The following is a 72,089-nucleotide window of genomic DNA, read 5'->3' on the forward strand; positions in this document are numbered from 1 at the left end:
TTTCAAATGATTGTACCAATAAAAGTGAATGTGTATAAATTTTGTTTAATTATCCCGTGCATCGCACGGGTTAGCGACTAGTTTTTTTATAAAGTTGAGCACATGCAAAAAAGAAAAATGTGAGAGAAAAATAAAAAAGGAAAGAGATTTTATGATTAGTAAAAACTATTAATTTTACAAAAAAAATAAAAGAGCCTCTAAGCATACACTCATTTCTACCACATGAGAGAGAGAGAGAGAGAGAGAGAGAGAGAGAGATTGGTGTTCCAAAAATTGATTAGAGAGTGACTTGGAGGGCCCAGGCCAGCGAAGATCGACGCTCACCGTGCAAAGCCACGCCATTCGCCCCACCCCACTTTCGTCCCCTTCGTACTACTGAAAAGAAAAGTCGATCAAATTTCGGACAAAAATGCCCCTAGCCACTACAAGCCAAGATTTTCATCCAAAGTAAAAGGTAGGTGTTTTTGCTCAAAAACTTGCACATAGCATATCTAGAAGTCCTAAAAACATAAGGCAATGCAATTTTCTAGGAAAAAATAATCGGTCAAATTTCGGATGAAATTGTCCCCTAACACGCGTGCTCAGAAGAAAGTTTGGAATAGTACGGTGAACTTGAGAAAAACAAAATAATAAAGATAATTTTTCGAGAGTGCCCTATGTCATGATACTTGTTTTATTCTTTATTCCATTAGAAATTTTGGTTCAATTTCAATAAATAGTGCTACAACCAGATAGGCTTGAAGGCTTTTTAGTTTGACTATTTACAGTGATAATTAAACTGATAATATATAGTATTATAGTCACTAGTCAATTACCTCATTGCTGACATAGTGAAATCCCCTACCCACAAAGTTTCTTCAATATAATAGCTATTTATCCAAATGCCAATTGGTAAATACGTATTCAAACACATTTTTAATGGACCTTGGCGAAGCACGCCACACGCCAACGATGAAAATGTTTTTAATGGACCTTGTTCAATTCCTTGATCACGAAGCTAACACAACCTTCCAATTAAAAAGCACCTTCCCAAGGGTTTCTAACCTCACTTTTTCTTTGCCTGCAGACCTGGAAGCCACCACGAAATGATTTCAAACCAAAAGGGGCCCTCACTAAATTGAAAGCTTTCCTTGCTCCCCAAGTTGATTCAAAAAAAGCCTCTATAAATATCCCTCTCAAGGCCTCTCAAACCACCAACCAATTGAGTACATATCAAACTATATTTGTAGACATCTAAGATTTTCTTAAGGCGATGGCTGCTGCGTATGGTCTTGCTGAAATCTATGTGATGAAGAAGCTTCACAAGGAGAAAATGAAGACAAGGGAAGAGGAAGAAAGAGCCAACATGGATGAGATTAAGTTCGAAGAGAGAAAATCAAGTGGGTGTTTCTTCTGGGCTTTCAAGAAAATTCATCCAAACAATCCTTCTCGGATAACAGATGTTCCAAAAAAAGAAGTGGAAAGTTAGGATTATAATAAATGTTGATAGCTATATTCATTTGCTACTATCATATGTTCTGTACAAATTAGCATCGGTCGGTTAAGTTACAGTTAAATTAAGTGTAACTTGATTGTATTCTATTTCAGTTTAATTAGTATTTGAAATTTTTGTATACCGATGTTCAAAAATTCCAGTGTATTACAAAATTTTGCAGTAAAATTCTTATCTTATCATGTACAATATATATAAATTGTTTTTCACGAAAAGAAATTTTATTAATTAACTCTAAATGATGTCAAATGGGTTTGTAATTCAACCACATTTATCTCTCTCTAATTTCTATGTAGCAAAGTTTGACTTGTCTCCCACCTCCAAAAATCAATAGTTAATTAATGCAAAATAGTTAGTAGTTTAATTACTTATTCCATTTTTCAATTTTTACGTCACACATTTGACTCACCTCTCGCCCAAAAAAAATAAAAATTATAGAGTCCTCTGGTGGATCACGTCACTTGTCTACCATTCTACTAAAAAACTTCTACTTGTTTAAAATTACTAAGTCAGTAATTAATTTTTGTTTAAAAAAAATTTCTAACTAACAATTTTAAACAGGTGGAAGTTTTTTAGTGGAATGGTGGACCACATCACTTGTCCACCATGTGGATCTTATAATTTCTCCAAAAAAAAGGTGCTAAACTTATTTTGCTAAAAACTGAAAACACTGTAGCAAAATAATTTTTAAATGTGTAAATAGTACCATAGGACCCATTTTTAATATTTTTTTTCTGAATAAAGTGGTTATAGATTCCGTAAACAGTGCATGAATAGTGCGTGAACAGTGATGAGCAGTGCTATTTGTCTCCAAAAAGCAGAAAATGCGTGAATAAAAATTTATTAAAAAAAAAAGGAGAGAGAGAAAAATGCAAACACAAAAACACAAAAAGCCAGATCCAAACACTCACTAATAATTACTTTTTCAATATATTGTTACATCGCAATTAATAAGTGTAAGGACACGATTCGCGACGGACCGTAACAGTATCGGGTTCGCGCCACGTAAAAAGGCCCAAACAATATCATTTGTAGAGCGTGGGTTTGAAAGGCTAGGCATTGATCGCCAGGTGGTGGGTTTTTCGTGGTATTCGTGCGTGTCTAGGTTATTTTCACCCATGGAGTCTTTCTCCTGGAGGTGAGCTGGGAGGCTCTGGTTTTTGACCATTTTTCCCAGCCCCTTCTCTAGGTTACTGATTTTTCCTTTTATACTCGCCTGTGTTCACTGTCCTTCGTCCACGTATAGGGTCAACATTTCCAAGGCTGATATTTGTCCCATCAGCCCATACCCAAAGTCGTTGGGGGTGGTTGTAAAAGTCAAAGAATGCGGATATATCAGGTTAAGAGTATTAAATGGCAGTAAGGGCAGCTTTCCCTGGATATTTTAGATATTTTAGATCTTTCTTCCAAGTTTCAGTCCTATACCGTTTTCACCCCTCTTTCTGGGGGGACTTTGGGTCTGCCGAGGACTGAACTGCCCTCGGCGGTATCCATAGGCTATCTTGTCGAGCTTGGGCCATAGTCCTCCTCGGCTTGGGCCTTTGGATTCTCCCCGGGTAGATGGGCCTGGCCCATAAATCATTTGGGCCCCACAATAGCCCCTCAAAACCCGGCTGTCCAACCTCTTGGTTGGAAAGGGGGGTTTTGGTAATGCCGAGCTTTTATGATGGCTCCTTTAATTCGGCCTTTCATTAATGCTGACGGTTTTCCATCTGTCCAAGAAATATACTAATCTACGAGGCGTTTTTTGATTTTACTCCTGACGCGTTCTCGTCGTTTGATTATTCAAAACACGCTTTTAATGACTTCCCTTTACGAGACTCATTTACATTCGACGGTTCGTCTGACGAGGCGGAGAAATGGAACGGACACATCTTCGTTTTCAGATTCTTTTGGAAACCTGAACGAATTTAATGCCTTCCGTTTTGCTCTTCCTATAAGAAGACAAGTAGGAGGCTATCACTTTCGTGCAGAGACCCTTTTATTTTTCTGAGATTTGAAACCCTTTACCTCCCTTAGCGTTTACTTAACCCAGTAGTTATACACTAAATCACAGTACATTCACCATAACAAATGATGAAGAAACCATACCCCTCCTCAAAGCGTCATGTTCTAATAAAGCTCGAAATGGCTCGGTCAGGGCAAGGATGGCGGAGGCTTAAGATTCGTCTTACCTTCCTTTCAGCCAAAATCCGAAGCAGGGACTCGTCACGTCAAACTTTCGGCGTGACTGAGTCGAGAACACCCATCATCAGTACCAACCGCGCTCTCATGAGCATACCTAATATGGCTCCAGTGTGTTGGGAGTCAGCATCGAGGCAGGGACTAAGTGCCCCTGCTTCTTCCTCTCTTCGTTCATTGGCGCCTCCTTTTGCCTCCCTTTCTTAGTCTTCCCAGCACCAGTTCCATCCTGGTGCTTTTCTTTCTCCCTCTTTTGCTCCTTTTTCTTTCTTTTCATCTCTTCTCTCTTCTTCTCCTCCTTCTTTACTCATGTCCTCCATCTTCTTCATTCATCTCCTCCATCTTCTTCTTCCTTCTCCTTCAAATTCTTCTTCCTTCTCCTTCATCTTTTTCCAAAGAAGGTTCTTCTTTTGATATGAGCAATACTGAGGCAGAAATTGGAGAGACTTTGAAGACGAGTTTAAAAGACACCTGGCTGTTTACTTATCTGTACTGCGAATGTTAGGGTTGCTTCGGCAGCTCACCTTTTGTATAGGCTTGTTTGAGCCCCTCTTTGTACGTTGTAATAATTTTTCATATTAATAAAAATTGTTGTTATTTTACTTCGCATGCTCTGTCTCTATGTTTTTACAAATTTGCAAACGCTGCTCAGCACAATAATATAGCATTTGAATCGATGACAACTAAGGCCAAAATACTTGCTAATAAAAAGAAGTCACCACAACTTTAACAGAATTGCTTGAACTAGCAATGCGTACCTATGAATAATGGTAATTGCCCGAAAAAATGCCGAGATTAGAACTGGATGCTCTATGCGGTGTAGGAAGTAATCGTTCGAAAACATATCACCCGCAAAAATGAACAGCCCCCTTAGGCTACCGAATAGTGGAGTGCCCCACCATCATCCTAACACTTTTATTGGCCTTAACATTTTACAGTATCTGAGCCGAGGACTTTTCCCATCCGAGCAGTTATAAAACTTGTAATTTTCTTTCTTTTTTTTACTTGGTTTCCCCATAGGCTTGAGTCCGAGAACCATGCAAGGCCTTGGTTCTGTCCAAAACTTGTAATTTTTTCTTTTTTGTACTTGGTTTCCCCATAGGCTTGGGTCCGAGGACCATGCAAGACCTTGGTTCTGTCCAAAACTTGTAATTTTTCTTTTTTGTACTTGGTTTCCCCATAGTCTTGAGTCCGATGACCATGCAAGGCCTTGGTTCTGTCCAAAACTTGTAATTTTTCTTTTTTGTACTTGGTTTCCCCATAGGCTTGAGTCCGAGGACCATGCAAGGCCTTGGTTCTGTCCAAAACTTGTAATTTTTCTTTTTTGTACTTGGTTTCCCCATAGGCTTAAGTCCGAGAACCATGCAATGCCTTGGTTCTGTCCCTGGGCCCCCATGCAGAACGGGCCTGGGCCGTAAGTTTACTGGGCCCACAAATTAAGAGGTATTTCCGTAGTCTTTGGTCACGCGGTACTTTTTGGCGTCCCAGTGTTCGAGGTGCGCCTTCACGAGACTCCTTTAATCTCATGGTTGCAGATGGCGTGGGAAATCGAGCCGGAGACATTTTGTCTGTAGCGTTCCTTGGGACGCTGCGTGAATTAAATGCCACCACCTTATCTTTTTAAATAAATAGGAGAGAAAGTTGCCTTACCTGCGTGCAAATCCTTCAGTTTCCTCCCTTAGTATATCATGTTTGAGGCGAGGGTTGGGGAAAATGAACTCTATCCACCACGGAGGCCCCGTGTCCTCCTAAGACTCAAAGTAGTGAGGTACGGGCAAAGGAGGTGTAAATTCAAGGGAACATTCCGTTTCGACGGAGGGGAAAGGGTGTTTCTCCCCCTTTTAGTCAAAATCCGAAGCAGGTTCTGTTCATACCAGAATTTTGGTGTGTCAGAAGAAAGATTCTCCGCCATCAGCGCCTCTGCCTTGTTGCAGGCAAATTTTTGGTGAAGGCTCCTCAACTTCCGGCTCCCTGCACCTTTCCTTCAGCGGTGTGAGGCTTAAGTTGGGTTCTTTTGCTACCTGAGTTATGGGCGTGCAAAAGCATTGAGGAGGAATAAGGTCTCGAAGTAGTAGCCAACTTCTCCTCTGTGCCACCTCCTCGGCTTTATGTTCATTTTCTTGTATTTTTCTTTACTTACGTAGTTAGCTTTAATGTAAGCTTGTTTCAGCTTTTCATTGTACACTGTACTGTTCCTTTGTCTTAATAAAAGATGTGTTTATTTCTTTATACATACTTTTCTTCTCTGCAACAACTACTTGGTGCATGAATATTAAATGTAAGCTTGCCCTTAATGATATTCCGGGCAGAAAAATGCCTTAACACAGATTCCTACTGGTTTAAACTCACAAATATTATCAAGTATAACAAGGATAATCCTCAATAAATTAAACTCTTAGAACTAACCGGGATAACCGCTGAGTGCTGTGCGATGCATGCTAGACCAATGTCCGAGAACGATAAACTCTAAATAATTCGTTCGAGAGGGTAGCCGAGTAGCGAGGGACTTTAATTGTGCTTTTGGGTAATATATTGCATCGTATCGCATCAACCCCTTTGGTACTGGGGATCCGAAGGTAGACCGGGGAATCCATGCAATTAAGGGATTAACCCAACTGTTAACGAGGAGTTCTCTTCGGACGGATTTTGAGATTTATGTGCCATAGTTTTTCTGTCCAACCAAAACCTAGTTTTCCTCATCCAGGTAGTTGGTTTTCCCATAGGCTTGAGTCCGAGGACTATGCAATGCCTTGGTTCTGTCCAAAACCTAGTTTTCCTCATCCAGGTAGTTGGTTTTCCCATAGGCTTGAGTCTGAGGACTATGCAATGCCTTGGTTCTGTCCAAAACCTAGTTTTCTCTTTGTGTGGGATCTTGGCTTTAGGGGAGTTAGCTCCTCAGCCAAGCCCCTAGAGTTTATCCATACGATTAACGTTACCAAGTGCCTAGTTTGCTCTTTACGGGGGGACCTTGGCTTTAAGGGAGTTAGCTCCTCAGCCAAGCCCCTAGTCAAGAAACGTAGCCCCTAGCAGAACTTTATACTAGAACTCTATAACCAACGGTTAGAAATAACAAAGAAACTCTATCGACCCACCTCCTATACCAACACACAAGCCTTCCCCACAGACGGCACCAATTGTAAGGACACGATTCGCAACGGACCGTAACAGTATCGGGTTCGCGCCACGTAAAAAGGCCCAAACAATATCATTTGTAGAGCGTGGGTTTGAAAGGGTAGGTCTTGATCGCCAGGCGGTGGGTTTTTCGTGGTATTCGTGCGTGTTTAGGTTATCTTCATCCATGGAGTCTTTCTCCTGAAGGTGGGCTGGGAGGCTCTGGTTTTTGGCCATTTTTCCCAGCCCCTTCTCTAGGTTACTGATTTTTCCTTTTATACTCGCCTGTGTTCACTGTCCTTCGTCCACGTATAGGGTCAACATTTCCAAGGCTGATATTTGTCCCATCAGCCCATACCCAAAGTCGTTGGGGGTGATTGTAAAAGCCAAAGAATGCGGCTATGTCAGGTTAAGAGTATTAAATGGCAGTAAGGGCAGCTTTTCCTGGATATTTTAGATATTTTAGATCTTTCTTCCAAGTTTCAGTCCTATACCGTTTTTACCCCTCTTTTTGGGGGAACTTTAGGTCTGCCGAGAACTGAACTGCCCTCGGCGGTATCCATAGGCTATCTTGTCGAGCTTGGGCCTTAGCCCTCCTCGGCTTGGGCCTTTGGATTCTTCCCGGGTAGATGGGCCTGGCCCATAAATCATTTGGGCCCCACAATAAGAATATAGATTAAACATGAATATTAGAAATAAGTGTACTCATGGACAGAGGATGGCTTATTGGCCAAGATATCATTTTTGGCATAATTTAACGTGTTCCACACTTTAGGAGCGAATCTGCATCCACAATTATTCCACATACTTCCAAATAATAATTTGACTGGATAGATTAATTGAACTTCATTCCTTGCAATGAACATTGGAACGAATCTTCCTTTTGTTGACGGGATCTTTTATATAATTACTTGTGCCAATTTTTCCAACGCACTTAAACATGATACAGCATCATCATCAATATCCTTCTTTTCATTTTTCTTTTCGTCTTTTCCTTTTCAAAGTAAAAAGACCTTTTAAGGCTCTGAAGCCCTTTAGCATCTCTAATCGCTTAGGTAAAAGTAAAATAATCTCTATAATAGAAAATGATACCCAAAAAATAGTTTCCAATGAATTCTTTAAATCATGATTTTTTTTTTTTTTTTTTTTTTGGGTAAACAGTAGCTCATCAAATTTGATGGGTTACAGTACATTAGCAAAAGAATAAAACTAAATAAAAAATTAGCAAAGAAAGGAGTGGGAATGGGGTATGGGGATATATGTGTTAAAAAATGAATAAATAATGAATGAAGAAATAATATTTAAATGAGATACAGAAATGATAGGAAATTTGTTGGAATATATATTTGAAAAAGTAGGTAAATAAAAGGTAAATATCGCTGTTCACTGTCCAAACAGTACAAAAATATAGAAAAACTAATAGAGATGCTCTTAGTAGACATTGTCACACGAGATTGACAATTTCACTATGTGGGGCCAAAGAAATTGTGGCCCTGGCCCAGGCCCAGTTTATCTTAGGGTCCGCGGCTCAAGCCGAGGAGAGCCATTGCCGAGGATGACCTCCTGCTCGGCACTTCACTAAATGCCCAAAGAAAGGAGCAAATTGAGTGTAGGGGCAGGGTAAGGAAAAAAGCCGCCAACACAGTAACATGGAATTCTGCGTCTGACAAGCCCATACTCAAACCCATGCCCATGCCCACGCGCTTTTCCAGCAACCCCCAACCACTCTAGGTATGGGTCGACTGGACAGGCCTGCACCCCAAAAGTAAAATTAACACGTGGATGCAAAAAGGGGAATGGAACACCAGTATAAAAGGAGAAGAAAACAAAGCTGGAGGGGAGAGAACTCTGGCGAAGGGAGGGTTTAGCTAGTAAAAACCAAGCCCGCCCATGCAGTATTTCCCGTAGGAACTACGACTAAACTGCTGGCCTATGCCCAAGGTCATACCTTTCAAGCCCATTCTCTACAAATAATATTGTGAGGGCCTCTTTACGTGCGAGCCCAATACTGTCTTGGGATCGTTACAAATTGGGAACCTACACACTATATCCTTAAGCAGACATTGTTACACAAGATTGACAATTTCGCTAAATAACCTTAAGGAGATCTGTAAAACTGAAAGCAATTTTAGTGTCTATTTGGGAATAATTTATTACTTTATTTAGCCTTTTTACCAAAAGTGTGCTAAAGTATATTTGTACTTTAAAAAAATGAAAAAATATAATAAAAAATGAGGTTTTAAAATACACACTTAGACTAAAGTTTAAAATTTGAACTTCAAACTAATTATGTTTACTTTTCATTGTGGCTCTTCATATATTTTTTTTTTTTTTTTTTTTTTTTTTTTTGAGATAGTTACAATATGTTGTTAACCCCACAGTATGAATCATTTTTCCCCTTGACCCCCAAGGTGCCAATTTAGCTGATTATGTTTTCATATTAGCCTTTTATGTTTCAAAATTTTCATTTTGACCCTCCATGTTTGATTCAATGATAAAATAGAGGTAATTTTGAAATAATATATGTATGTAATGTTTTTTTTTTTTTTAACTAAAAAAATGTAAATAAAATGTAAAATTTAAATAAAATAAGTAGGTGACTTAATTGAGACTCACAAATAATAGAAAAAATAAACAAAAGTAAAATAAAATAAATATGTGATTCACGTAGAACCTACAAATAGTAGGAAAAATAAATAATAAGCTGATTTATAAATGTGTCCCAAACGGATACAATAACATTAATCAATATTGAGTTAATTTGTTTCCCTAACTAATTCAAAATGGCTTTTTAGTATGATATTTACAAATTTGGTTGGATTTTACGAAGACATTCCTGACTATGCAACATTTAATACAATATTGCAAATCAAATGTGTGCTGTGTTCATTTGGTGTCATTTTTTTCTTTTAATTTTTTAGCTTATTTATTTATATTCAACTTTTTTTTCAACCAATTTATATAAACTTTTTAACAACTTAATTTATTTAGATATAAATATATTTTTAAGTTTTTACCCGAACATTGAGAACTAGGCTAAATAAATTGGTGAGTTTGATTTTTGCTAGATTCATTCAAACATGAAAAACATGTGGAACAGGGATACGTGCCAACCAATTCAACTCGTAGCCGCCTCCTGTAGAGCACCTCGTAAAGTCTTTCCTTCTTCCGTTCTTTTAAGAATTGTTGAATTTTTTAGTCCATAGGTAGATGCCACCAACTTTCACCTGCTGGATCAGTGTAGATAGTGGAATAGTTCTGAGAGGAAAATAAATTCTGGCTGAGTGTATTCAGTATTCACAAATACCTACGGAAATTCCCTGTAAAGAGCTTTCATGGCAAGTTGGGAAGAATGAAGAGGCTTAAAACTTTGGCCCATAATGTTACTGTTTGGGCTGCTTCTTGTATTGAGAACGGGCGTACACCTATCTATTCTCATTATATTTATCTTAACTAGTTTTATTTTTATTTTTTATTTTTATAGGATAGAGTTGTAACGCATGAGAAAGTTTAATAAAATATGTTTTTTTTTAAATTTTATTTAAATATGATATTTGATAGTTAATAATAAATATTTATTATGACTGTGATTGTATATGTAATTACTTGTGGGGAAGGAACATCACGACCCCATGGATTTTGAGCCGAAGAAAGAATGCTACAAAGACATCTTTGAAGTAAGATATATTCGAGCCCATGTTTCAGAACCCAAAAGCCCAAACTCGTGGAAGAATGGGACGACCTAGCTAATCTACCGAGGTAATTAGAGAACCCTTTATCTGAGGAAAGGTTCAACAAGGGCTGTCGAGGACCTAGTCTCGACCCCCACTTTCTCGAGGAACGTGAAGAAGATGACACAGAACCCAAAGTAATAGTCACATCCGCATTAATTAGACGCATTAAATAATGAATGATTAGCTTGAACAATAGAGACACCCCAAAAATCTTTTCTCATGATTAAAGAATAGCAAGAGAAGTGTTTGATAGGACAATCACTTTCTGTCATCCAACCATAAAATGCACAGTAGGAAAGTAGGAAGGAGGGGGGATAAAAGGAGGATTTAGCCCACAAATGAGGAAATCCAGAAAAAATTGAGAAGAAGAAGAAGAAGAGAGAGAAAAAAGTAAACATCTTGTAATATTCATAGCTCCATGCTCTGTACCTTAGGAAGAGTTTTTTCTTAATTGGATTCACCTAGTTCATCTATCTTTGGCCTTCGATTAACTGTCCAATTGTCCCATTGTGGATTATCCATACCTTCTTTGTAAATTAGTTGTGTTGATCAAGAACTTTTGGCTTGTTCATACAAACATGTGTTTTTGACCCCCCATTTCCTATTCTATTATTTTAAGAACTATGAGTTTGTTTGATTTTAATGATAGGGTCTAAATATAAATTAGAATTTAAAATAAATTAAAAATTTTATATAAAAATAGTGACTTGTAAAATTGTGATGGGTTAAAAGCTTATGTGGCACAATATGAAGATGTATTTATTTATTTTTAATTCAATAGTTACAATGAGAGAAGGGAGGAGTTGAACTCCAAATATTTTTGTCGAAACTTGGAAGCACCAAACAATACCAATTGAGCCACTAGGCTCTGGACATTAGTAAAATGTTTATTAAAAATAAGGACAAAGTTTAGCTACAAAATTGATTGTAGCCTAAGGCTACAACCTTACTCAATAAATTAAACATTACTCAATATTTTGAAAAGCTAACCATTGAATTGTATGATTTTTCTGCTCTTAATACATATGTCAAATTTTATTTCAATTAGATATTATTTATTATATATAATCTATAAACTTATATTTTATGTATAATTTTAAATTACAAAAACTTGTAATTGAAACAATTTCTGGATGACATAGCTACTGATTTTTAATTTTTTAAAATTTTTGCAAGTATGGATGATATAAGAAGAATATGTAGTTCAATGGTGAATTTATCAAAATTCACCTTTAATAAAAAAATATTAAGTAAGGTTTTAGTCTAAGGTTATAACTAATTTTATAACTAAACTTTGTCCTAAAAATAAATGACATGTGCATTTATTTTATATTATAATTAGTCATTTTTCCCCTAGGTTTATGTTGAGGAGGAGAAAGGGAGGTTGAGCCCATTACATCTGTCATTCTGTGCTTTTATCTAATAAATATGTTTAGTGTCTGTTTGGTATGATTAATTTTGCCAACTTATTTTACTATTCAGCTTATTTTTGCTACTATTTATGGGTCCTACTGCATTTTTTGATACTATTTATGGGTTTCACTATACTATTTTAGCTAACTTTTACCTTTATCTATAGTACTTTCAGGAAAAAAAAACACCGTCCCAAGTCCCAACGATGAAAATGTTTTTTTGATGGACCTGGTACATTCCTTGATCACCAAGCTAACACAACCTTCTAATTAAAAAGCACCGTCCCAACCATTTCTAAGTTTTCAACCTCACTTTGTCTTTGCCTGTAGACCCTGAAGCCACCACGAAATGATTTCAAACCAAAAGGGCCCTCAATTCACTATTCAATAAATTGAAAGCTATCCTTGCTCGCCAAGTTGATTCAAAAAAAGCCTCTATAAATATCCCTCTCAAGATCACCCAAACCACCAACCAATTGAGTACATATCAATCTATATTTGTAGTCCACAACATAGACATCTAAGATTTTCTTAAGGCAATGGCAGCTGGATACGGTCTTGCTGAAATCTACGTGATGAAGAAGCTTCACAAGGAGAAAATGAAGACAAGGGAAGAGGAAGAAAGAGCCAACATGGATGAGATTGAGTTCGAAGAGAAAAAATCAAGTGGGTGTTTCTTCTGGGCTTTTAAGAAAATTCATCAAAGCAATTCTCCTCAGATAATCGATGTTCCTAGAAAAGAACTGGAAACTTGGGATTATAATAAAGGTCGATAACTATATACATTGGCAACTATGTTGTGGTGTATAGATTAGCATTGGCAGGTTAAGTTATAGTTAAATTAAGTATAGTTTGATTGTATTCTATTTCAGTTTAATTAGCATTTAAGATTAGGAAATTTAGTTTCCTTTTCCGTTTGGGGTTTTTGATTGTTGTGGGGTTAATTGCAAGGGGGTTTGTGATTTGGGAAATTCCATGTTGTTACTTCAATTTTGGTGATTCTGGAATTTTTTTTTTTTTTTTGAGCAGGTGCATTATTGGAATTGTCTGGAAAGGTTTCACTTTCAGATTAGGAAATTCAATTTTGGTGTTTGTGGAGCATCTAAGATCCCAAGTGGTTGAGCAAGCGTAGAGAGTGTGTGGGAGAGGAGTGTTTGATCTGATTTCTTGTTTGATTTTTTGATGAAACGTGTTAGAGTAACAAAAAAATTAAAGATTGGTTACGGAGCATAGACGGAATGAACCACGGGTGGGTAAAGTGTCAAAAATAAAACCACAGGTAGGCAAGTTAAATTCGGGCTAAACCACATGTGGGTAATCTGTAATTATTCTTTATTTATATACAACCCTTTTTAAAGCTGATTTATATATAAATTTTTAACACCTTAATTTATTTAGATATAAACATATTTTAACCAAGAGCTAAAATAATTTGGTGAGTTTGATTTTGGCTAGATCCATTCAAACTTGAAAAACGTATCAATCAATTCAGCTCGCAGCCGTGTCTCCTGAAGATCGTTCTTCCATTTTTTTTAAAGAGTTGTTGAGTTTTTAGGCTATAGGTAGATGCCACCAACTACACCTGATGGATCACTGTAGATGGTGGGAAGAATAAAGAGGCTTTAAACTTTGGCCCATAACGTTACTGTTTGGGCTGCTTCTTGTATTGACTACGGGCCTACACCCATCTCTTTTCTTTATAATTAAGAGTATTTTTTTGATGGACTTTATGGTCAATCTCAACTAGTCAATGTCCATGGGAAATTTTAATAAAACATAAGTTTTTTTTTTTAAACTAAATATGAAAATTTGATAATGATAGTAATTAATGGTAGAGATTTATTATGATTGTATTTGTATATGAATTTTTTTTCCTTTTATTTTAGAAAAATAGAATTATTTATTCTATCATTTATTTAGTATTTAATATGATTGTGTTTGTCTACGTGTTCATCTATTCTATTATTAAAAAAAAAAAAAAAAATGAGGTGGTTAGATTCTTGTAGGGGCACGGTTGGGGGTCCAGGCCCAATAGTTACGGGGTTCTGGCCCAAGGAGTCCTAGACAATAAATTTGTAGAGAGTGGGTTACAGAACTAAACCCTAACGAAGTGCATGTTAGTTAGTTTTGGGCCATACAACAATCGAAAATAAGAAAATCTCCTTCATGTCCATTAGATATACGGTCCGAGGAGACGTATGGGGTGTATCTCTGTCTCTAATCAAAAGCTATGGTTCTTCTCTTCTTCTTCTGTTCTAAGTTCCTCCTTTTTTCGGTCCCCTTCTTCATGAGGACTCCCTTCTCTTATACAGCCTCCTTGAAGTCATTAGAACCTTACACTTGTTGATCATCTGGACCTTCACTTGAGTGCCTGTCTCATCGGACATCTCCCCCATCTTTTCGTGGGTTGTAGTAGCCAAGGTAACACTGTTCGCAAGTCCTCTCCACATTAATGTGGTCAAAAAAGTAGTTATCATGCATTCAATGTGGCAGCTGTAGTCTCTCCATCGTCATCCTACACTTTCTTCCCTCTTACGGGCTTGTGGGACTCATCTCTGCTACTAATGCTCGTTAGAGCGAATCTTTAGTGCTGGCAGAGTGCATGTTTGAATCATATTTAGTACGTCCGAGGAGACATTCCTCCTCGAACCGCCCTTTCAATAATTTTAGGCCCATAAGAATTGGGCCGGGAGCCCTTTTGGTGCCCACACCTTCTCCTCGGACGTGGTCGAATTCTATATAGGGCCTAAGGCCCATTGTATGATCTGGAGACTTTACCCCTACAATTCTAGTGAAGGGTTTAAATATAAATTAGAATTAAAAATCAATTAAAAATTTTATATAAGAATGGTCATGTATAAAATTGTGATGAGTCAAAAGCATATGTGGCACAACATGTAAAGGTAAAACAAAATTCAAAATGCTTTAGTTTTATATATTATAGAATAGGTTATTGATTATAGATTATAGATGAGGGTGAGGGTGAGGTGATCTGGTCCCCTAGTTTATTATTATTATTATTATTGGGGATGTTTTGCGACAAAGGCTGAGATTGCAGAAATGAGCCCAAAGCTCCCCTTGGGTTCATTAAATTCATCTGTTATTTGGAGAGCCAAGCCCAAAATTCACAATGCGAGGTACACAAAGGCCAATGGTGTTTTATGGAAAGAGAAACCAACACAAAATGAAAACACAAGAAAGTGCAGAAACTATATGTTCATAAGTCAGAAATTTCAGCCCGCAGTCACCAAGAGGAAGAAATTGAGGGAGGTCCTGAGCAAGAGAGGAAGAGTTCCCCAATATCAATATTTTCACCTCCAAGCCTTCATACATTAGGTAGCTGACTGGGATTTTGTATCAAAGTTTTGGGTTTTTTTTGTAGGGAAAACGATGTCCTCTCTTGTGGGCTGGTGGTGCATATTTATATCAAGTTTTAGGGGATGCTTGTGACTAGTTTTTAGTTGGGAGGAAGGCCTTGGACCTTTCAGATGCTATTTCTATGACTTGGTGTATTATGCTTTATGCTTAGGGAAAGGTTTGGTTGCTTTTTGCTTGATTTTGGAAACAAAGTTGTTTCCTCTTTATAGCTACTATCTTTGGTCTTTGTAGGCCTTGGAAACTACATTTGGGTGGCTAAGTGGGCTAGGTTGTTCAGTCTTTTTCTTAGAGTCAGCTGTGCCTTGGTGTGGAAAATGGAGCTAGGCTGAAAATTAGGGGCCCAGTCACCTAGAGCATGGAGCCAAATCTGGGGTGAAAATTTCTGACTCTGGACCTCCTTCATGGGCCCTAAATGGCCCCAGCATCCCTAGCCCACTTCATGGCACATACAGGTTGGGCCTATGTAAAGAGTCCAATGGGAACTAACCCACCCACCAAACCATTCCTACTTAATTCTCCAACCGTTTGCATAGGCTTGGGCCATACAACAAAGCAAAATACACTAATAAGATACATTAGTTGAATTCGCTAAGCAATTGAGCTTAGCCGTTTTGTCGAACCATAAAAATTGTCGCGAAAATGACTATTAACAATTATTATTATTCAATTGTTACAATTGGGAGGGGGATTTAAACCCCTGATATTTTTGTTGGAACTTGGAAACACTAAATTATGCCAATTGAGCTACTAGGCTCTTGGCATTAGTAAAATATTTACTAAAAATAAAAAATGTGTGCTTTTATTTTGTATTGTAATTAGTCAGTTTCCCCTGTCTTGGTTTATGCTAAGGAGGAGAAAGAGGGGTTGAGTCCATTATATTTGTCATTTTGTACTTTTTTCTAATAAATATGTTTACTATTAAAAGAAAAATTTAAGGGTAAAATATAAAATATTCAATTTTCTCCACAAGCGACACTTAACACTATTTAAAAGTTTTATGCTTCTCTAAGTTATACATGGGTAGTGTAGCGACGTTTGTATTTTATGAGCAAATTAGATATTTTTGAAACATTTTGATATTACTTGGCAATTGGCATTAGCACAAATTTCAAGAATAGTTTTTGTATTTTGGTCCGATTAATGTATGCTCTAAGAGCATACATTAACCATCTATTTTAGGAAATTTTAAAAAAAAAATTAAAAAAACTATTAAATCAATTAGATACTTTTTCATTTTTTTATAAAAAATTTTCTAAAATAATTTATTAATATATGCCCTTAGAGCATACGTCAGTAAAACTCTTTACCCTAAATTTAATTACCTCTCACTCTCACATGTTGTAAAAATACTAGCAATCCAATAGTGGATTTGTCAAAATTCACCTCTAATAAAAATATATTAAGTAAGGTTTTAGTCTAAGGTTGCAATCAATTTTGTAGTTCAACTTTGTCCTAGAAATAAAGGACATGTGCTTTTATTTTGTATTATAATTAGTCATTTTTCCCCTATGTGGGTTTATGTTGAGGAGGAGAAAGGCAAGTTAAGCTCATTAAATCTGTCATTTTGTGATTTCTTCTAATAAATATGTTTATTATGAAAAAAATACAAGGCTAAAATTCAAAACTAATCCTTTAAGTTTTACCTTTTATAATTTAAGTTCTTTAAGTTTTAGTTTTGTTATTTCAGTCTTCTAAGTTTCAAATTTAGTCAATTCAATCTTCCGTTACCTTTTGTTTAAGTGCTGCCATTTTGGATGATTTTTAAAAAAAAATTTCTTAATTTAATTTTACTGTAAAAACGTTAATTACAAAAAAAGGAAAAAAAAAAAGAAAAGAAAAGAAAAGAAAAAGAAACTAAGGATGTGTTAATGGATTCAACAGCCTTCTTAATCTCTTGAATTTGTGCATCCAAACCACCAAGCATATGATTCCAAGGGAGCTTTCTTAACTTTCATCACAAACTCCATAGGATCAACGGATCAACCTCATCTTGCAACAACCCACAACAAAAAGCACCTTGTTATGCATCAATATCGTACAACTAGGCTCCAACTGATCCTTATCCACAAAAGACAAAATCCCTACATAGTATTCTAGTCCCACAGACGATGAAATTATCGCGTGATTCTCATCTATGAGTTCTTCCAGATTTCCAATACTCATGGGTGAGCCTCTAAGATCATCAATTTTAGATCTGTCTTCCTCAGCTTTTTCCACTTCAGGTTTGAGTCTTTCTTGGTTGCTCACGAACTCTTCCTCCAGTAACAGATAGTCTTTAACACACTCGAGCTTTAGGAGTTGAATACAACACTTTATGTGTGGAGTAACGCTTGGGAGTCGAGAAGCCACATCTAGGCCTTTCTATTTGTGATGTTTGCGACCCACTCGAGTTGGTGGCGCCATCGGCTCGAATTTCTTCTCCTTCTTGTTGGATCCATTGAGTTTTCAATCACCCGATAAGCCTTGCCAGTTAAGATCGCCCGAAGTTCCTTAACCCGTAAGGATGATTTAATTGTCTCAGAGATGCTAGGGGGCTCTTTGGTTTTAAAAAAACCATCACTCCTCACTCAATTTTCGTCACTCATCATTTAAAATACCCAAAATTTCTAAACTCCACACGTTTGGCACATTGTTTTCAGCTTCTCATCACTCAAATATTTCTACTTTTTGTGGGACCTATACCTGACCCACTGCCTGAGCACCATACCCGTGTGTATCCTCTCTCTCCCCATAAATCCCCTTTTCTCCTTTTTTTTTTCTTTTTTTCCATCACTCTCCCCCAATACCCAGACACATGGTTCTCTCTTCCTCTCTGCCCCTCCTTTCTCTTCCTCTCACTGAGTCCAAACAGCGCCGATCTCCACCTCATCGAGTACAAACAATGCTAATCTCCAGCAAAGGAAATCCACCCAGCGCCAATCTCCATCTCACCCAGTGCTGATCACCTCCGACACGTAGCAGCAGCGCCGATCTCCTCCATCATGACCCATGAGTTTTTTGCTTTACCCCCCTTTATTTTGTTATTGTGGCTCTATACATCTCTCCGGTTTGAGTTAGTTTAAGTTAGTTTTAGTTAGGAATTTTATGGGTATATCGGTGATGGGTTTCCTTTGTATGGGTTTGGTGCTTGTAATTTTCTCTTTGATTTATTGATTTTCCAATCTGGTGGGTTTCAAATTTTGGTCAAAGTATTGGGTGTTTTGAGGCCTTTTCGAATCCTTGACATTAATTTGAGATTACCCATTTTGTATTGTGTATTAAGTTCTACCACACGAGTGGATTTGCATTGATGATCTAAGTTGTGTTTGACAAATTATAATCTTTGAATGTGGGTTGTGTGATAGTATAGGATGGAGTGGTAGACCGGGATGAGAGAGAGTAGCTACCAATGGGTATTAAGAGGCCGTCTTGGGAAGAGAAGAGAAATAAATTAATGGAAGGGAAAGGGCTTTGGTCTGGTATGAAGAGAGCTGTTGGGGGAGCAAAGGCTGGAATTGAAATGACTATGCATTGACCATGGGGCCCATTAGTTGAGTGAAATTACCAAAATGCCACCATAACTCTATTTCCATAACTTGAAAACACCTAAAACTTGTTTCCAGTTTCCATAACTCATAACTCAAAAATCAGAGAATTGAGTGATGGAAACAAAACTTGAAAACACAGCCAAACAGACTTCCTCTTCGTGGGACCCACCAGTTTTGAGTTATGAGTGATGAAAACTTGCAAATCCAAACAGCCCTTAGATAGCGTTGTTGTTGTACGTCATTCTCATTCCCCTTAATTTTTTTTTTTTTTTTTTTTTTGTAATTAACGTTTTTCAATAAAATTAAATTAAGAAATTAAAAAAAAAAAAAATCATGCAAAACGGCATTGTTTTGGTTTAGTAAACTGCAACACTTAACAAAAGGGTAATGAAGTATCGAATTGACAAAATTAGAAACTTAAAGGATTGAAATAACAAAACAGGAAACTTAGAAGACTGAAATAACAAAATGTGAAATTTAAAGGGTCGGTTTTAGATTTTAGACAAAATACAAATAAAAAGTGTTGTCCCAAGTACCAACGATGAAAATGTTTTTTGATGGACCTGGTACATATCTTGATCACCAAGCTAACACAACCTTCCAATTAAAAAGCACCGTCCCAACCATTTCTAAGTTTTCAACCTCACTTTGTCTTTGCCTGCAGACCTTGAAGCCACCATGAAATGATTTCAAACCAAAAGGGCCCTCAATTCACTATTCAATAAATTGAAAGCTATCCTTGCTCCCCAAGTTGATTCAAAAAAAGCATCTATAAATATCCCTCTCAAGATCTCCCAAACCACCAACCAATTGAGTACATATCAATCTATATTTGTAGTCCACAACTTAGACATCTAAGATTTTCTTAAGGCAATGGCAACTGGGTATGGTCTTGCTGAAATCTACGTGATGAAGAAGCTTCACAAGGAGAAAATGAAGACAAGGGAAGAGGAAGAAAGAGCCAACATGGATGAGATTGAATTCAAAGAGAAAAAATTAAGTGGGTGTTTCTTCTAGGCTTTCAAGAAAATTCATCCAAGCAATCCTCCTCGGATAATCGATGTTTCTGGAAAAGAAGTGGAAACTTGGGATTATAATAAAGATCGATAACTACATACGTTGGCAACTATGTTGTGGTGTACAGATTAGCATCGGCTGGTTAAGTTACAGTTAAATTAAGTGTAATTTGATTGTATTCTATTTCAGTTTAATTAGTATTTAAAAGATTTGTATTTCAATGTTGAAAAATTCACGTGTATTACAAAACTTGCAATAAAATTTTTATCTTATCATGTACAAGATATATAATTTTTTTTTTTTTTTTTTTTTTTTTACAAAAAGAAATTTTATTAATTAACTATAAATGATGCCAAATGGGTTTGTAATTTGACCACATCTATCTCGTTCTCCAATTTTTATGTCGCAAAGTTTGACTTATCTCCCACCTCCCAAAATCAATAGTTAATTAATGTGGAACAGATAATAATTTGATTGACACCTATTTTGTTTTCCAATTTTTACGTCATATGATTGACTCACCTCTCGCCTGAAAGTAAAATACTAATAATTATTTTTTCAGTTCATTGTTACATCACAATTAATGAATATAGATTAAACATGAATGCTAGAAAAAAAAATAAGTGGACTCATGGAAAAGAGAAGACTTATTGGCCAAGATATTATTTTTGTCATAATTTAACGTGTTACTAACTGCTATTTTTTTTTTTCTACCACACTTTAGGAACGAATCTGCATCCACAGTTATTCCACATCCTTCCAAATATTCATTATGAACAGCCAAATGTCGATAGATTAATTGAACTTTTTTATTTTTTATTTTTTATAACATAGATAAATTGAACTTCAATCACTGCAAGGAACATATATTATCATAATCTTCCTTTTGTTGACGGGAATCTTTTATATAATTACTTGGGCTAATTTTTCCTTCGCACTTGAACATAATACATCATTATCATTATATTTCTTTTCGATTTTTACCCCTTCTTTCTCTTTTAAGAGGAAAAAGAGCTTTACGGCTCTTAAGCTCTTTAGCAGACATTGTCATTTGTGATTTGTCACACGATTGACAATTTCGCTAAAGAACCTTAAGGAGATTTGTAAAGCCAGAAACAACTTTAGACTAAATTGAAATTTTGATGTAAATACTGCAAATAAAAGATAAAAGTTAAACAAAATAAGTAGTGACTCACATGAGACCTACAAATAGTAGAAAAATATAAACAAAAGTTAAATAAAATAAGTATGTAATTCATATAGAACTTGCAAATGATAGGAAAAAAAAAAAACTAGTTTATAAATGCATCCCAAACGGACACAATAAAATTAGTCAATATTGAATTAATTTATTTCCCTAGCCAAATTAAAATGACTTTTAGAATGATATTTACAAGGTATGCAAACGTTTAATACAATATTGCAAATAAAATGTGTGCAATGTGTTCATTTGGCGTCAGTTTTTTTTTTTTTTTTTTTTGGTTTAACTTCTTAGCTTATTTATTTATATACAACCCTTTTTTAAGCCGATTTTTATATAAATTTTTAACACCTTAATTTATTTAGATATACACATATTTTAACCAAGAGCTAAAATAATTTGGTGAGTTTGATTTTGGCTAGATCCATTCAAACTTGAAAAACGTATCAATCAATTCAACTCGCAGCCGTGTCTCCTGAAGTCTTTCCTTCTTCCATTTTTTTAAAAGAGTTGTTGAGTTTTTAGGCTATAGGTAGATGCCACCAACTACACCTGATGGATCAGTGTAGATGGTGGGAAGAATAAGGAGACTTTAAACTCTGGCCCATAACGTTACTGTTTGGGCTGCTTCTTCAATTGACTACGGGCCTACGCCCAGCTCTTCTTTGTAATTAAGAGTATTTTTTTGATAGACTTTATAATCAATCTTAACTAGTCAATACTGCTGTGTAAAGCGCAGTGCAAATACTGCTGCCCATTGTTTAGCTCGCTTTGTTAGGAATGTCTCTGATGAATTGGTATGGATTGAGGACTGTCCTCAACCTGCCAGGGAAGCTGTGTATGATGACTCCTTGATGTTATTTGAATGAAAGGCTATTCACTCTTCAAAAAAAAAAAAAAACTAGTCAATATCCATGGGAAATTTTAATAAAACATAAGTTTTTTTTTAAACTAAATATGAAAATTTGATAATGATAGTAATTAATGGTAGAGATTTATTATGATTGTATTTGTATATGATTTTTTTTCCTTTTATTTTAGAAAAATGGAATTATTTATTCTATCATTTATTTAGTATTTAATATGATTGTGTTTGTATACGTGTTTATCTATTCTATTTTTTTTTTTTTTTTTTTAAATGAGGTGGTTAGATTCTAATGGAGGGTTTAAACATAAATTAGAATTTAAAATCAATTAAAAAATTTATATAAAAATGTTCATGTATAAAATTGCGATGAGTCAAAAGCATATGTCGCACAATATGTAGAGGTAAAAAAAAGGTTCAAAATGCTTTAGTTTTGTATATTATAGAATAGGTTATTGATTATTGATTATAGATTATAGATAAGGGTGAGGTGATCTGGTCCCCTAGTCTCTTGTTGCATTTGTTATTATTTATAATTCAATAGTTACAATTGGAAGGGGGATTTAAACCCCTTATATTTTTGTTGAAACTTGGAAACACCAAATTATGCCAATTGAGCTACTAGGCTCTTGGCATTAGTAAAATATTTACTAAAAATAAAGGACGTGTGCTTTTATTTTGTATTGTAATTAGTTAGTTTCCCTTGTCTTGTTTTATGCTAAGGAGGAGAAAGAGGGGTTGAATCCATTATATTTGTCATTTTGTACATTTTTTCTAATAAATATGTTCACTATGAAAAGAAAAATTTAAGGGTAAAATATAAAAATTACTCTTGAAATTTAGGCTAATATTGGGTGTAGGGATAAGGGGGCCCAAGAACATATATTGGGCCTTGGGCCTTGGGCCTTGTTCGAGGACACTTTGCGGTCTGAGGACAGATAATCAGTAATGAATATGTAAGACTCAGGACTTCATGAGTGACTACAAATGAGAAGGCTGGGAAAGGTAAGCCAAAGAGGAGTATCTCCTTAGATAAATGAAATAGAGGTCAAAAAGTGCGTTTTGTCATCTAGGGTGACATTCCAGGAAATTCTATTGATAAAGATATACGTTATGAATGTACAAGACAAATGGGAGGTGGGAAATATCTAAGGGAAAGTTACTACCACCGCATTGAATGCTCTGCAGCTAACTCTCTGGCCGCATTAATGAGGAAGCGATATTTGAACAGTAGTTATCAGTTTTACAGCTACTCCCCAGAGACTTCAGAAAGGTATTGATGTGACAGGGATCAACACCAACAATTTAATCTACATGTGGAGGGTAGAGATGAGAGGGAAAAGATAGTATAAAATAGGAGGGAGGCCTTGAGAGAAGGGGATCGAAAATTTGAGAGAAGAATACTGTAGTACTAAGAACTGTACTTGTAATCAAATTCAAGAAATATATACAAGAACTGATATTCTCGGACTGTACCAATGACTATTTTCTTTAGTAAAAACCAGTCTATCTCTATCTTATTGTCATTTGGATCCACTATAATTGCTACCCAGCTCATGATAGCCCAGCCTTCCAATCCACTCTCTACAAATTTATTGTATTGGACTCTTTGAGTCTAGATCCTTTTAACTTTTGGGCTTAGGGTTCAAATTACGCCCCTACATTGGGTACTACCAAAACTTTTCAAAAATATTCAATTTTCTCCACAAGCAACACTTCACACTATTTAAAAGTTTTATGCTTCTCTAAGTTATACATGGGTAGTGTAGCAACGTTTGTATTTTATGAGCAAATTAGATATTTTTGAAACATTTTGATATTACTTGGCAATTGGCATTAGCACAAATTTCAATAATAGTTTTTTGTATTTAGGTCCGATTAATGTATGTCTTTAATGTATGTCTTAAAGGCATATATTAATCATCTATTTTAGGAATTTTTTTTAGAAAATTAAAAAAACTGTTAGATCAGTTAGATACTGTTTTTATTTTTTTTATAATTTTTTTTAAAATAATTTATTAATATATGTCTTTAGAGCATCTGTTAGTAAAACTCTTTAACCTAAATTTAATTATCTCTCACTCTCACATGTCGTAAAAATACTAGTAATTAACCTCGTAAAAACGAAATAGAAGTAAACGGCATTTCCGAATAGGTCCGAGTCCCATCAGTCCCAGATTGCAATCACAACGCCTGGCATCTGGCCACATTGTTGCTATGTTTAATGAGTCAAAACTTAAAAAAAACCATCATAAATTTCTATAAGTTAAAAGACGATCACAAAGTGAAATGTTGAATGATGGTCTTATCAAACTGACTTTTACCGTCCTTAGCTAATATTGGTTTTTAGGCAAGACAATAGTCAATAGTGTAGGACCCAAAAGACTTTTAACTTATGTAACATCAAATCACATGTTGATGCTGAACCAAGTATTCATGACCAGTTTATCAAATAAAAAAAAAAGTGTACATGACCCATTTTCTCTTTTTGTTCATTTGTTAATATGCCTTTTCACTTTACTGATTTATTTCCCATTGTTATCGCTAACCCAAGTACTGGCCAACCACAAATCATGTTAACATAAAAGTCACTCCTAATTGCACGTGTAACCCCATGGTAGCACGTGATATCAGAGCTTATCACGTGATAAAGGGGATAAAAAGCTTAGCTGTGATTGAATGTGAGTGTGACACGTTATATATTAGTGTATTATTTATGCCTAATCTGACTAGATTTTTAAAACACAGTGCACCTATGGTACCAAACCCACGTGAATGGTGCCCATTAAAGGTGACCCCACGTTCCTCTCAAAAAAAAAAAAAAAAAAGGTGACCCCACGATACCAATTCCATGCCCAAATTCATGGCATTCGATCATTCAGAGTTCAGACCAGTTTTAGTTATATAATGCAAAAAAGACTAGCTCCATTAATGAGTCCTTGGCAGCACCCAATTGTCTCTATTTGTTTGCTACAGTGTCCTTTGTTTTAGAATGATTTATACTGAGGAAGGCAAAATCTAACCAAGCCCATGCGTGATGCGTCGCCTTAAACTTGTGTGTGTTAAGCCTTCTGACCAAAAAGCAAGCCTGGACCATTCTATAGGTTTGTACTTTTTTCTTAGTTCTTACTCCTGGACCATCTTTTGTGTTGAGCTTGAATGTATGTTTTTTAGTTTCTTTCTATTTAAGTATCTGCAAGTTTATCTGTGAGGACCACGGAAAATTCCTTCTTCTTCTTCTTTTTTCAAAAAATATTGCTAAAATTGCACAATAATCTGATGATTCTGAATTCCAAATGTCTTTGATATTCTATTTCCTAATAAGTGTGTTTTTAAATCTTATTTTTATTGATGAAGCTTTTGTTCATTGCCTTTTTGTATTGTAGTACTAGACACGACTCGATTCGAACACATTTAGTTTTAGACACATATCCAAATTGTAGCGTATTCAGTACCCAAAAAAAAAATAATTGACACTAGTTGTATCCATTTTTATTAGTTTATTTTGCTTAAAGAACCTTGGATAAAAAGAAAGAAGTGAGATTTAAAAAAAAAAAAAGTATTATAAACTGGCTTAAAAAATAATCAAGCTCACCTAAACCAACCGACATAAAATAATATGCAGTTAATAATGGTGACTAAAAGTTATATAATTTTCCTCTGATTTTAAGGAGACTGTGCCGTGTGAGTGTAAAATATATCATTGTATAAATTTATGAAGTTCTTTTCTGGAATGTCTATGACAGTGACATACGAATTGTAGAACAGGGAGTGGTCATTTTCTAAACCATAAAAGATTTAAATCTCTCAAATTTATTACGAAAATCACTGATTTTAAAACTTGTTAAATAAGGAAAAAATTAATGTCTTTCTACCTTTTTGTCCACTACTCTCGCTCTCACTCTATATATACATTTTTTTTTTTTTTTGATAGACTCTCTGTATACTTCACCCTGTATATACTATATACTGTTTCTTTTTTCTTTTTTTTTTGAGAAACGAGGTGTATATGCTTAAGTTGTTTAATTGTACGGTTTTTGACCATATGGAAATTGAACAATACGTACAAGCATCTTTCCCTAACATTATTACATATTTAAGATTGTGACCTGAATTACAAATAAATAGAGAGAGAGAGAGAGCCTTTTTTTTTTTTTTGGGTGAAGTGGAGAGCTTTGTTATTATTATAGATAATTTAATAGTTCACAGACAGGTGGCCCCAAGATAGTTTGAAACCTCAGGTAACAATTTTAAGTTGGACCTTTTTTATTTAATATATATTAAAAGAAATCATTTTTCTTGTTATTTAATATGTATCATCTCAAAATATGCAAAATTATTAATTATTTTGCACTCTTGGCGTAATTGCCACTATAGGGACAAATTTTTATGGGGTGAGATGCATGGGATAGGGAGAGGACAAGAGTTGGGGTTTAAGTCTCTATGAGAAAACTTTACTCACATATACTTATATTATCCATAACTAGCATGTAATCTATACAAATGCATAGATGCATTTAAAAGTAAGCACAATTTTTATTATAAATATAAATAATTAGTTAAATTATTAAAAAAATAGCATGTAACACATGCATACGTATAGATACATTTAAATGTAAATACAATTTTTATAATAAATATAAATAATTAGTTAAATTATTAAAAAAATAGCATGTAACACATGCGTACGTATGGATACATTTAAATTTAAACACAATTTTTATCATAAAATATAAATAATTAGTCAAATTATTTATTAAAAAAAAAAAGATAAATGTAATTAGTCACATATTAAAATTCTTACCGAACTTTAATACTACTTATGGTAATTTTTTTTTTCTAATTTTTAATAAGATAGAACGTGTGGTGATCTTTGTTGTGTGGTGATTTTTATTGAGTATATGTGATTGGTTTTTTTCTTTTTAATTTTTTAAAATTTTATAGTTTATTAATATTAGATTTTTAGTATTTTGCACTCATTGACTCACTTGGCACAAAGATTAAAAAAACTCAAGTGGATGCATGAACAAACTTAAGTAGATAATTATTGTGTAGTCCCCACATAAATTTAAACACATGGCACAAAATTGAATTCTAATTTCAAATTTTAATTGAACTTTCTCCGAGTTTTGTCTATTAATATATATATATATATATATGACATTTCTAGTATAGACTTATAATTAAAAAATATTAACAAATAGAAGCAACACTATCTACAAGTCTACAACATAAATGATAATATGATAGAATAAATTTTTTTTTTAAAGCGAATAAAGTAATTTACTTTATCAAAAGAACTAAAACTTTATTTAACAACATAATCACCTAATAATCTCAATTGCCAATATTTTAGAGGTCTTCTTGAAGAGAGAGAGAAAGAGATTATTTGGTGTGTAGTCATGTGAGAGGTTTGATGACTATTGTTGACAATCTATTGTGTGGAAAAGAAAAGTATGAAAAATTGAAATTTTCTGTCCTTATGGGAAATTAACGGTTAATGATAATTTAATACACTCATGTAATTTTATTTTTGTTAATCGAGTTATGACTTTAAATGAGTTGGATTTCTATTATCACACAAATTTTGGGTCCTCTTGAAGTGAGGGAACTCACCAAATTTGGGCTTATTTTCTATTGGGCAAAAATAGAAAAGCAATACATCTTTCCTCCGCTCCTTCAAAAATTATGTGATTACGTATCACTTGAGGTGAATGTTGAAATTAAATTATGTGATTATGTCAAGTTCTCAACTTCTATCCAAGGTTTTCAGACCCGGACCGTTCATTAAACCGTAAAAGGGAGAGGTTCAAGATTTTTGAGGTCGAACCGTGATGACGTCATAATTAATTAAAACCTAAATATAGATATTAAATTTATAAAACTAGCAAAATTAAAAATATATCTATATATGTGAGGGAAATTTAATGATTTTCAAGCATATATTTAATAATTAAATAAGAAAGTTAATAAAATAAAATAATAACCATGAAAACATTAAAATTTATGATTAATTTTTGAAGTGAAGTTGAATATCTTTGAAGGATTTTAGTTATAATTTTTTTTATTCCTTGTAAGAGATGGATAATTTAATTAAGTAGAATAAAATTGTGTTAAGTTATTTAAAAAAAAAAAAATTTGCTAAGGGGTTGGACCGCACGGTTCTCACCGGTTCGTATGGTCCAACCCTGGTTTTAGGGGTTCACGGAATTAACAAAAAATCCGGTTATTTAGGCTTAAAAAACCGATTTTCATCCCGATTTTCACGGTCCGACCTCCTGGTAGAAGTAATACAACGTTTTTGGTAATTAAGATTTAAAATTCAATCACCTACTGTGATGCCAAATTCAAATGCCAATGAATTGATAAATGAGGAGACTATGCATGATTGAAGAGTGCAATAGTTGAGGAAAATTTTTTGGTCTGAAGAAGCAGAGATTATTAAATAGATCCCTTTGAGTTGGAGGAAGCCTAAGGATAAGCTGATCTGGGTAAGCACAAAAGATGGCTGTTACATAGTATGCACAATTTTTTTTTTTTTTTTTTTAGAAGAATATGTTAAGAACTTAACTTTATAATATAAATGTTGCCTCTACAAATCACGTTGCAAATCAATTAGGTAAGCATTAGAAAGTGGAGAGGGAAAAGGGAGACGTGTAGAAATATTTAATAAGGAGAGAGATAATAAGGATGATATTAATTAGATAAGTATTTAATGAGGTAAAAAATGATGATGTTTTCTTTTTGACCGTTAGATCTTTTGAAAATCTATGACTTAAAAAATGTGTAACCCTTGTGCAGTTATGTCTGGTGTAACTCTAAGTAATGTTACACCACTTAAAATTTTTTAATTGGATATGAATTTTGACAAATCCATCATTAGATTACATTATCTTCGTATATTCTTCATACTTGCAAATTTTCATGGTGATCAAAGATTAATAGCCACGTCATCAATTAGATGTTTAAATTCAAATTTTTGTAGTTTAAAATAATACATAAAAGATGAGTTTATGGATCGAATAGTAAACAACATCCAATTGACATGAAAATTGACAAGAATGTTAAAAACATATAAAACATGTAATTCAACGGTGAGATTTTCAAAATATGAATTTTATAATAAGTTATTGAGTGGTATAACATTATTTAGAGTTACATTAGGTATAACTTGAATCCAATTCTATATATATATATATATACCTGAATCCAATTCTATATGTATATATATATATATATATATATATGAATGCCTTTGTCATGGTTGGTTCAACTGGGAACTTGAGCCTTAACTGGTCTGATAAAAATCAATAATTCAACTAAAAGAAAGTCAGTTCAACGAGTTAAAATCAATAACTGGACATTTTTTTCCGATGATTTGATTGGTCTTATTTTTAAAACATGGTCCTGTTAAAAATAAGAGAATGTGCTCACCAATTAAACTACAAGAGAGTACTAATGTGAAAAATATATAAATAAATGAGTTTTTTTTCCTCTGTTACTAGTAAATTTGACACAAAATAATAAAGGATTCAGATAATATATTAACAATTTATTTTAAGAAAGTTTTTATAAAAAATTGAAAAAATTATCAAAATAGTTAATCACTTTTTAATAATTATTTTTTTAAAAATGGTTTATTAATATACACAAATTAGTAAAATTCAATAATAAATTGCGATGAAGCTATAATTGAGCTATTGGTCCAACATGTTCAATGATAAGCGGACCGTAAAACAAGGGAAACCAACCCACAACCAAGCAACACACTTTTTGTGTATTGTCAAAAGAGCAAACCAACCAGTCTTCCAAAATGAGTCAAAAACTCAAACCAAAACCTTCAGTAAAAAAAGAAAAGAAAAAGAGTTCAACCCAAACCCAGTAGTAAAAGAAGAAAGTGAACCCCACACATCCTTCCACCTGATCACCACGAATATAAATAAGAGAAAACCAGCCAGTCTTCCAAAATGAGTCAAAAACTGAAACCAAAACCTTCAGTAAAAAAAAAGAAAAAGAGTTCAACCCAAACCCAGTAATAAAAGAAGAAAGTGAACCCCACATATCCTTCCACCTGATCACCACGAATATAAATACTACGTACAATCAATAATTAGAAACTCATTAAAAGAATATAAAAGAAAAGACGGTATTAATTAATAAAGACAGCAATGAACACAGGCTTTGGCGGGTTTATGAGGTTGATATTTCAGCTAAACTCCAAGCTCCACTTCACCTTATTAATGGCGATTACCCTTTACTCCTTACTTTTATTAACCACTTATTTACGCCATCTCTCTTTCTCTCTCCATTTTTTTTTTTCCTTACAAGAATACCCAACAAGACAAAACCAAACGAAACTCACACGTACACAAACACAAACACAAAACACAAAACACAGCCTCAAAAATCTCAGATAGAGAGAGAAAGAAAGAAAGAAAGAAGAGTCTCTCCAGAAGTCAGAACCTTCTCTGAAAAGATTCCCTGCTGTTTCTTCCACCTTAAGCACTTACAGATCTCTACCTAGGTACCCAACAGTACCACTCACTACACCACATTATTTTACATTTTCAATCCCACTCTAATAATAAATAAATAAAACATCATTATCATTTTGAAAATTTTTGGTGATTTTTTTATATATTTATTTTATAAATGTCAACATTTCATTGATACTTACTGGGGTCTTTCTCTCTCTCTCTCTCTCTCTCTCTCACTGTTCATTATTGTGCATTGTTTTGGCTTTTTCTGCATTCTGTAATTTTAAGGTGTGAACGTGTCAAATCTGGTTTAAATCTTTCCTTGACGTCTTGTTGAAGAACAAAATAGGAGCTGTAGGCTTTTTTAGCTTTCAGATTACACTTTCTGAGAGTACATTTTCTCTCTTTCTTTTTCCAAATTTAGCTCAGCATTTGGTTTTGATTCCCTCCCCCTTCTACTGTGTCACTCTTTTTGGCATTGTTTCAACCTTTCTAAATTTTTTTCCTTTCCTTTTTTTTTTTTCCTCCCCTCCTAAGGTTAAAAAAAGAAAAAGAAAAGAAGAAGAAGAAGCTGAATTTACTGTGTTTTACAGGGACTTGGATCCGTGAATCTTTGTTGTTTTCAAGTGGGCATTTGGGATTGTATCTGGGTTTGACGTTTTGGGAAAGTTCTGTCACTGGTCGAACAAGGTAAATGCTGAAATTAACTTTTGTTTCCTTTTCTAGATTGTTTTTTTTTTTAGTTCAGTTATTTAGTTCTTGGGTTCTGTTTGGTTGCTGGGAAAATGGAGGAAAGTGATGGGATAGAAAATCAAAATGGTGAGGTCAACTCAGCTAGACCACTTGTTGGTAGTAGGTCCAGTTGAGTGGACAATCTACATTTTGTGATTTTTAAGGGATTACTCTCAAGGTTTTAGAGTTATAATTCGTTCTTTTAAACATACATTTTTCTCAGCATCCAAACGGTGCTATTAGTGCTTTGTGATGTAAACCTTGGATTGACAAAGTTTCTTAACATATTTTTTATTTGTGGTTTTTGATGCTAGTCTAATCCTCATAATTTTCTATCTCTGTCTAGCCCATGGAGTTTTAAGATCACAATGCTAAAGCATTTTTCTTAATTTTTTTTATTTAAAAAATTACAATCCGAATGTAAAATTTCATGTACATTACACAATTGTAATTGAACGTGTTTATTAGTATGAATAAATCAATACATATTAGAGCTGGTTAATTAGTGTGTGATTAACTAATTGTCTCTAAATGAAAGTGGCCTAAACAACAAATTGATGAATTATTAATTCTAATTTGAATTTTGGAAGGGAGAATTCCATGGCATATAGAATTTCGACTTTCTATTTAGATCAGAGTATTTCTAGTTTAGATACATCAGAATATTAACCCCGAATTCAGTATATATTGGAAAATGATTTTCTATTCCTCTGAATTATTCTCTGAGATGTGATTGTACTAGTTTTGATACTGCTATGTTCCGAATGATTAATTTTCCTGTGTAATTGGTCTAAATTCTGTTGTGGGTCTCAAATTCTTTGTAGAACCCACCCTTTAGTATGTTTTACCACTGCTCAAGGACAACTGAATATTTAATTTTACAAAGCTTGAGGATTTAAGAAATGAGATAATTTCTCATTGGTGCATTAATCACTCTCCTCTAACATGTCCAAACCATCTCAAGCGACTCTCCCTCATATTTTCATCAATAGGTGCCACCCCTATCTTTAAGTGAATTTCCTCATTTCAAATCTTAACTTTCCTTACATTTCCACTTATCCATGTTAACATTTTTATTTTAGTTACAACAATCATTTTATGAATATGTTGCTTCTCAACAACCCAACATCATGTACCATGGAGCATAGTTGGTCCTATAACAGTCTTATAAAACTTTCCCTTTAACTTAATAGGTATTCTATGATCACACAATACTCTTGATTCGCTTCTCCACTTCGTCCACCTTGTTCTTATCCTATGATTCACATCCTCTTAATCTCTTAATTTTTGTGAATTAGTGATCCAAGATATTGACAATTCTCGCTCTGTGGTATCTCTTGAGCTTCAAGTCTTACAATTCCTTCGTCTTTGTTTGTACTTTTACTAAAGTTACATTTCATATACTCTGCTTAGTCCTATTTTTTGTACTCAATTTTAGTCCTACTTGACCAAAAGCCTTTAGAATTTAAAGTGTCGTAGTAAATTTCTAACTTGATATTAACTCCACATCTAGTTTCATCCACTAAAACTATCTCATTTGCAAAAAACATACACCAAGTGATTTCCTCTTGAATCAATTTAGCGAGCTCATCCATCACTAATGGCTGGCTAGAGATATGGACTTAATGTTGATTGTTGATACAAACCAATGATGATAGAAAACTCGCTTGCAATGCCTCAACTTATTCTCACACTAGCTACAATTCCGTCATACACATCCTTAATCAACTTAATATGCTTTCAAAGTGCAAATACATTGTTTAATTTCTTTGGTTAGATTAATTTATTTTATGATATTCCTTCTTGTCAAGCTTTGGAGATTATCACTTTCTTTTCTATCTACAAAAGGTGTAAAGCTTGCTTCTAAAAAAAAAAAAAAGAAAGTATTTTCAGAAAATTGATGGCTCTTTGACATACAGCTGCTGATTCTAGTCTTTCTAGAAGATCTTAGTGATCATTAAACTAGTTCGAGGCATTTGTACCCTTGTAAAAGTTGTGGTTTCCCTGCACAATGGAAAAATCTTCCTTTTCTATGCATTTATTAAAGTAAATTCATAAGCTTACATGAGAACAAAAAAATTGTTGCAAGAATATTTGTATTTGTCATCCAGCAGACAGGAATTTTCATCTTTTGCAGATCTTCTTTGCTTTTAATGTATTATCATCATTTCATTTATTTGTAGAAATAATCCAACTGTATCATGTTGATTTAGAATAAATGGGAGGAGTATAATTAAGAGGAACTCTGATATATGCAGCCGATGATCAATTAATTTTCCAGTAATGTCGAGGATTTCAAAGTGGAAGCTTGAGAAGACAAAAGTAAAAGTGGTCTTCCGGCTACAATTCCACGCTACACATGTAAGTTTTCCCTTGACATTGTTGAAATTTGAGCAACTGCAAGACATTGTCATAATCTTACTTTTGTCAATTTCTTTCCTGATTCCCTTCTTGATATCCTTGGAGTTGGAGATGTATTGTATGCTTCTGGTTGAGTTAATGTTATACATTAGAATTTCATCATTTAAATACTTCAACAGACAGGCACAATGACACATACAATCACCAACAAACAAAGAGATGAAAGTTACAGGTTATAAGTTGAATCAGAAAACCCTGAGGCTGTTTATCGAGCAAATGAGCTCAGATACAAATTATGTAATTGTTGTAAGATGGTGATCTAGCTTATAGTTCTCATACTCCATAGAAAATAGAGGTTGTTTTCCTCCTTTTCACTCTTTCTCTGCCAGCTGACGGCTGTTTATTGAGTGCATGTAGGAAACTTCAATAATTTGTTTATTGAGTTTGTGGCTAGTGATTTGCAGTTCAGATTTTCTGGACTTACAAATGGAGGATGTGTGACTAGAATTTCTTTCTAATTTAGTTTTATTTAATTTTGGAAATAAAGATACTATATTTTATTTTAAAAATAATTAGTTAGTTAGGTTATTAGTATTTTATTATTTTCCTAGAGTCTAGGTTATTTTTGTAATTCAATGATTGGAATATCTCAAATCAATTAGAATTAGGACTTCCTAAGTCAACCAGAATTTGATCAAGTCATAGCCTACATAAGCCTAATATTGTACAATTTGTACTCCTATGGAGACAGTTTACAAGCTAGCTGTTTGATTGATTTATAAAATTTCACTTGGGATTTTCCACTGGTCTGGTGTTGACTGCAGCCAACTCTAAGTGCTCACTCTTAGGTTTTCTATCTTGCTTGGTACCAGCTCTAAGCAACCCATAGGTGCTGAATTCTAGGTGATTTTTATTGTTTATGTTCTTTAATTTTCATGTTGCATCAAGTTTTGGTTTTGACTTGTATCATTCACAACCACCCCTCCCCCTCTCCCTCCAAAAAAAAAAAACAAGAAAAAACAAAAACAAAGAAGCAAACCACATTAGAAAAAAAAAAAAAGGAAGGAAAATCAAATGCAAAATGGCTGGCAGTCTTCAACAATTGAGGAATTTTCTATGTGTCAACGGCTTGACAAATTTGATTTTGGATAAGGGTGAGAAATTTGATGTTTGAACAGATACCTGCACTTGAAATTTGTCACCTGTGTTTGGTTTCATGCCTTTTAGGAAGTCAGAACTCATTCTGACGTAAATTAGACTAGTGTCATCATCCTGGTTGTGATATTGAGCACATTAGCTTTGTAGCAGTCTCATCATAGGACTATTCTGTACTGAAGAACACTGTAAATTTCTTAAATATTTAAAAACCGAAAAAATTTAAAATTTGAATGCAGTTGCAAGACAAAGTTTTCTGAAAAGTGAAAACCATAGCCATGCAATGATCAGCGGCCATTTTATGTACTGCACAAAACCAAATATATCAATGACAAGTAGATAGTTTGAGTTACATAACTTGAGTTGGCATATAATTGTTTGTTGAGTGCACGTGTATCTTCCATATTACTGAGGTATGTTGTGAAAAATCTCTTATCTAAAAATTCAGATTTCATAAAAGTAAGGTATTACACTCATTAATCATTATGCAACATAAAGGAATCGGGGTACTTTTTTTTTTTCTCCATTTTTTATTTTTTATTTTATTTTATTTTATTTTATTTATAAATTTGTTACACCTAAATAATAATATATAAAGGAATCAAACATGTCACCATGCAATGTTTGGTGGCATTGTGTTGTGCGGCTTGTGCCCTTTTTGAGAACTAGGTTGATGGGCGTGGGAAGGCCTAAAGCTTCTGTTCTTGCCTTTTATTCTGTCTTTGGCATTGAAAGAAGTATCATAATTTGTGAATGAAGCTCAAATTGTTGTTGAGAATATTTAGGTGACTTAAGATTGGCACAAAGTTCTTTTAGATGTTAATATTTATCTTGTTGTGATAGTGGGGCTACACTTCTTCTACTATGTATGCTGATTATGTGAATTTTTTTTAATCCATCTGATTGTTATAATATATTCATTGAATGTTATATTTCCCTCTCAATGATCTAGATTCCACAAACTGGATGGGATAAGCTGTTTATATCTTTCATACCTGCTGATTCTGGAAAGGCCACAGCAAAGACAACCAAATCAAATGTGAGAAATGGGACATGCAAATGGGCAGATCCTATTTACGAAACTACCAGACTTCTTCAAGACATCAAAACAAAACAATATGATGAGAAACTCTATAAACTTGTAGTGGCAATGGTAATATTCCTCCTATATTCTTACCTTAAATGATATTTTCTGTTATGTAATCATAGTTTGAATTATATATGTTACCCTTATTTTTCTATTTATTATCTTTCTCTTCTTCTTCCTTACCTATTTTTTAAAATCTTCAATTTTTGATAATTACGATGGCTGTACACATAGTCTTGTTGCAACTGAGATTGACACTATATTTGGCGTAAATCTCATTGACATCAGGGTTCTTCACGTTCCAGCATCCTTGGTGAGGCTGACATCAACCTTGCTGATTATGCTGATGCCTTAAAGCCTTCTGATGTTGCACTGTCTCTTAACGGATGTGACTCTGGAGCTACCTTACATGTGAGGATTTCTGAATTTTATGTTTCCTCTTACATAATGCTATCTTGGGCAAAGAATTTCATTGATTCTCTGCCTGCCAGGTTATACGAGAATGACAAGTAGTATGTTTCTATGTAGCTTCTAATAACATTGTCTTACTCTAGCTTATTGCTGCAGTATTTCCCTTAGAGATGTAGTGTTTTCCCTCATAATGTTATAATGGTTTTGTTATTCAATGCAGGTCACTGTACAGCTGCTAACTTCTAAAACTGGCTTCAGGTACTGCAATTAGACATGTATCATTAATGCTTTAGCTAGTTTCAATCCATTCATTTCTATGTGCTTGCTTTCAGAGAGTTTGAGCAACAGAGGGAACAGAGAGAGAGGGGTCTGGAGACAACTTCTGACCAAAATAGTCATTATGAATCTGCTGGTAGAAAAGTATCGTCTTCTGCAGAGACTCTCAACGATCAGATGGATAAGGTTTGATCATTTTCTTGTTGCTCTGTGTTTTCCACATTTAGTCTATTCATAAACCATTGTTTTGTGCAATAATAGCCTGAGCTATGCTGGCAGCCAGAACAATAATTATAAAACTCTTTTTAAAATTATCAATGCTTTTAAGGTGTTTCACACATGTATCTAGGAATTCTTTTGTCTGACATGAATAAAATTACAGTCAAGGTGTTCCATGCTTCTATAGAAAAAACAAAAAAGAAGAAGAAGAAGCAGTTGAGGTTCTTTGTTTGTTGTGGTTCTATAATTGCAAAACATCTAATATAATTCCACACTAAAACAAGTTCACCCTCAAACTAACTTGATAAAAAAATAAACCATTATTTATTTCACTTGAAAAAAATTCCATTTCCTCTAAACCATATCCATCAATTTTGAAACTGTTTTCCAAATTTTGAAGCAATAGAGCCAAACTTCTTAGGTAATGTGGTTGTACAAGTTCATTAGTTGTTTGGCCTACAATTTGCTGCTATTTCCACTGTTCCAGTGTCTCATATGCTTATTTATTTACTAAAAAAAAAATTCCTAGAAATATGAAGGAAGGATACAGGCCTTTTTAAACCAAAGAAGGGGGGTGGGGGCTCCAAATTGCTAGAATAGAGAAGCATAAGCATCAAGAAGAAGCAGGAAGTAGGAGAAGCAAAAAACTACCGACACCCAGAACCCCCAAAGAATTTTCAACTGGGTGCTCCTGTCCAGGCAATGATGCCTGCATGGTCAAGTTATGATCTAGAAGAATGCAGCAATCTAACAGATAGTAAATCCCTTTAAATTTTAGACAATAGAAAACTCATCTGTGAAACCACTCTCAGTCTCACTCTCTAGTTTCTGATTTGCAATCAGGGATGGAACTTTGTGAATGGAAAGATAAAAGGTAAATTTTGGAACTTACAAGTTTCAGTCTCCCCAAAATACTTTTATCAGAAACTTATCCTTGCAAGGTCATGCCACCAGTTGACTTAGTAAATGAGAAGATGTTCTTGGAGAAAGTTGAGCATTGAAATCAATTATGCAGAATTGCAGATAGAAGTATTCCAAAGAGTGTTTATTCCTACCATCACCTAAAGCAGCCTGAAAACCCTATTCTTCACCACCTAAGGGTTCTTGGAATCACCACCAAGTAGATACATAAATTTCTCACAAGAAGAAATTTTTATTTAATAATAGTCTGAGTTAAAAAACACTACCTGGAGCCTTTTTATAGAGCTTCTAAGAATAAGAGCTCATGTCCCACAAAACTCTCAACTAAAGATAATCTAAAAACTTATCCCCATCTAAAAAAGATATGAAATCTAATTCCCATCTGAACTAAAAATAACTAAAATAGAAATGAAAATATGAAATAAACCAATCCCATAAGATGTGTCTGCACCACTGTCCATCCCACAATTGCAAGGTCACTGCTCCTAGTGAAATTAGGTTATCTTAAAGTGATTACGCCATTCAGTGTTGAAGTGATCATCACCTATGTTGTCTTGGTTGTCATAGATTGATGAACACGTAATTGAACATATTTCTCCCTCTAACACAAGCTCCTAAGTATGGGTAGGGATTTCATAATGGTATATCATAATCACACGTCTCTTTTTGAAGGCACCAACTAGAAGATTAGACAAGTTACTGACAAAATTAAGAGTGTCCTGCAATTTCTTTATGATTGACAAGTGTGTTCTCTTCTTTGATTTTTCATAGATTAATGCAAGAGTTAGATTTAAAAAAGAACCTAAAGATCTCCCTTCACTTGAAGAAGAGGTGGGGCTGAATGAAGAGTACGCGGACTCAGCTGTTGGGTTTGATGGCTCATCCAATACTTCAGAAAGTTTATATGCTGAGAAGCATGAGGTGTCCAGCATACACGAGATTGACAGCCTTAAGAGTACAATTTCAGGTGATCTAGGTGGACTCTCCTTAAGTCAAAGTCCTCAGCCAGAGAAAGGGGATCATTCTGATAATAGGTTTTTGGCTCAAGGGACTAGTGACTGGGTTCATGGCTGGAGTTCTGACTATTCTGCAGATAATGACTTGGCAATTGCTTACGAAGAGAATAGTAGACTGAGAGCGAGCTTGGAAGCAGCTGAGTCTTCTATTCTTGAGCTTAAGCTGGAGGTAAGCTCTTTACAAAGTCATGCTGATGAAATAGGTGTTGAAGCGCAAAACTTTTCCCAGCAACTTGCTGCTGAGATTGCTTCAGGAGAAGAGCTGGCAAACGAAGTTTCTTTTCTACATTCAGAGTGTTCAAAGTTCAAAGATGATCTTGAAAAGCTAAAAAATTCCAAATTAAACCCTCCATATACCGGCAGAGAATCTATTGAGACAGACCAGGGGCACTTAATTCAGGAGATACAGCTCAGATGGTTAAAGGGGGTTTTGTTAGTGGAGGATAAGATAACAGAGCTTCAAACCAAGGCGTGCTTTGGATTCCAGGAAGAAGACTTAAGATTCCTGCATTCAGACTTAGAGGCATTGCTTGGTATACTGCGGGATCTAAAACAAGGAAATGTACAGACAATTTCAGGGCTCAATTTGACAAGTGTAAAGGAGATCAAAGAAATGAATTTACATAGAAGTGAGCTAGTTGTACCAAGAACTGGGTTTGATGCAGATTTGTATGAACCAGAAGGCTTGCTTCATTGTCTTAAAATTCCTAGCCTGGTGTCTCACGAATCTGATTCTGTTGATACAAATGTATTGAAGGGAAAATTGTTTGAAGTTCTAAGGGAGTTAAATGAGTCAAAAGCTGAACGGGAAAGCCTTGCTAGGAAAATGGACCAGATGGAGTGTTACTATGAAGCTCTCGTTCAGGAACTTGAGGAAACTCAAAGACAGATGATGGGAGAGTTGCAAAGTCTTAGAAATGAGCATTCTACTTGCATTTACACAATTTCATCCACTAAGGCGGAGATGGACACGATGCACCATGACATGAATGAGAAGCTAATAAGACTTGCAGAAGACAAGCATGATTTGGAGTCTCACAACAAGGAGCTTGAAAGAAGAGCTATTACTGCAGAAGCAGCACTCAAGAGGGCACGCTTGAATTATTCCATTGCTGTGAACCAGTTACAGAAGGACCTTGAACTACTTTCTTTCCAGGTTCTGTCTATGTTTGAGACTAATGAGAACCTTGTCAGGCAAGCTTTTGCAGATTCTCCGGAACCAATCTTTCAAGGGAGCCCAGAGATGGTGCAGAACCGGAAATTGGGCTCGGAGGAGTTTGTTTCTGCCAAACTCTTGCATTGTCAGCATAACCATACAGGGGTAAAGAAACAGAACGTGGGTGGAGATGCTCTTTTAGAGGACTTGAAAAGATCACTTTGCTTGCAGGAAGGGCTTTATCCAAAGTTTGAAGAAGAAGTCTGTGAAATGCATTTGGTGAATGTATACTTGGATGTTTTTTCAAAATCGTTACAGGAGAGTTTGGTTGAGGTAAGTTCTGAATTTAGACTCATGAACGAGAGAATGGAAGAACTTACCCAGCAGCTGGAGCTTTCAACTGAGTCCAAGGAGTTATTGATGTTTAGGCTGCAGGCTGCTATGGATGATGTTCATTCCCTTAATGATTACAAGGCCACTTGCATTGCGAAATGCAATGATTTGGCACTGCACAACCAAATTTTAGAATCAACTTTACAAAATGTTACCCATGAAAATCATCTTCTCAATCAGAAGATTACTGAATGGGAAGCCTTGATGACAGAATACAGAAGTTATGAGAAAAAGTATGAGGTGTGCGCTGCAGAAAAATTGGTGTTGGAAAATTTGTTAAACAAAAAAACCCAAGAAAATGGAAATCTCCAAAATGACATTTCTGTTTTTCAGGAAGAATTGAAAGAAGTCAGATTTGAATTTAATGAGCTGACTTCTGAGAAGGAGAATCAACAGAATACTATCAACTTTCTGCAAGAGAAGTTGTGGAATCTGATGGCATCCTATGACAAAAAGTACGGTGGAATGTCTCTCTGGAGTGAATCTTTCTGTCAGGATTTGGAGTCAAAGGACTTAACAGGTGTTGTGCTGCAATTGGAAGAGTTTCATCATAATGCACTCAAAAGGATTCTCCAACTCATGGAAGAGAATAAAGGTCTACTGAATGAAAGAGATTTGGTTCAAGTGTCCTTAAGAACAGCAGAATCAGATAATTTGATCATGAAACAGAAGTTTGAACATGATATACGGGCTGCAGTGGATAAATTGGATGTGTCGAACTCCCTTCTGCAAAAGTTTCAATTAGAAATTGAGGCTACTGCTAACAGACTCAAGGTTAGCTCTGAAGCTGATGAAAGATATGCACGGCAGCACACAGAACTTTTATCTGATCTAGATCATATGGAAGCAGAGCTGCAGAAACTTACTTCTAAAAACAAGGATCTTGCTCAAGAAATCTTGGCTTTAGAGACTGTAACTGACGACCTTGGAAGGTGTAAGTTGAGCATAGCAGCATTACAGGAAGAAAAAGATACTTTGATAGTTTCTTTACAGGGTAAAAATGAGGAATCTGCCAAACTTGCATTAGAGCTTAGTAATTTGAAAGGAAGTTGGCAATCTCTGCATGATGAGTTGCATATTGAGAGAAGTTCCAGGGATAAATTAGAGAGTACAGTCTTTGAACTTAATTCCCAATTAGATGAAAAGCAATGCCAATTGATAGATTTTGATCAGCAGAAAGCTGAGCTGGTTTGTCTCAAGCAAATGGTGTCAGATCTAGAATTTGAAAAAAGAAGAGTAGGCCATCTTTTGTTGAAAACAGAGGAATGCCTTAAAAACGTTCAGGAAGAATGCTCTTCTCTGGAAAATCAGCTGTCTGAAATGCATGAATTTTCGATAGATGTAGCTGTTAGAGACATTTTCACAAAAACTCAGTATGAAGCCTGGATAGAAGATCTACTCCAGCAACTTGCTGAGCTTCACAAGAAGCATCTTAATGATGAGGCGGTACATGATCGTTGTCTTGCAAGTGAAGCCCATTACAATGAAGAGAATGCTAGATTGTTGACGAGCCTTGACTCCTTAAAGTCTGAGCTAGGAGCCTCTATTGCTGAGAACAGGGTACTACTTGATAAAATCAGCGTCATAACTTATAAGCTTGAGGAATACAAGAATAGGGCTGAAAATGTGGAGGCCACTTTGAAAGGGGAGAAAGGTCGGCATGCTCTTGAGGTTGAAAGTCTGGAGCAGAAGTTAGTGAGTTCTGAAGAAAAGGTTGATAACCTGATGTTTGCCAAGGAGGAACTAGAAGTCAAATACAAAGAAGAGAATGCTAGATTGTTGACAAGCCTTGACTCGTTAAAGTCTGAGCTAGAAGCCTCTACTGCTGAGAACAGGGTACTACTTGATAAAATCAGTGTCATAACATATGAGCTTGAGGAAGACAAGAATAGGGCTGAAAATGTGGAGGCCACTTTGAAAGGGGAGAAAGGTCAGCATGCTCTTGAGGTTGAAAGTCTGGAGCAGAAGTTAGTGAATTCTGAAGAAAAGGTTGATAACCTGATGTTTGCCAAGGAGGAACTAGAAGTCAAATACAAAGAAGAGAATGCTAGATTGTTGACAAGCCTTGACTCGTTAAAGTCTGAGCTAGAAGCCTCTACTGCTGAGAACAGGGTACTACTTGATAAAATCAGTGTCATAACATATGAGCTTGAGGAAGAAAAGAATAGGGCTGAAAATGCGGAGGCCACTTTGAAAGGGGAGAAAGGTCAGCATGCTCTTGAGGTTGAAAGTCTGGAGCAGAAGTTAGTGAATTCTGAAGAAAAGGTTGATAACCTGATGTTTGCCAAGGAGGAACTAGAAGTCAAATACAAAGAAGAGAATGCTAGATTGTTGACAAGCCTTGACTCGTTAAAGTCTGAGCTAGAAGCCTCTACTGCTGAGAACAGGGTACTACTTGATAAAATCAGCGTCATAACTTATGAGCTTGAGGAATACAAGAACAGGGCTGAAAATGTGGAGGCCACTTTGAAAGGGGAGAAAGGTCAGCATGCTCTTGAGGTTGAAAGTCTGGAGCAGAAGTTCGTGAATTCTGAAGAAAAGGTTGATAACCTGATGTTCGCCAAGGAGGAACTAGAAGTCAAATACAAAGAAGAGAATGCTAGATTGTTGACAAGCCTTGACTCCTTAAAGTCTGAGCTAGAAGCTTCTACTGCTGAGAACAGGGTACTTCTTGATAAAATCAGTGTTATAACTTATGAGCTTGAGGAATACAAGATTAGGGCTGAAAATGTGGAGGCCACGTTGAAAGGGGAGAAAGGTTGGCATGCTCTTGAGGTTGAAAGACTGGAGCACAAGTTAGTGGATTCTGAAGAAAAGGTTGATAACCTGATGTTCTCCAAGGAGGAACTAGAAGTCAAATCTATTTTACTTAAGGCCAAGGTAGATGAACAGCATGCTCATATAACCTTGCTGGAAGGATATAATGATGAACTGATAATGCTGCAGAAGAAATGTAGTGAGCTTAGCCAGAGGCTTGCTGAACAGGTTTTGAGGACAGAAGAGTTTAAGAACTTGTCCATCCATTTGAAAGAGCTTAAAGACAAGGCTGATGCTGAGTGTCTCCAGGTTCGTGAGAAAAGAGAACCTGAAGGACCACCAGTTGGTATGCAAGAGTCATTGAGAATTGCATTTATCAAAGAACAGTATGAGACCAAGCTGCAAGAATTGAAACACCACCTTTCTATCTCCAAAAAACATAGTGATGAAATGCTGTGGAAATTACAAGACGCAATCAATGAAGTTGAGAATAAGAAGAAATCTGAGGCTTCTCACTTAAAAAGAAATGAAGAGCTGGGATTAAGGATCTTGGAATTGGAAGCTGAGTTGCAGTCTGCACTTTCTGAAAAGCGTGAACTAATGAATGCCTGTGACCTGATGAAGGCTGAAAAGGAGTGCTCATTTATAAGCCTTGAATGCTGTAAGGAAGAAAAGCAAGAGCTTGAAGCGTTTTTGCAAAAATGCAATGATGAAAAATCTAAAATTGCAGAAGAGCTTACCTTGATGAAAGATTTACTAGAAAGTTCTGCATCCCATATTAATGTTCAGAAGGAAGGCTCTGGTGGATTACTCAATGTGGATTGCACGCCTGATGAGCCAGTTGGAAAGCTTCACCAGAAAAATTCGATTTTGGGCATTCCAAACAATGGAAGAATAAGTATAGATGTGGCTCCCAGGAATAGTCCAACTGAGGAACCGTTTTGTAAGCTCTCAGACAAAGATAATTCAATGAATTGTGAGGAAGCAGAATATGCATGTACAATTCCAGCTAATGAAACTGACCTCATGAATGTGCACCCGATGCAGGTATTTCTTTCTTCTTTTAATTTTGTGTGTGTTGGAATCACCCTTTCCAGATTAATTATTATACTTCATTGTTATCTTTATAACTCAATCAAATAGATATTATAGATTATGTGTTTGGTTTATATAGCTTATTTTCATTGGATTATTTTGTTTAAAAAATAAGCTGGGTAAAAAGTACAATTGTACCTAAAAAAGGCAAGGCTTTAAAAAATTGTACATAAGAAAATGAGCACTTTTAAGTCCAAAAAAAAAAAAAGAAAAAAGATAAGAAAAAAAAAGAGAGAAGCTAAACCAACATATATGGCATACATCATCCTGATATTTAATTCTCCACCTTTTGGCCTTCAGCAGAGAATGTTTTTAGAGCATAATGGAATCTTGTAACTTGTCAGGTCTTTTATTTGTTTATTTATTTTTATTGGCAAGTTACATTTGCACCTGGTGGGTCTCGAACCCGCAACCTTACCCTCCATCTTGCTTTTATAAGGGAAAGAGGTGCCAATTGAGTTAGAGCTCATAGGCAACTTGTCATGTCTTTTATACTGGTATAAACATCATGTAGTGGACGTGCAAATATAATCACAGTTAAAAATAAAAAGAAGAAAAAATGAGCAAATTTATGCTCGGCTTTCCTCCTATTTGGTTGGAGTTCATGCTTGGGTTGCTTTTGCTGAAGGGTAATTAAAGTTGAACTATAATTTTTGCTGTTTTGGTTACTGAGGTCAGACAAGGATTTGGTTATCTCTAGAGACCTTGAAAGGATTTTTAGTTGCTTGTGCTTTATATGTTCCTAAAGGAGTGGAATTGTTGAACTTAGCAGTCAATGGCAATTGGGCAAAAATAATTCCTTACATAATAAGCGATTTTTCCTCATAGAGTCTCATGTCCGGATATCCATAGATTAGGCAACTCTAGAGACATCTTTGCATAAATATGTGAGCATTTTGGAAAAAATTTCTGTGTCACTAAATGCCTTCTTAGCTCTAGGGATTTGATGAAATGAAAATCAGCAGCTTGGAAAGTTCATGTTATAAATCAATATGTAAATTACTTTTCTGAGGAAGATGACTGTAAGTTGATATGATTTTTCCATCTTCAATGGTTGGCATTTTATTTCTCTCCTGTTGCTTTAATCTACAGTTTCTCTGTGATGTATTAAGACTTGCTTGTCATGAATTAGGTTGTAGTTTTGTGCATTACTTAAAAAATTATGTTCGTTAGCTTCAAATTAGATGTGCATGTATGTGTGAAGAAAAGATTGTTTACTGTTCATCCATTGTGTCTATTCTTTCATATGACAGATTGAAAACTTGCTCTCTAACAAGTTACATGAATAATCATTTATCAGGATATTCTTCTATCTGGGGGTGGAAATTGTATTCAAAGTCTTGCACTTGTAAATCAAGAAGACTTGCTGCATCCTGACACAAATCATTTGGCTCTTACCAATGATCACTTTAAAGCTCAGAATCTGAAGAATAGCATGGACCACTTGAATAAGGAGGTATACATTTTGTGTAATGTGAAGGAAAATGATGCCTCTATATCACTTGTCGCATGTTCTTGGATGGCATGGTGAAACATGTATAACATTTATTTCGTCCTTTATAGCTGCTAGGTCCAGACATTAAATTTGCTAACTGTAGTTTTCTGCTAAGGATATTGTCTGATACAGTCTTTCTAATTGTAGTTTTCTGCTTGCAGTTGGAAAGAATGAAACATGAGAATACAATTTTTCCCCAAGATGATAATGATTTTTTGTCAAAATTTCCAGGTTTACAAAGAGAACTAATGCAATTACGTAAGGTAAATGAATTTGCAGCCTTTAACATCTTACAACATGCTAGTGCCCTATTCTAGACACTTATTTCTACTTTTCCCCAGGCAAATGAAGAGTTGGGAAGCATATACCCATTATACAATGAATTTTCATCTGGTGGTAATGCATTGGAAAGAGTGCTTGCATTAGAAATTGAGCTTGCTGAAGCACTACAGGAAAAGAAGAAATCAAGCATCCATTTTCAGAGGTACGTTATCGCTTGCATACCTGGCTAACTGACTACCTGTTTGCATTGTTGGGAGCACACATTGTTTGGGGCTCTCAAAATTTATATTCTTTTTTGCTTTTCTTTCCGAAATTGAGGTCTTTTACCTTGCCTTGCCACACTTCAAATCTTAAGTACTAGCAAGTGCTCAAAACCAGTATTGTAGGAGGCTTATCACTTCAAAAAGTTTGATGTGCCACCTCAACTTAAAATGCTTATGCCTATGCCACAAACTATTAGGTTCATAATTCATGCTAGAGATGTGTGTACTTGTGTCATTCTATTCTAATGAAATTTGTTCTTGATATTCATTTTATTTTCCCTACTGGTCTAGAGATATGATGATTCAATCATTATGTGCTACTTATTCATACGTATAGTCCTTCCAACTAAAGGAATAATAATGTTCACTCTTCATCCATTATATGGAATAATGTATTTCCCGGATCTGATGGTGTTTTGGCACTGCCTCTTTCAGTGCTCTTTTCTGCCAGGCGTTATTGCTAGTTGCCGTTAATGGTCCTGGTATTGCTTCTTGTGTGCAAAATTATACCAATTCAAATTTTAAAGGAATCCTGATAAATTACCACTTGATTCCAAAAACTTATGCTATTTAGAAAGGGTAAATCTACCGCTTGATCCCCAAAGTCGAAATTGTATATAAAGGACAAATTTAATAATTTAATCATTATTCTAACATTTCTCTTCATGTATGACCCAGATTCCCCTTTAATAAGTGGGGCTTAACACATGGATTTTTAAAATTTTAAATTGGAGGTAGAGTGGAGATTGGATTTGAACCCATAACCACCTACTTTGATTTTGATACCATGATTAACTACCACTTGATCCCAAAAGCTTAAGGTGCTAAAAAATGGTAAATTTAATCATTTAGCCATTAGTCTAACAAATCCTACATGGGTTGAGTTTGGGACTTGATATGGGTTTATGTACTTGTTGGCCCTCTCTACCCACTAGCGTAAGCTTTTGGTTTGGATGCTCTAATATGGTTCCAGTTTGTTTGTCTTGTTTCAGTTTCAGTTGGGCCATCAGGTGTGTTTGTCTCAGTTTTGGTTACTGTTGGGTGTGGATGTGAGGTTGGGTGTAAAGGAATCCCACATTAGTTGGGTTTGGGACTTGATAAGTTTATGTACTAGTTTGGAGTTTGGACTCTCCACCTACTCTTAAATTTTGGGTTGTCTCGATCACTTTCCCATGATATCCCATTTTGCCATGTTATGCCTTTTTTTTTTCTTCTATTTGCTTGCATAGTAGCATGATTTTCTAGATTTTTCATTCTTTCTTTGATTGGTATCATGTTCTCTTGAATTGGGCCCCTTCAAAACCTGGAGGGTATCTCATTCATGCTTGCTGGCTTTAAGGCCTCCTGTGATCAGGCCAGGGACAAGTAAATCTTAAAGGATATATCACTACTTAGTGATGTATGGTGCATTCTGGTACATGGCAGATATGAGTATTTGCTGCTGGATCCACCCAGTGTACATTCTCTTTTGGGTCAAACAAGTTGCCAGCTGGCCAGACAGCCAGGTGATCTTTAGATCTGGTGTAGCAATCAATCTGGTATTCTATTGGGATCCTTGCCTAGGATTTATATATATATATATATATATATATATACCAACTATTGTGATAATTTATTGGTCACAAAAGCATACGTATGAGACAATGCATACACATTTGCATTCTTGATTTTTTCCTTTTTGACATTTTTTAGAAAACTTTGTTATGGTGTAGTTAGTCATAGATCTATCATTTAGGATACAGTTTGGTCTACAACTACAAGTCTTACATGTACTGTTTACTTTAGTAGCCTGGGATTAATTCTTCCAAATTGATGATCCACATTCGCCACCCTCCATTTCTGCTGAGTTCTTTCTGCAGATACACTGCACTTTACAGCCCACCTTGAAATGAATGCTTACTGCTTTGATGTTTCTTCAGCCTGCAATACTGCCTAAAATAACACAACTAAAACCAGAAATTTCGGAATACAATGTTGTTATAGCCTGACAAAGGATTCATCTTTTTTTTTTTGGCTGCATCAAAAGATTCATCTAATTAGTTAACGTGATATTCTCCTCCTGTGATCCAGCTCTTTCTTGAGACAACACAGCGATGAGGAAGCAATATTCCATAGCTTTAGAGCTATCAATGAGCTAATAAAAGACATGTTGGAGCTTAAGGAAAGGTACACAGGTGTAGAGACTGAGCTAAAAGATATGCATGACCGTTACTCTCAATTAAGCCTTCAATTTGCTGAGGTTGAAGGAGAGAGACAGAAACTCATGATGACTCTTAAAAGTGTTAGGGCATCCAAGAAGGCCCCACTCTTCAACCGCTCATCATCCGCCTCCCTTGGTGACGATCCCTCATAGCAACACAAGTGACTATTGATGTCTTCCTTGTTTGCATGGTCCCAGAAACCATCCTGTACCGAGCTAAGAAGTTAATGCCCCCATGGATAGATAGACAGTCAACATTCATGAACTCGGGAGCTACTGCAATGGTCAACCATTTACGAGCTTGGTATAGGATGTCAAAAGCTAAGTAGCAGGTACTTTGTGTAAATAATACTGTGTTTTCCAGCCATTTCATAGGTTACTTGCTAGTATAAAAAATATAGATCCCTGTAAACATCTTGGCTTTGTTTTAATTTTGGCCTTGCCTAGCTGCTGCAATTTATTCTGCTGTATAGTAAATCAAAAAGTTTTTGACTCAAAATAATTCTATTTAAATATTCAGAAGAATTACAAGGAATATATTTGTCCACTTCCCCCCCCCCCCCCCCCTTTTTTTCTTCTTATTTCTTTCCACCTTTCCTTTTCTTGTTGCTGGAAATGCACCATTGCATTCTGATGACGTTATTTTTCTATTTTCGGCTAATAAGAACATCCTCTGGTTTTGAACTTTGATTTTTGCTGGATGTTGGACATTGTACCCTATATTGGTAGTGATGAGGGTAGGATGCTTATCGTGCAGAGTATCTTGCCAATTTTAATGAACTCCAATTAAGTAGAAAAGTGGTAAAACAACTAAGTACTCCTTCGTTTCATTTTCGTTTTGGGGGATAAGTTACACATGCACTCTTAAGAGTCTTGAACCCATGACCTCATATTCCACCCAGTACTAATAGGGAGAGATGTTATTTGTGCTAGAATTCATTGGCTGTGTGTTGTTTGATCTAAAAGAAGTTGAGAAACCGAACCAACTTCTAAAAATTGGGTTGCACAAGCTCTATCGTGAGTGGCCCAAAAGACAGTTGTAAGCGTTGTTTCTTGTTTGTGTCAAAACTGACCTAATTGACCAAACTTGGTTTGAAGAGTTTGAACAGGATCCCTCTCCCCTTACATCAAAGAGACTCCAACCAAATTGATTTGGTTAATAGTAGTACAAATTTGAAATTCCATTTATCAATAGTTGCAATCATGGGGAGGGGTGTGAGTGTATGGAGATTTGGAAAATTATTAGGTGCTGCCATTTGATATATATATATATATATATATATATAAATTAAAAAATTAAAAAAAAAGAAAGAAAAAGAAAAAAGACATCTATATTTATATAATATCTAAAAGCTGAAGCATAACATTTATTCTTACTGTGCTTTAGTTGGGCCACAACAGTATAGCCATTCAGTCCATTTCAGTCAATTCGGTCCAATTTGGTCAATTTCAGTTTACTTCGGTCCATTTAATCCAATTCGGTCTAATTTGGTTCTTTTCGGTCCATTTTACTCAACTCAGTCCATTTTGGTTAGCTTTGGTCCATTCGATCCAATTCGGTCCATGTCAATCCATTCGGTCCACTGCAATCCATTCGACCAATTTCAGTCCATTTTGGACTAATTGGACCTTAAATTGATTCTTTTTGTATGTTGCCTTTTTTTTGGGCTTAGGAATCCATTTTCTTTCTTAATTTTGGGGTTAAAAAGTATGATGTATTTTTTTTGGGGCCAACCTCTTTAGTTTTGGGCTAAAAAACAAAAACGTAATAGACTTTAGGGGCCTATTTGGTATGTGTGTTTAAACAATAATTTTTAGTTTTTTTTATTTATTTATAAAATACGTGTGGGTATAGTTGTCAGTATCGTACGATATGCGGTACGTATCATATCGTGTACAAAAAGTTTCGTATTGTAAGTGTGTATCGTAAGTGCTCGTGAATCGTCTGATACATAAGTGTATATCGTATAAATCATATCGTATCGGTGAATCGTACATATGATACATAGACATGTGAGTTTAAAATGAGTTCTTTTGTTAAAATTTGTGGTTTTATTTGATTTAAACAAGTTGTTAGACTTTTTTAACACAAAATTATTGGGAAACTTAATTGAGTCTAATTCCCATGAGTTTTTTTTTTTCCCTCCCTTCTCTCTCCTACAAAATTTAGACTATACTCATAACACTCACTTTCATATATGCAAATATATTTTCTATGCTATTAATAATAAAATGAAAATATAATTATTTTTTATTTTGTTATGAGTCTAAAAAGCTAGAATGCCAAGAAAAAAATATATAGAATAAATTATTAGAATAAAAAAAAAGTAAATGTTGATAATAATGAAGAAAATGTCTATGAAAAAATAATTTTGCAAGACGTTGAACATGATGATAACATTGACTTAGATGAAGTTGATTAGATAAGATGATGAAAATATATTATATTTTGGTTCATATATCATGTATTTTCACTTCTGAGTTTAATCAATTAGAATGTGCATGTTACAAACATAAGTTAGTTTGATTTATTTAGTTAGCTTTCTTAAATTTTATTGCATAAGTAATAATTAAATTGGTATTTAATTGAATATATTTCGAATTTATAATAAGTATATCATTTATATATATCTATAATTATTTTATAATTTTATTAGATGTTTGTGTATCTTATGATACACGATTCGATACAATACATGATACATAAAAATTAAAAATCAATTCATGATATGATTCACGATTTGACAATTATGCGTGTGGATGAAAAAGTGTGTGAAAATACGTGTAATGTTGTTTAAAAACTGAAAACATATGTTTAAACTTGTGTACCAAACGAGGCTTAGAAGTTAGAGATATAGGATCCAAAAAAATAATAAAAATGATAAATATTCAAAAGATTATTTTAAAATTCAAGTTTCAATAATATAGGCATTATACTTATATTTAGAAAAAAAAAAAAAGGTTACAATTCTAATCTTATATAATAATTTAAACTTAATGTAACATATTACAAGTGTTCAATGGAATGGGCATGTACATTTTTTTTTAATACTCTCGGATATGTTCAAACTAGTCAACTGATTATGGTATTTTTTTTTTATAAAAAAAAAATCATTTAAACCTTCTCCATTTATATAAAAAATATTATAATTATGTAATTTAAATCTTTTTATTAAATTATATATATGCTTCTATGTATTGTTGTTGAATGCAAAATAAATTATATGCTCCATAACATAAAACTAATAAAAATATAAATTACTTTTAAATAACACATGCACTATTTAACCTACAAATTTTACATTATATTTCTATATAATAATTATATTACATTTTCTCACACTACGCTTAAAAAGTCAGGTGAAAATTAACTTTTGTATTAGGTAGTATGCTTTTATAGCTTGGAGTACCATGTCACATATATGTAATTCCAGAATAACTAATAATTACTCCACTTAGCCTAACATTAGTGAATGCAACATGGGCATTCTGGTCTGGAAGTTCTATATTTTCATTCCTGCCACGTGGGAATGCCAATTATGGTATTTCCCAGTCCTCTGACAGCACCATTCTCAGCTTTCTTTGGATCAAAATTATTAAAATTTTTGGCTGATTGGTATTTTAATTTTTTGGAAAAATGTTTTTTTTTTTAAGAGAGAATTTTAACTTATGACATCTGCTTCAATAATATTTTTTGGTTTGGTAAAATACTATTGGTATTATTGGTATTATGTATACATGCTTATTGAATTTGTCATATTTTATGGAGGATCAGACAAGTCAGCCTAAAATTATGAAGTTGATAAAAGCTGAACATAGTAGCGGTCATCTTAATGTTTACATGTCATTTGAAAGTTTATTCTTCTAAGCAGTTTAATAATGGACCCCAACTCAAACCAATAATTGTTTCTTCTGTAACTTTTCTTTTCTTTTTAATTCCTTTTTTTTTCCTTTCATCATTGTGCAAAGAAAACTCTCTTAATAAATGAAGCTTCAAATCCAGCAATTGGCTCAATTCCTCTTCCACAAGCAATGAAGGAACCACAAGGTGTTGTTTGTTACTGAAGAAAACCACAGCATCAAAGTAAAAGTTTGTCTGGCAAAGAACCTCCAAGCTTCTTGTTTCTGCATCTGATTAAAACCAGGGACCGAGTTTCTAAACAGAATCTCGGCAAGTATCTAACAGAAGCACATGGAGACACTAACATTAATTGAAATAATAAGCTCTGTGTTGATGTTGTTACTTGGGAGCTACAAGATGGAACATGAACAGCACATCGTCGATGGAGAATCCTTGTGCACTTTGTCTGTATAGAATGCAACAACCATTTCTTGTTATATATGCTTATCCATGAATTCATGAATGAAATCTTTTCATATCAGTGATGATTTGGTTACGAAGGACTAGTTAAAAATAAATACTTCTTCCAAACTCTCACAAAAATTGAAGTTTTGTGCACTAAATACGACCTTATTTAAGGATAGCCAAATGCAAATAACTAGCATGCTGTGTTGTTTGTTCACAGGTTTGGTAAATACTAAATGTGGCAAAAAATGTGCTCCCCAAAAGAGTTTTTATTTTTATTTTTTTATTTTTAAATAAATAAAATTGGTAATACTAAAACCTTTAATATTTTCTATGTTAATAATATTATGTAGCAATATAATGACAATGGATTGTTTTAATTGGTCTGGAGTATCATTCTATTGTATTTTGAGAGTATCAAATAGTAATTTTCTATTGAAGACAACTATAGAATATGTGATGGTTTATGGAGATGGACCACATCTTAAGCAATGAATTCACCTAGAAGCTTGTATTCCTCTTAAACGAAGTAAACTAAACAAAAATGACCAATGCCTACCCAACCCAACCTACACCAATAAAAAAAAAGAAGTAAATTACTACATGCTTTATCAAAAACTGGCATTTTAACGAATAGAGATGCATCATATGCACAGAAAACAATGGGTAAGAAAAGGTATTGTTTTTCATTATGGTGTACCCACTATCATTGTTATTAAGACCTTCATATATCCTAGTCATGATCCATAAAACTTCCACCATATTCTGCAGCAAAGTCAAGCTTGACCCATACACAAATTAATGCAATAACATCATGGAGACTTTTAACATACACAAATATGTCAGAAAGTGTCTTGTGAAAATTGAGTGCCATATGATTAAATGAATTACCACTGTTTTTGTCAGGAAGAGGAGCCCTCACAACAACATGCATAGTGATTACACCACCTGGGAGACCACCAACTGGGAGCCTGGACTCTGCAATTGTTCTATTATTTTCCAGTATCTTTCCAGCATTGATAAGCTTCACATCGTTTATTGTTTTTGGACCATTTTCTTTTTCTACCAAAGAGAGATCATCATATTCATGAGAAAAATATAAATCAAACTAACAACTAAACACAGTATTGGGATCTTTGAATTACACTAGAAGTCAATATTTTAGTCAAGATACTTTTTTTTCCTATATCTAATTATTTTAGTTTTTGGATAGAAAGCAAGATATTGTGAAACACCAATAAAATGAAGTTTGGGGCTACACAGTGCGGTGAGCCAAAAAGGGCACTAACACATTAGAATAATAGAATCATATTAACTTGCAAGCATCATTTCTTATCTGTAATTGATCTCATATATGCTGGCTTGAAAGTGGGATAGTGTTTCCAGCTAATATTTGCTAGGATTCCACCATGAATAATGGTAATAGCAACATTATTTCTAAACATCATTTTCAATAATTGAAGCACATTAATTTTAAAGACTAACAAGTAATAACAATAAGATCTTTTTTCAATAATTCAGGTTTACAACCTGTCCCCCTAATCTATGCTGTTTCCAATTCTTTAGGTGCCAGTTTCTCAATCAGCTGCAGTACTAAGATGTAAAGAAATCAAAGGGAAAAGACTACCTACTGCTAGTGACATAATTTGCAGAGAAAATCAACTAAAACATACCAACTAATTAGAATGGAGTAATGTCAAAAAGAAAAACTACATATTTCTCTTCAAGGCATAATGGTAAACTTACATATAAAAGACTCACAAACAACCCCATGAATATAAAATCACATATAAGAATGAAAGGTTTCTAATAACATGTGTAAGTTTCTAAAACAATAGACAAAAAATACACAGTTCACAGTGGTTGACAAGTACAAAAAGGCAGTAACTTGGAACAACCCAGATACAGAAATTAATGATGCATAGATAAAAGTCATATCATATGGGGTGAGAAAAGATTTATAAACCTTTGGGCCATTGTGCAAGTATTTTTTCTTTGAGAGATGCCACTGTGGTAGCTGGACTATACTTGGTTGGCCCTATGTCGGTGCCATCAGCAAGCCTGAATTTGAGCTCAATTAAATCTTCACTAGCCATTGATGAACCACCCACCAAAAAACCCACCTCAAATTCTCATAACCAGAAATCAGATTCAATTGCCACAATGATTCAAGAACTCTTTTAACACAAAGCCTTCTCTTTCCTTATAGACAGATTTTTGAGCTGAGAACTAGCCAACTAGGAAACTCCTTGTAACACTAAAGAAGAAAAAATATTGAGAACCCAAATCAATTCTCATACAATTTGCCACAAAAGATGACTGAAATCTTCAGCAAAAACATTGAAGAACCAATTAAGAACAGTGTTTGCCAACTGATAATATTGGAAATCCAGATCCAATACCTTAAAATGTCAACCACAGAGCAGTAACTGAACAGAAGTATACGAAATACTAAAGATAACTTCCTCTAAATTGTTTGATGTAGAGAGAAGACCAAAGCAAGGAACCACCTAAATAGGAACTTCTCAATGAGAGATCCTTTTACCTGAATCTAACTGAAAATTCTAATGGTGTAGAAAGTGACTATTTTATTTTTTTACATGATTGCTTGCCCATATTATTTTATTTTATTTTAATTAATAGAATAACCACTAATCTCCATGGACACTATTAATTATAATTACACCATGATTTGAATTTCTGAAAATTGGCCCACTGCTATCTGGCGATTCCCACACGTTAAAGATAAAATAAAAGTCTTTTATATATATATGTATTTTTTTTTAGTACTTTGATGTGATTGAATATATGATGGTGTCATGTTACTCATTTTTTCAGAACAATTATATACATAGTACATACGCAAGAATCCATCAAAAGCGCATTAAGGATGGTAACTAGTTTAATTAAATTTTTTTTTTTCACAATATGGGATTAGTATGAAACATCTGGTAGTATCAAGTATCAATTTTCAAATGATCCCCACTAGAAAACAAAACTAAAGTTATATCAACATTTATATGACAATTCAACTGTCAAATTGCTATTAAAAAAACTACTCCAATGGGTGTCTCTGTAGTTAATGGAGGGGAGATTTAACTTTCCTCTAAAATGACGACAGAATCTGGAACTTAGAAAACAAATCAGATCTTTTGACTTTAAATTGGTACTAATTTTGATGAGTACCCATTTTGTAGCATATTATTTATAGCTGACACAAACACATATAAACAATGAATTTGGAGATAGAGAATTGGTCCTGTTTTCAATGATGGTATGATCCAGAGTTCATCATTAATGTTTAACCTTTATTTTATTTCTTTATTTTCCTTGGGGTGCACTCAAAATGAATTTGTCATAAGATGAGTCCTGTTAACAATGCCCTTTTCCTTAAGTCATCTTGATGTTGAGTCCAACATGCTGCGAGGGAAAGAAACAGATTATCTGACGCCTTTGATAATTGGATTAGGTAAACCTTAAATCCCATGCCATAAAATCTAGAAATGGTTATCTTAGAAATGGTGCAAACTTTGAAGGGCTCAAACTAGAATTAAGTATTTCAGAAAAATTCAGAGATTGGGTCTAAAGTTCTAAATTATTATATATATTAATCTGAAAATCACACTTCTTTTAACTTGACTAGTCGCAACTCGCAACCTAAAATAGCGAGGCCTAAGAGTTGGTCAAAATGAAAGGCACGTTCAAATAAATTTATTTTTAATCAGGTCATATTGATATTATTATGGTCATTAAGTAGCTGATACATTTGCAAGTGTAGTAACATAAGCACATATGTTCTAAAAAAAATGTTACTACTTCCCAGTGACTACATGAGAGAGAGAGAGAGAGAGAGAGAGAGAGATGTCGAGTGACCTAACTTGATTCAAGGGAGAGTATTCAAGCAACAGCCACATTGGATTTGTGATCCCCAAATTGATTGAATATTGATTAAATGTATGTTGTGTGGGGTTGTTTGATGAGTCTCATATCAAATTTGAGTTTTATTAACAGTTACAAGGAACCTTAATTATGATTAAACTAAACTTTTTGGGTTATATAGAAGACACTATCTCACAAAGTGAGCTCTAACAAGGATATCAGAGATTTAAATGAGGAAGATTATGATGTCTCAGATATGATTGGATATTAATTAAGTGTGTTGTGTGGGTGTGTAATAAGTTCCACATTGGACATATACTAAGCCGATCTAAGCTTTATTAATAATAACAAAGAGACTCAATTGAGCTAAACTAGTATTTTTGGGGTATATCATAATGGGTAAGACTTAGGTACAATACTTAGGTGCTATTTCTTAGATTCTTCTCTTAAAAAGTTTGAGCTTGGCTTGAGCTTGTGACAAGCCTAAAAATAGTGTTTGAGCTTGAGTTCGTGGGAAAGCCAAAAAAGTTGAACTTGGCTTGGCTTGGCTTGGCTTGATTAATTAGTCAAGCCAAACTCAAGCTTAATATCAAGCTCAAACTCGAGCTCAGATCAAGTTTTTGAGCTTGAGATCTAAAAAAATTATATTATTAAATGCTTAAATCTCTAAAATTAAGAAAAAAGAAAAAGAAAATAGTATACTCATTTTTTCATACATTTAGTCTTACTTATGATTAGCCATTATTCAAATTAATAATTTGCATAATTAAATTCATTCATTCATTGTCTACAGTTTCAACTATTGTTCAAAATACAATTTTTACATTCACGTTAGATGGTGAAGGATTAGAAAAAAAATACTTATTTGTAACTATTATGAATGAAAAAATATTAACATGTTTCATAACTTTACTTTAGATGGTTGATAGGGAAGGATCATATGTGGCATACTTAATTATTTATTTATTTTTAAATGTAACTATAGTCTAAAATGGTTCTTGATCAATTTAAAGAGAACGAAAAAATTAAGGTAATATAGGTAATGGTCTCATGTTAGCCGTGTCATTATTAAGATATGTGTAATGAGTATATTTAGCTAACACATATAAACTTATAAATAAGTTTATGCTTGAATTATTGTGTATCAAGCCTAATAGCTCATGAACTTATTCGTGAACAAATTTTTTTGCTTAGGTTCGGTTTGTTTATTACACGAGCCTAAAATTAAGGCTCAAGCTTGGCTTATTTATAAACAAACAAACATGAACAAATTTTTTATCGAACTGAGTCCGATTTGTTCATGATTGGCTTGGTTCATTTACAACCCTAAATTTTTTTCACATGGGATGAAAGTGTATTTTTTAGTTAAGTAGTTACATGACTGAATCTTAAAAGGGAAACTTAAGAAATAGTACCTAAGTTTTGTCCTATCATAATATAACACATATGGCTAGCCCTTTCCATGGGTCATTACAAGACTATAAGGGAAGAACACTAGGGTCGTATGAGCCTTACTTTTTCTACATAAAAAGAAAAAAATAATACTAGGGATACAATATCTTTTACAACTATTGATTTGAGTTCTACATCACATTTACTTGTATTCTTTAGTAACTTCATCTTTATTACATATTAATCTTAATAAGCCATATTAATAATTGTGGGAAGTATTGTGTTAGACTTAACCAAAAAAAAAAAAAAGATTGGTAAGTAGATTCTTAAATTTACCCAATCAAGATTTTTTTTTTTTTTTTTTTTTTTTTTGAGAAAATACCTAATCAAGATGACTAGGAAAACGTACAAAGTTTGTTTAATAATAAGAAGCTTCTATAGAATTTTTGTACTACACAAAAACTTGCCTGTTATGTACAATTTTTTATACATGGTTATAAAAATCAGACCAACTCAGAAAAGGAGCAATTAGCTGTTTGATAGTGACATTAGAACATATCAACGACCAAACTTTTGTCTATGTTGCTTATGAGATAAGACCGCAATACGATTAAAAAAAGGTTGATGGAGGGATTTTGAATTGATTCTGTATGCTTAAAGGTTCGTTATATATTTTATAGGCCAAGCAGAACTGAAGTATGAAGAAATTGGTTCTCCATGTTGAAAGTAGAAACTTGTTTCCCCTTTATGCTAGAAAGAGCTCTCACTTCACCTCGAAAAAGAAAAGAAAAGCAGACACTTTTTTCATTTGAGGTATAGATGGATTCTGAAACGGTTTCTTTATTGAGAAAAATCAACACATATAACATGGTTCTGCCATGAGAATTAGATGCAAACTCTTTTTTATTTTTTTTTTATTAGGGGTGAGGATGTGTGGGGTAAGGAATAATCATCAAGATAAGATTTTTACAATGTAACCACCAATTTGATTTGATGTTCCATTAATGAATGGTTTAGCCTAATGCTTGGTTGACACAATCTTCATAGTAGTTGCATGGCTTGCATCAAACTATGGATCAAAGTCATGGAAGGCCAACTTATAACTTTGGTGATAACAAATCAATAAAGCACATCAACTACTAACAAAGACCAGATCAGACAAACTAATATATGTACCGATTCTGCTAGAGAGGTAAAAAATTCCGCACACTTTAAAACTTCACAGATTCAACAATGAGGACCCCATCTTAATAAACCAAAGTCTTATCCAAGGCATCTTTGTGATTCCGAAAATTTGTGAAAAATTGCTGTAACTGGATCAGCAATTTCAGGCTTTTGGAATGAATGAAGGCTACAAGGGTTCATCTTGGTGATCACAAAACTAACATGTGTTTGAAGGAACACTGCCTAAGATTTATCTTCAAAATAATTGGATCTCTTCTTGCAAGAGAGGTTGAAAATTCCATTACTAGAAAAGGACCCCCAATTGCAGAAATAAGATAAATATAATATGAAGTATGAACATTGGAGAAAGCAAGCTCTTGATGTAAGTTTCAGGTCAAATCCTATATTTAATATTGAAATTCATTTCTTAACCCACTTTTCCTTTTGAAATATAGTGTCACTCACTCCTTGAGGTTGCCTATATCACATCCTTATAATTGTTGAAAAAGTTGTATCAATTTGACAAGGAATCAGAAATGGTAGCTTTCAACATCAATTCCCCTCATCCCCCACTCCCTACCACCATCATTTGTTTTTTACTTCTTTTTTCCCCCTCATTTCACTACTTAGAATGACCCACCTGTCAATCAAGCACCAACAGATTCCACCCTCAGAAAACCTAGCAAGTTTTACAAGTAGAAACCAAGCATGTAGAATGCAAAGTAATAACCTTTTCTGGATCCAGTGGTTACTGACCAGCCTTATAATTATAACCCATATAAAACCATTTGAAGGATAATCCTCAAGGCTTAAATTTATCTCAAAATTTGTAAGAGATGTGAGATTGACAGAACTATTACATACATAATTCTAATCTATATTGGTGAAATTACAAGAGATGCTAGAAAACATCAGGCACATCTTTATATTGTTAGCATCAAATCAAAATGGCCCACCACCACTGATAAAAGGGAAAAATAAGTGGAAAAGAGAGAATAAGAATAATTGTATTTATAATAATGATGAATCCTTGACCAAAATGAAAGAATGTGATCTGGACTAAGAATAATGCAGAATTTTGGAGAGGAAAAAAAGAAATTTCCAGGTGTCTAGTAGTGTAATGAGGAACCGAGACAGCAAATATCATCCAAAAATATATAATCCATCGTGTAAGCCAAAAAGAGAGAAAGAAAGAGAACTGGAATGAAAAAATAAAGCTCCACAACCCTCCCTTAGTCTGTATTTTGATGGCAGGAGATGGAGGGAGAGGAAAGGAGAGGAGAGGAGAGGTGAAGGTCCATTCCAAACAAACCCTTAGGCATGCAAGTGCGTGTATGAGTCCTCAGTTCACCATTGTACTCATGGTCATCTGATAGTTACTCCTGTCAACATTCAACATCATTCACAATGCCTACTAACAGTGTCAACACATAGTGCCTTGCTTCCAACAGATAATAATTTCCATAAATAGCTAAACTAACCAAAGGATAAGAGATGACTAACGTTGCCTCCAATACATAATAATTTCCATAAACAGCTAAAACTAATTAGAGGATAAGAGATTACCACCAAACAACTTGAAATGTTGGAGACACATGTTGCAGCACCATGTTTCTTTAGTCAACTTCTGATCATTATGATGCCACCGAATCAAATACTGTGCTGATACATTGTGCTCCATCATCTTCACCACAAATAATTTTAGAATGAATTTGAGACACAGTTGAAGGGATTTCAGACCGAACAGCTCTAATCAGCAAAATTCAAAGGAATTTGACAAGAGTAAATCTTGTCATTATAATTTCAACTGATTAGAACTTTCAAATTTCGTGGTAAGCGGAGATCCTTCTCAACCCAACAATCTAACCTGCCAATCTATTAGCAGGAAAGGGCTCACTTCCAATAAACTTGACAGCATGAGCACCATAAAGTCAACGGCTATAATATTTAGAGGCCATATACGAGGAGTCTTACACCACCAAGGGTATCAAAGACATCAAACAAGATACAAAAGATTAAAAAAAGCTACAGGTCAGCAATCACTATCAATCTCCCGATCTTACATACCTGATTCAGAGCAACAACTCAGTATTTAGGTTCGGCAGAAGTCACTCTCAAAAATGCAATTTCAACTAACCAACATTACATGCTCTCTAGTCACAGATGACAGAACAATCTGTTAGCAGGACAGGGCTCACTTCCAATTGATTTGACAGCATAAGCACCATAAAATCAAAGGCTATAATATTTAAAGGCCATATACACAAATTCTTACACCACCAAGGGTATCAAAGACATCAAACAAGACAAAAGATTAAGCAAAGCTAAAGGTCGGCAATCAATATCAATATCCCATTATTACATATTTGATTCAGAGAAAAAACTCAATATTTTGGGTTTTGCAGAAGTCACTCTCAAAAATGCACTCTCAACTAAACAATGGTTACACGCTCTCTGGTACAGATGACAGAAAATTCCTTGTGGCTTTTTGGGAGGATGACTTTTGCATGAAAAGATCTGCTTACATTTAATAATTTGCTTAAACAGTCTAATAGTATCTTATTTATGCATAACAAGACATAATTATAATCCACAGCTATTCTATTCCACATATCGCTGGAGCGTTAATAATGATCACTCATTCTATAATAAAAAGTGCAATGTGAAGTGGAAATTGCAGATATTGAAATATAATGGCACCAATACTTTCAAAGGTCAATTCAATTTCAAGTCCATTTACTATCCATGGTTTTGAGCTTTCCACATGAATCCACAAATTAAATTAACTCAGAGTGACAATGCGTGCCATAAGATGATTCCATATTGAATGAGCAAGGACATCTGCACTTATAACTGACAAAGTGACCAAATCTACAGGGGCAAAAAATATAGACAATTGACAAGGCAAGGATTTTTTCTTTCAAAAGTTATTGCAAAGGATTTTGTTCATTTTAACTCTAAATCAATCCTGAAAGAATCCAAGTCAACTTTTGAACTAGTTGGGGTTTATAATAAAGCTTTTTCTAGATTCCGTTTACCATTTCGCTCAAGGTTTTTAGAGTAAAACTTTAGAACCAGCCATTAAAAACAGATCTGACTGAAAACCAATACCTTATTCTAAAATTTTAAACGTATTAAACTATTCATGGCTGGCTCAGTTCAAGGTTTGACGAACACCCACTAAATCAATAACAGCATAGCTTTAAAAAGAATAAATCAAAAGAGCTATAAATTCAATCACTTAAAATGGTTTACACATGTATTAGATGCAAGTTTCATAAGTTACAAGAAAAAAAATGATAAGTCACAACCAGCAGGCGTTAAATCCACAATCTCACCTCCTGCACCCCCTCCTTATAGGGGAAAGTGGTGCCACTTGAATTAAAGCTCATCAATTTTTCATCTTGATTACTTAATTTTTTTAAGTGGAAGAAACTCAATTTTGAGTCACACACATGTAGGATATTTAATATAGGAGATGCAACACAAGTTCTAGCAGAGGAGCAGAAGCCACAGAAGATTTGATGATGTTCAAAAGGTGCTGCAACCAAGCAAGTGAAGGCATGCTGCATAATTTATTAATATTGCACAATTACATTCAACAAACAATACAGAATCAAGTAATGAGTTCCCTTACGAAAATCAAATACTTACGTCATAATCAAAACAATCATATGGCACCATTATTCATAATAAAATTGCTTATTTAGTAACTGACCAGATTTCAAAAGTTACAGATGTACCATTGAATTCAAAGGATGCAACATCTTAAAGTGTAAGGAGGGCATGATATGTGCCAAGAAAAGTAAAAACTTGCCAATGATCTTCTGGCTATTATAATTTAATTTGCAAACATGAAGTAGCTGCCTCATCAGACAGTTCGTACAAATCATATAATGTTTCTTTATATACGAATGAAAACATATTATAAAACACTTATCAATATCGTGGCACCCAACTGTAATTCACCATCCAGATCACCATATAGCCAAGAAACCAATATCTTAAGGGTTTGTTAGCCTATAAGCATAATATGATGCTAAATTTCAAGTACTTGACAACTGACCAGCTCAGCAGACCCAAAATCTCTAGAAGCAATGACCTTCCAAACCACAGCATCAGATTCTGCCACTGTGTCAGAATGCTCATTTAAGGAGGTAGCAAAGAGAGAAGTGGAGCTTGATGGTGAAGAACACAGATCAGCCTGGAGAACTGCAATGTGATGCCTGGCATCTTTTGTAATGACATGAAGCTTTCCATGAAAACCAGCAAGTAAATATGGAGATTCTGAATCTGCAAAATCATAAATAGGGACTTTTCCAATAACAGCTTTCCAAGCATCTTCTCTTTGATCATATACTTTGATTTTACCGCTATCTAGGGAACTAGAAGGCTCAAATGCATATAATTCACCATCTACTACAACACTCAGTTTTGTACCTGCCTGCCGTGCAGGCCATCCCTCTCCCATACCATTTGGCATTTCAACCCATGAATTTGTTTCAGGGTCATAAATTTCTCCCCCAACATCAACAAAAAAGGGCCATGAATACAAACTTTGAGGGACGCATAACCTTCCCATGTATGAAGTCAACCCAGTGGCCATAGGCTTTAGCATGTCAGCCAAAAAGGCGGTGGGTAACACTTGCGCTTTTGAGAATGGCATGCTTGGAACTTGGGACCATGTCCCCATTGAGGGGTCAAAAACTTCAGCAGACTGAAGAGGAGTCAAACCACCTCGGCCCCGACTAACACCTCCAACCACATATAGCTTGTTATTTAAAATGCTTGTCTTACAATACGCTCTACCTGTAGACATCGAAGTCACTTCAGTCCAAGCATTTTGAATTGGATCAAATCTCCAAACACATTTCATGGTCAAAGCTCTAGAGAATCCACCAAGCACATAAAGGCATCCATCAACAGCTCCAATAGCACAACCACAGTATGGCATTTGATCCCATGAATCCTTCCACCCAAGCCAGCCTCTAATAACTTCAGCAATTTTTATGCTTGGACCAACCATGTTCCACATCCAAAGCCCAGAGGAACCCTTCCTAGATTCATCTTCATAAACAACATTGGGCATCATAGGCAACCTCTGCCATTTTCTTGACAAAGGGTCCAAAGCATGCCACAGAAGTTTATCTTCTTCAACCTTAGTCAATAAATATAGCCACTCTTCTGTTGTTCTAAGCTCCTTTCTTAATTTAAATAGTTCAGGACTCATAACAGTTGCCATCCACTTCCGCGACACCAACCGCACATCGAAGTAGGAAATTCTAGGAAGTCTAGCAATAATCTGGATTGATAACTCATCAGGAAGACTCGGAATCAGCCTTGTGCTATCCTCATCAAAGCTTGATGACATTCTTTGCCTCTTGCAGTTCTCATTCTGACATATCTCATTGTAGTCCCTCGTCCTAATCTTTGGAACAGCCAAACTCAAAAATGAACCCATCTAGAAATGTGAAAAATCACTCAATGCTTGAAGAACCTCCTACTTTGACATTAGTCCAAACGCTGCCAGTTAAAGCTACTCTACTTCCCTGTCATGAATGCAAAATCTTAACAGGCAAAAAAGGAATGACAGAGAGGGACAACATCAATATCATGAAAGAATCCGGCCCATAGAGATAGCTATGAGATGAAATTTATGACATTTTCATGACTCTCACACAATGTAGCCAGAAAACAAATATAACGAGATCTCCAAAGGCACTTTTTCAAATTTTATCAAATACAAAAGAAGAAAACACATGTTTTTCTTTTCAATCTTTAAAGAAACTTAAATTAACACAAGCATTTCCAAAAACCAAACCTGGCACAATTTGGCTCCATATGGTATTTACACAAGATTAAACACCCAAATATATATCCTCACAAAAATATACACACCACTACAGAGTAGACTGTCAAGAGAACAAGAAGACTAATAATATTATAATAATACTACTTTTATACTCCTCCAAATTGAACTAAACTGACTTCCCTCAAAATTTTTTTTTTTTTTTTAATTTTTATTTATTATAATTCAATAATTACAATGGGAGAGGGGGGATTCAAACCATAGTTGTCTTTTACAAACACCAGGAGGTGCCCGTTGAGCTACATGGCTCTTAGCCCTCATATTCACTTAGTTATGAACCAGAATTAAGCAATACTGCCAGTGCCTCATCCACATTTCAGAAAACAAAAACACATCTCGAAATTATAAGGTTCCGGTTAATGTGTGCCCTTAGGGCACACATCAAGCCATCCATTTTTAGAAACATTTTCCCTAAATTACACAACAAACCCACATAACAACCAAACATTTGACCTTCTCAGATTCACTATAACAAATAAAAAAACTGAAAATTAATTTCCACAAACACAATCAATCTAAACTCTGATAAATACCAGAACACACAGAGTTAAATTATCAATTAATAAAATTTTTTAAAAAAAAAGCCCCCTAAAAATTAAAAACACTAGGAACTCAAAAATCACAAATACCCATTACATAACCGAACCCAAAAACAATAATGATGAAAACTATACGACAATTAAATTCACCGACCACCAATATTCGAACATGGAATTCGTAATTCGCACAAAAGAAGATTTACATAGATCTTTTTATAAGTACCATATTAAACAAAAACAAAAATTCAGGGATATGAAACGTTACCAGAGGGAAAGATGAAGCAAAAATGCAAGAGACCCAATTGAGCAACGAAATTGGAAAATGAAGAGGGCATGTTCATGCTTTAATGCTTTGTTTGGTCGAAAACTAAAAATAAAAAATAAAAAATAAAAGCTTGAGGCTTGACGATTATGTAGTGCTACCTCATTCTCGTACAGGTACTAGTCCTAATCTTTTTTTTTTTTTTTTTTCTTTTGAGAAACTTACTAGTCCTAATCTAGTTTGGAATTTATTTTTATTAATGATTCCATGTTTTTCTATAGCTGTGTCTGAAAATTACACTAGGGAAGTGCCATTGGTTTGTGACGTGTGGACCGCTGATCTGTGTCCACGTTTTGTTTTTGTTCGTGTATATATATATATATATCTTTCAATGTAAGGACAGATATTATTTTTGAATTTCGATTAAATTAATTGGTAAAATTTTTGATAGTTTTTTTTTTTTTTTTGGTAATGGCTACTCATCCATTGTGGGTGGGGGTGCTGTTTAACCCAAGGACAAGAGGGCATGCTAAAGTTGACTCCATGATGACAAATCAAAACTAACCACATCAACCCTAGTCAATCACAATATATATTTAACAAAAATTAATTAGTGTCTTCGTTTGATGATAAATAGTTATTATTAAAAGTGTACGTCATAAGTTGAAACTCTTTTAAAAAAGATTATTTTTATTTATTTATAAATAATATAGTATTTTTTAAAATTTATAAATAATAATAATAGTAATGTTTTTTGTGGGGTAAAATGATAATAATAATAAAAATAATAATATAGACGTTCAATTTGGATTGCGATTGGATACTGAGGTAAGCAGCATGGATGTCATTTGCGAATTGGCAATGGCATGAGTCAATATTGACGGTCGTGTCTCTAAAAAAAAAAAAAAAAAAACATATTGACGGTCGTGACTTGCTGTGCTGCTGCCTTAGATTTTTTTTCCTACTTTGGGCCCAATGTCTGTGGTTACGTGTGGCACATGGATATTTGTTTTTTTTTTTTTCCTCTCTATTTTTTTTAACATTTTGGATTTATTTGTCAATTTTTTTAGAATCAAGTTGGAAGCTATATATTAATTAAAATAAAACTAAGATGTTGCATCTCAAATAATATTATTAACAGTTTTAACAATCTAAAATAACAATTACACATAAAAACATAAATATTTATGTGGAAAATTCTTTCTTTTTGAAGGAAAAAAAACCACGAGATAAATTCTGAATTAATTTCACTATTATCAAATTAATTACAATATTTCTTATGTTTATTTGGTGACTAAAGAAAAATCCCTCTTTATTTTTCTTTATTCACACACGTACACTCTTTGTGTCTTCTAGAAAATTGTAATACCTTACTCTCTTCTGCTTGATTATCTTCTTGAAGGTAGCAATACTTTACTTTCTTTTCCTTATGTTACCTCCTAAACGAAAATCTCTTTTTTCTCTCTTGATTTCACGCTTTATTTTCCTTCTCCCTATAGGGAGGATCCTTAGGCCAAAGCCCTCAAATTATTTGTAGTATTGTCTATTTATAAGACTTTTTTTTTATTCTCTCTTGAACTAGAAATACATTATTTCTTTAACAAGAAATAGACTTAACTTCCACACAAAAGAAACACAAATTAATTTTTCATTTTTCAACTAAAAAACCTAATCGACTTTCTAAGTCACAATTAGAATTTGAGACAATTTTCCAACAATCTTCGTTGTGACTCAAATTCCATCAATTGTCTATAATTGTCTTCTTCCTACTGGGATAACTCTACCTTAATCAAGTAGTCTTCTTTTTCTCTTGGAATAGCTCCACCTTAATCAAAGCAATCCCTTCTCTTCCATATTAATACACATAAAGAGTCATCCATTAAACCAACCAAGCTCTAATACCACTGTTGGGTCCCAAAAAAAATTATCAACAATATTAGCAATCCAAAATAACAATCACACATAAAAACACAAATGTTTACATGAAAAACCCTTTCTCCTTGAAGGGAAAAAAATCACGGGATAAACTTTGAATCAATTTCACTATTATCAAATCAATTACAATATTTCTTGTCTATGTCTCACAGTTAAAGAAAAATCTCTCTTATTTTTCTTTACTCGCACACATACTTTCTTTTTGTCTTCTCGAAGGTGGTAATACTTTACTCTTTCCTCCTTAACTATCTTTTTGAAGGTGGCAACATTTTACTCTCTTCTCCTTATGTTACCTCCCAATCGAAAAAATCTTTTTTCTTTCTTGATTTCACGCTTTATTTTCCCTCTCCCTAGAGGGAGGACCATTGGGCCAAAACCTTTAAATTCTTTGTAGTATTGTCTATTTATAACTATTCATTCTTAAACAAGGAATATATTACTTCTTTAATAAAAAAATAAACTTTACTTTCACACCAAGGAATAGTCCTTCCTTCCACACAAAGGAAATCCAAAATAATTTTTTCTTCTTCAACTAGGGAACCTAATTGACTTTCCAAGTTACAATTGGAATTTGAGACAATTTCCCAACAATCTCCACCTTGACTCAAATTCCATCAATTGTCTTCTTTCCTCTTGGGAGAGCTCCACCTTAATCAAGTACTCTTCTTTTCCTCTTGGAATAGCTCCACCTTAATTAAAGCAATCCCTTCTCTTCCATCTTAATTCACACAAAAAGTCATTCACTAAATCAACCAAGCTTTGATACCACTGTTGGGTCCCAAATAATATTATCAACAATACTAGCAATCCAAAATAACAATCATACACAAAAACACAAATATTTACGTGGAAAATCCTTTCTCCTTGAAGGGAAAAAAAATTATTTCTCCTTGAAAGGAAAAAAACCACGGGACAAACTCTGAATTAATTCCACTATTATCAAATCAATTACAATATTTCTTGTGCATGTCTCATAACTAAAGAAAAATCTCTTTTATTTTTCTTTACTTATACACATACTCTCTTTGTGTCTTCTCAAAGGTGGCAATACCTTGTTTTCTCCTCCATGACTATCTTCTCAAATGCAGTAACACTTTTACCTTCTAAGCAAAAAACTCTTTTTTCTCTCTTGGTTTCACGCTCTATTTTCCCTCTCCCATAAGGAGGACTTTTGGGCCAAAGCCCTCAAATTCTTTGTAGTATTATCTATTTATAAGACTATTTTCTTATTCCCTCTTGAACTAGGAATACATTACTTCTTTAACAAGGAATAGATTTTCCTTTCACACCAAGGAATAGTATTTCTTTTCACACTAAGGAACAGTCATTCCTTCTACACCAAGGAATAGTCCTTCCGTCTACACAAAATAAACCTAAATTAATTTTTTCTTCTTCAATTAGGAAACCTAATTGACTTTCCAAGTCACAATTAGAATTTGAGGCAATTTCCCAACATAAGAAATATGCTGAATTATAAAAAGTAAAACCTCACAAGGAACATTCTCCCTCTCTTTCTTCAATTGCCCCAATTGTTTATGGAATGATGTCCTTTATGTATGACTTTTGTTAGGGAAAAATCTCCAATGTTCAAAGACAAGGAAATTGTCTAGCTCATTTGTTAGCTACAAATGTTTTAGACATTGATGATTTTTCTGTTTGGATTGAAGAGAATTTTTATTTTTAGAACACGTTTTTCTTCATGATTTGACCAATGCTTTTCTTTTTGAATAAAGTTCAAAGTATTCCTTAAAAAAATAAATAATAATAATAATAAAAAAATCTCACAAAGAACATATTCGAGCCAGGTTTAAAGGTCATTGTAGGGGTGTCAATATTTGACATAACCCGCGAACATGACATTGGTTTTTACAGTCTTAGCAGGTTCGAAGTATTATCGGGTTAACTCAAATGAAATACAATAAAAAACATGTCACAAGCAAGTTAACCCACAATTGACACGCTAATTTATTCGTGTTAACACAAAATGACTCATTTAACTCAAATAAATGTTAATTCTATTTTAGATTTGTCAAATACATCCAACTTATATTTTAAACTTTGAGTAATCATAAAAACTTATAAGAAATTCATATAATAGTCCTTAAATATCTAAACCCTTTACTATGAATTTCTAGATGATACGTTTTTAAGTTTATTTGTTTTTATATTTGATGTTGACTCAATTTATTTAATGCTAAGTAAATTAAAATGGGTTGTATCGTATCCATGTCAACTTTTTTTTTTTTTTTGAGGGGGTATTCATGTCAACCTAACACGACCTATTTGCCAATGCATGAGCAACGGAATTTCTTTTTTTTTTTTGGCTGGAACGGAATTTCCATTTCACCTAACATGGTAACATTGACTAACAGAGGACTTTCTAAGACTTCCCAAAAGAACTTTGCATTCTTCTATTATGTTGCCGAATAGAGCCATTTAGGAATCTGAATTCTGCGATTGACTGGTAATGGTTTATGCATTCCCTTCAAAAACCACTTCATGAATTCCGACTTCTGTTGCAAATAGGATAAGCTCTATGACTCACTAACGCTTCAACTTCCTTAATTGTGTTGGGCAAAGGAACACACTGGGAGAGAGCATCGATTACAATTACATTTCCTTCTGAATCAGAACTCTTATAACAGCGCCAAGACCAACAGCAGAGCATTCCCTGAAAATTTCTCCAACGAAATTCAGCTTATACACATTGGTAAAAGTCTTATTTTGGAGTTTGGAAAGCATAAATAACAATTTTTTATTATTAAATAATGAAGAGAATGAGATGAATGGAACTTAGATCAAGTTTATCTACACATGATTTAGTGCAACTAAAAATGAAAATACTCAAAAATCCTCTCGGGAAGACCAAGATTACTTGAACCAAAAACCAAATCAGGACAATTTTAACATTTGTGAGTCTACCTTCAAAAAAAAAAAAAAAAAAAAAAAAAAAAAAAAAAAAAATTGTAAGTCGATTCTTTTTTTCTTTTTCTTTTTTGTTTTACTTGGTAATGTGGGATTAAACTCATAAGACTCAAAATTTTAGTATTATTATTTTTAATTATGTAATTAAGAGAAGAAGATGAATATATTTTTGATAAAATGACAGTCAAAGTTTTAGTATTTATTTTTAAATCATTTCACCCTCTTGGCATAGTGGCAAAGAATGATTATATTTTCTTTGTAACGGAAGTGTTTTGTTTTAATTAAAGTAGTCTATGGACTAGTCTACTATACATGAATAATGAATGTTTGAAAACCACAAGGCCAATTGGGCCCACACTATTCTAGCCCAATGTGCCGTTGCCCAGATGGAAAAGACTAAGTATGGATCCAGAAGTAATCAGCCATTTTATAAGGCCAGATCTCGCCATTTTTAAGTACTGAAAATAAAATCATACAATAATACAAAGGAAAATAACCAATAGTACTCCAAAGATGTACTTTCATGGTAGATACATATCAAAAGTCTTCTGGCTCAATTAATATCTCTGTTCAGATTCAAATCTCATATACCTCATTATTATTGAATTATCAAGAACAAAAAAATCATAAGTAAATCATCCTTAATTGTAACATTCATTTTATTTACACTTCGTTTTGCTTTAATAGAAAACCTAGTGTAAAGATAATTTTCCGTATTTTTTAGTGTTTGGTAGCATAAAAAAAAAAAGTCAAAGGAAAATTATTTTTGGTCAACATAAAAAGTATGACTTATTTTTAGAGACTGTTTTCCACTAAATTTTTTTTTGGAAAATAATTAACTTTATCTCACAACAGACTAAATAGGGGAAGTTAGTAAATTATTTTTCAACTTATTTAAAGTTACTATCAAACATTAGAAAATGAGATAGTTTTATAAAAAATGTTTCTTAGAAAGTGACTCATTTTCTAGAAAACATCACCGCTGAAACAAACAGAGCGTTAGTCTTCCACTTCCATCTTATCAAATTTTAGCATTTATGTAAAAATATTAAATAATTGGTAAAGATACAATAAAAAATTATTATGTGATATAACATTGTTAAAAATTACACTATGTGTGAGTTTGGATAGCACATTTTGCACTATCCAGTGCGTTTGCATTTCAAATTTGTGGGTCCATGGGTACTGTTCATGGGATCCACAACTTGGGAAAAATGCAAATTTAACTTTAAAATTAGGTCTCATGGCACTATTCACACATTTAAAAATTATTTTGCTACAATATTTTCAGTTTTTAGTAATAAACCGTATCCAAATAGACTCTATGTATAATTTGAAATACAAATTCTCTATCTCACTTTTTGTGTTCCATCTTATTTTCACTTATTAATTATATATAAGTTTTAATTAGATGAGAACATGCAGACGCAACAGTGTCTCAACTTATAAGCAAGGTTTTCAGACCCGAACCGTTCATTGAACCGTAAAAGGGAGAGATTCAAGATTTTTGAGGTTGAACTAGAGTCGAATCGTGATGACGTAATAATTAATTTAATAATTAATTAAAGCCTAAACATAGATATTAAATTTATAAAACTAGCAAA

General features: G+C 34.2%; 3 protein-coding genes and 1 long non-coding RNA gene across 13 annotated transcripts; 2 read left to right on the top strand and 2 right to left on the bottom strand.

Moving 5' to 3' along the window:
* Nucleotides 1-12,281: 12,281 nt before the first annotated feature.
* On the top strand, nt 12,282-13,287 carry LOC115972625. The gene is made up of 2 exons (XR_004087504.1): nt 12,282-12,754; nt 12,960-13,287. It is a non-coding gene; the product is annotated as an uncharacterized LOC115972625 (long non-coding RNA).
* A 16,971-nt stretch (nt 13,288-30,258) lies between these two features.
* On the top strand, nt 30,259-48,749 carry LOC115971525 (golgin subfamily B member 1). 7 transcript variants are annotated; one of them, XM_031091494.1, is made up of 12 exons: nt 30,259-30,442; nt 30,989-31,085; nt 33,386-33,488; nt 35,596-35,796; nt 36,019-36,141; nt 36,362-36,399; nt 36,474-36,603; nt 38,329-43,926; nt 45,275-45,430; nt 45,631-45,732; nt 45,811-45,953; nt 48,085-48,749. In XM_031091494.1, exons 3-12 carry the CDS (start codon nt 33,411-33,413, stop codon nt 48,365-48,367), a joined length of 6,852 nt encoding a protein of 2,283 aa, XP_030947354.1. In that variant the 5' UTR covers nt 30,259-30,442; nt 30,989-31,085; nt 33,386-33,410; the 3' UTR covers nt 48,368-48,749. The 7 variants fall into 7 exon arrangements, with proteins under 7 accessions (XP_030947354.1, XP_030947361.1, XP_030947360.1 ...); XM_031091497.1 differs by having other exon boundaries at nt 30,288-30,442; nt 33,341-33,488; XM_031091498.1 differs by having other exon boundaries at nt 30,288-30,442; nt 33,409-33,488.
* A 3,245-nt stretch (nt 48,750-51,994) lies between these two features.
* LOC115969848 (membrane-anchored ubiquitin-fold protein 6) lies at nt 51,995-55,165 on the bottom strand. 3 transcript variants are annotated; one of them, XM_031089479.1, is made up of 4 exons: nt 54,923-55,142; nt 54,487-54,777; nt 53,412-53,582; nt 51,995-52,521 (listed from the first exon to the last, which is right to left on the bottom strand). In XM_031089479.1, exons 2-4 carry the CDS (start codon nt 54,614-54,616, stop codon nt 52,466-52,468), a joined length of 357 nt encoding a protein of 118 aa, XP_030945339.1. In that variant the 5' UTR covers nt 54,617-54,777; nt 54,923-55,142; the 3' UTR covers nt 51,995-52,465. The 3 variants fall into 3 exon arrangements, with proteins under 3 accessions (XP_030945339.1, XP_030945340.1, XP_030945338.1); XM_031089480.1 differs by having other exon boundaries at nt 53,415-53,582; nt 54,487-55,165; XM_031089478.1 differs by having other exon boundaries at nt 54,487-55,142.
* Nucleotides 55,166-62,651: 7,486 nt separating this feature from the next.
* Nucleotides 62,652-65,850, bottom strand: LOC115971425 (F-box/kelch-repeat protein At1g22040). Of its 2 annotated transcripts, none has more exons than XM_031091343.1 (2): nt 65,629-65,850; nt 62,652-64,504 (listed from the first exon to the last, which is right to left on the bottom strand). In XM_031091343.1, the coding sequence occupies exon 2, from the start codon at nt 64,414-64,416 to the stop codon at nt 62,995-62,997; it is 1,422 nt and encodes a 473-aa protein (XP_030947203.1). In that variant the 5' UTR covers nt 64,417-64,504; nt 65,629-65,850; the 3' UTR covers nt 62,652-62,994. The 2 variants fall into 2 exon arrangements, with proteins under 2 accessions (XP_030947203.1, XP_030947204.1); XM_031091344.1 differs by having other exon boundaries at nt 62,652-64,522.
* Between the last annotated feature and the right edge of the window lie 6,239 nt (nt 65,851-72,089).

This window comes from Quercus lobata, chromosome 12 (genome assembly GCF_001633185.2).
Source record: "Quercus lobata isolate SW786 chromosome 12, ValleyOak3.0 Primary Assembly, whole genome shotgun sequence".
Taxonomy (NCBI): Eukaryota; Viridiplantae; Streptophyta; class Magnoliopsida; order Fagales; family Fagaceae; genus Quercus; species Quercus lobata.

Bases quoted from the DNA above. Each gene is read 5' to 3' on its own strand.
- LOC115971525 (XM_031091494.1), top strand. From the start codon at position 33,411: ATGTCGAGGATTTCAAAGTGGAAGCTTGAGAAGACAAAAGTAAAAGTG. The intron at 43,927-45,274 runs GTATTTCTTTCT...ATCATTTATCAG, and splicing joins TGAATGTGCACCCGATGCAG to GATATTCTTCTATCTGGGGG. The intron at 45,954-48,084 runs GTACGTTATCGC...CCTGTGATCCAG, and splicing joins TCAAGCATCCATTTTCAGAG to CTCTTTCTTGAGACAACACA.
- LOC115969848 (XM_031089479.1), bottom strand. From the start codon at position 54,616: ATGGCTAGTGAAGATTTAATTGAGCTCAAATTCAGGCTTGCTGATGGC. The intron at 53,583-54,486 runs GTTTATAAATCT...TCTCTTTGGTAG, and splicing joins ACTTGCACAATGGCCCAAAG to AAAAAGAAAATGGTCCAAAA. The intron at 52,522-53,411 runs GTAATTCATTTA...CATTCTATACAG, and splicing joins TCTTCCTGACAAAAACAGTG to ACAAAGTGCACAAGGATTCT.
- LOC115971425 (XM_031091343.1), bottom strand. From the start codon at position 64,416: ATGGGTTCATTTTTGAGTTTGGCTGTTCCAAAGATTAGGACGAGGGAC.